General features: G+C 44.4%; 1 protein-coding gene across 1 annotated transcript; it reads right to left on the bottom strand.

Annotated features, from left to right (window-relative positions):
* Positions 1 to 9,089: 9,089 nt before the first annotated feature.
* On the bottom strand, positions 9,090 to 57,227 carry LOC124034369 (transmembrane protein 132D-like). The gene is given in 10 exon segments (XM_046347476.1): positions 9,090 to 11,480; positions 11,591 to 11,782; positions 11,926 to 12,196; positions 12,617 to 12,822; positions 18,172 to 18,315; positions 21,134 to 21,326; positions 28,432 to 28,569; positions 50,074 to 50,639; positions 50,641 to 50,960; positions 56,237 to 57,227. Coding segments are annotated over 10 exon segments (3,477 nt in total). The 5' UTR covers positions 56,310 to 57,227; the 3' UTR covers positions 9,090 to 10,106.
* Between the last annotated feature and the right edge of the window lie 14,862 nt (positions 57,228 to 72,089).

A 72,089-nucleotide genomic window follows, 5' to 3' on the forward strand; every position in this document is an offset into this window, starting at 1 on the left:
TTTGCTAGTAGCCTACAGAATAAAAAAAAAACGTATTTATTGACAGGTTGTAATGAAAGTTAATCTGTGAAAAATATGTATATTCTGCTTCTTACTGATGTATCATGTTCAATAAAATATGGTTAAATGATGCGTTGCTTTTGGTTAGGTATCTATCCTTTAAAATTAATCATTGAACAAATTGAGATCATAATCAGTCAATGTCATTTACATTTACATTTAAGTCATTTAGCAGACGCTCTTATCCAGAGCGACTTACAAATTGGTGCATTCACCTTATGACATCCAGTAGAACAGTCACTTTACAATAGTGCATCTAAATCTTAAGGGGGGGGGGTGAGAAGGATTACTTATCCTATCCTAGGTATTCCTTAAAGAGGTGGGGTTTCAGGTGTCTCCGGAAGGTGGTGATTGACTCCGCTGTCCTGGCGTCGTGAGGGAGTTTGTTCCACCATTGGGGGGCCAGAGCAGCGAACAGTTTTGACTGGGCTGAGCGGGAACTGTACTTCCTCAGTGGTAGGGAGGCGAGCAGGCCAGAGGTGGATGAACGCAGTGCCCTTGTTTGGGTGTAGGGCCTGATCAGAGCCTGGAGGTACTGAGGTGCCATTCCCCTCACAGCTCCGTAGGCAAGCACCATGGTCTTGTAGCGTATGCGAGCTTCAACTGGAAGCCAGTGGAGAGAGCGGAGGAGCGGGTGACGTGAGAGAACTTGGGAAGGTTGAACACCAGACGGGCTGCGGCGTTCTGGATGAGTTGTAGGGGTTTAATGGCACAGGCAGGGAGCCCAGCCAACAGCGAGTTGCAGTAATCCAGACGGGAGATGACAAGTGCCTGGATTAGGACCTGCGCCGCTTCCTGTGTGAGGCAGGGTCGTACTCTGCGGATGTTGTAGAGCATGAACCTACAGGAACGGGCCACCGCCTTGATCTTAGTTGAGAACGACAGGGTGTTGTCCAGGATCACGCCAAGGTCCTTAGCGCTCTGGGAGGATGACACAATGGAGTTGTCAACCGTGATGGCGAGATCATGGAACGGGCAGTCCTTCCCCGGGAGGAAGAGCAGCTCCGTCTTGCCGAGGTTCAGCTTGAGGTGGTGATCCGTCATCCACACTGATATGTCTGCCAGACATGCAGAGATGCGATTCGCCACCTGGTCATCAGAAGGGGGAAAGGAGAAGATTAATTGTGTGTCGTCTGCATAGCAATGATAGGAGAGACCATGTGAGGTTATGACAGAGCCAAGTAACTTGGTGTATAGCGAGAATAGGAGAGGGCCTAGAACAGAGCCCTGGGGGACACCAGTGGTGAGAGCGCGTGGTGAGGAGACAAATTCTCGCCACGCCACCTGGTAGGAGCGACCTGTCAGGTAGGACGCAATCCAAGCGTGGGCCGCGCCGGAGATGCCCAACTCGGAGAGGGTGGAGAGGAGGATCTGATGGTTCACAGTATCGAAGGCAGCCGATAGGTCTAGAAGGATGAGAGCAGAGGAGAGAGAGTTAGCTTTAGCAGTGCGGAGCGCCTCCGTGATACAGAGAAGAGCAGTCTCAGTTGAATGACTAGTCTTGAAACCTGACTGATTTGGATCAAGAAGGTCATTCAGAGAGAGATAGCGGGAGAGCTGGCCAAGGACGGCACGTTCAAGAGTTTTGGAGAGAAAAGAAAGAAGGGATACTGGTCTGTAGTTGTTGACATCGGAGGGATCGAGTGTAGGTTTTTTCAGAAGGGGTGCAACTCTCGCTCTCTTGAAGACGGAAGGGACGTAGCCAGCGGTCAGGGATGAGTTGATGAGTGAGGTGAGGTAAGGGAGAAGGTCTCCGGAAATGGTCTGGAGAAGAGAGGAGGGGATAGGGTCAAGCGGGCAGGTTGTTGGGCGGCCGGCCGTCACAAGACGCGAGATTTCATCTGGAGAGAGAGGGAGAAAGAGGTCAGAGCACAGGGTAGGGCAGTGTGAGCAGAACCAGCGGTGCCGTTTGACTTAGCAAACGAGGATCGGATGTCGTCGACCTTCTTTTCAAAATGGTTGACGAAGTCATCTTCAGAGAGGGAGGAGGGGGGGGAGGGGGAGGAGGATTCAGGAGGGAGGAGAAGGTGGCAAAGAGCTTCCTGTGGTTAGAGGCAGATGCTTGGAATTTAGAGTGGTAGAAAATGGCTTTAGCAGCAGAGACAGAGGAGGAAAATGTAGAGAGGAGGGAGTGAAAGGATGCCAGGTCCGCAGGGAGTCGAGTTTTCCTCCATTTCCGCTCGGCTGCCCGTAGCCCTGTTCTGTGAGCTCGCAATGAGTCGTCGAGCCATGGGGCGGGAGGGGAGGACCGAGCCGGCCTGCAGGATAGGGGACATAGAGAGTCAAAGGATGCAGAAAGGGAGGAGAGGAGGGTTGAGGAGGCAGAATCAGGAGATAATGAAAGTCCTCCATATTTAGGTTGCCAATGGTCCTACAATGTATAACTCCGACACTACAGTACCTCAGTGTCCACCTACAGTAGCATACATTTTTCAAAGTGCAGAGGTTCGTGTCGTGCCAGATTACTCACATTCAAAGTCCCTACTATGGATACTCAATCTAGTTCCAAAGGGTAACTGGGCACTAAAGGTCGATCTAATTTATGGTCTGAAATGTTTATCTTTCCTGCAAGTCAAAGAAAGGAAAGTTCTCTCATTCTTATGTATGTAAAATGTATTCATTCATAGAGGACAACACAGAGGTGGCAACATTCATTTTACTTCACTCAAAAGCTTGTGTCCACAATGAGCATACAGAGGAAGTATTGTGTTAATTTAAAGTATAAATCAAATGTCCTTTGCAGAACATCTTAGACCGGGCTTTGGCCTGCCGTAGACTGTCTCAATCTAACAATTCCAACAACTATACTGAACAAAAACATAAAAATCAACATGCAACAATTTCAAAGATTTTACATAGAGTTACAGTTCATAAGGAAATCAGTCAATTGAAATAAATTCATTTGGCCCTAATCTCTAATCTCTGGATTTCACATGACATGTAATACAGAAATGCATCTTTTGCTCACAGACACAAAAACAAAATGGGTCTCACAATGTGCCTTAGGATCTCGTCACGGTATCGCTGCTTTCAAATTGCCATCGGTAAAATGCAATTGTGTTTGTTGTCCTTAGCTTATGCCTGCCAATACCATTAACCCACCGCCACCATGGGGCACTCTGTTTACAACATTGACATCAGTAAACCGTTTACTCACACAACACCATACACATGGTCTGTGGTTGTGAGGCCGGCTGGACGTACTGCCAAATTCTCTAAAACAACATTGACGGCAGCTTATGGTCGAGAAATTAACAATAAATTCTCTGGCAAACTCTCAGGTGGACAGGTAGCAGGTGTGCGTAATGACGGGGAGCAGGTGTGTGTAATGGTGGGAAGCAGGTGGGCGTAATGATGGGGAGCAGGTGTGCATAATGATGGGGAGCAGGTGTGCATAATGATGGTTCTCAGCACTGGTGGTTAGTAGACCTGCAACGTCTAGTGCTTGAGAGGGGGAGCGGGAGTAGGCGTAATGGCATTGTGGCATTGTGGATTTGTTTTGTGTGACAAAGCTACACATTTTAGAGTGGCCTTTTATTGTCCCAGCACAAGGTGCACCTGTGTAATGATTATGCTGTTCAATCAGCTTCTTGATATGCCACACCTATCAGGTGGATGGATTATCTTGGCAAAGAATAAACGCTCACTAACATGGATGTAAACACATTTGTGCAAAAAATCTTTCATTTCAGCTCATGAAACATGGTACCAACACTTTACATGTTACGTTTATATTTTTTTGCAGTGAATATAAACTCCCTATAGATTTGATTTAAAAAAACGCATCAACATTTAAAGTAGCCTAATTCATACTGTGACATGGTGCACTGGGTGAAACTGTCTCTAAAATGTGAAGCTTAAAATAATAGAATTATTCAGGAATAAATCCTGTCTAGAAATGGTCATTCCCAGAGGCCCGATCCCAACCCGATTTGGAACATAATTCCCTTTTATGCACTTTTCTCTCTATGCATATTCTGACCTTGAACTCAAGCATGAGAATTGTGTGCTATTCACCTGCTATTCGTTAGGTCCCGGATTCCGGACCAAGTTATGTGGGCGTCAATGGAATTCAATTCCCTTTTTATACACAATTCCCTTTTTATGTGCTTTTCTCTATGCTATTCTGACCATGAACTTAAGCATGAGAATAGCATGCTATTCATCCACTATTCGTTTGAGGTGGAAATCAAATAAATGAAGGTCAGGTGGAGGTGTCTACAGATACACCATATTCTGACTTTGACTTAATTCCCTAAAAATGAGCGAGAAAACCATGAATAAGGTCAAGCGAACCTACCGGTTCCAAGTGGGAAAAGCATTTACTTTAATTTTTCTGATAGAAATAACAGCATTTTCCATGCACTGTAATGTATAAATGGATAAGGGCTATTATAAGAGAAAGTGAGTAATCCATTTGGAGAAGGGGATTGTAAATACACAACATTTGTTTTAGATGATTTTTCCTTATGGTCCCTGGGGAAGAATGTGAAACCAGTCGTATGGTAGCTAACTGCAAATCATACCAACATGACATGCATTGCAGGCCCTTTTCCACTGTGAAGTAGGCTATAAATGGCTGCACCTTTCTTCAGGACTTTTATTGTGTGCCCTCATAATTTGCACGGATGAAATTTGGACACCCAAGCTACAGTCTTCTGTAGGACTAAACCTTGATGTATGCGCTTTAGAATGTTTTAATTGTGGCCTATGCCACAGCTTTTCTCAGTTTTATTTTACAAGGTGTATAATGTTAAATATTAACCACTATCGAGAGTCACCCTCAGTAATACACATACATTTATAACTGTAGCTTTAGTTTTCAATTTGTAGCTTACATTTTGCATCATTCCATTCCGTTTACCTTTCTTTCTTCTGTCACATCCGTGCTAGAATTAGTGGATCATATTAAGCTGATGTTGCGCAATGATTTGGGACATGTAGCCTATTTGAATCATTTTGGAAATCAGACCACACCTAGCAGGTTAAACCTGAAGACTGGTGCATGGTTCACGACATCTCACAGTTTCATGATTAGTGAGAATTAGGGTAGATTTATAGGACTTTCTTCCCACCTTCCAATATTTCATGAATTGAACTTGAAATTGACATCTTTCAGGATCCATCAAACTACTGTATTTTTGATTCATCAATATATTTAATGCGTAAAGTCTCTCCAAACCATTTTTTTGTAGGATTTATACTTTACTAACCCTACAATTTGCCTACATAATCTAATCTCAGCAAAACAAAGAAACTGCCCTTTTCAGGACCCTGTCTTTCAAAGATAATTTGTAAAAATCAAAATATCTTCACAGATCTTCATTGTAAAGCGTTTAAACACAGTTTCCCATGCTTGTTCAATGAACCATTTCCCCATCTGAGAAATAAAGTCAACGTTTTTGACTGTCTGTAATGTGGTGTGTAGCAGTGCACGGTGAAGGATTTTACCAGCTTCCTTCATTCAACAAAAATGTTTGTGAAAGTCTAGAGGAGACCTCAGACTGAAAACAGGTGTGTTGCTCATTAACAGAAACGTGCTGAGGGAAGCAGAAATGAAGCAATAGGTGAACCTTATCAACCCAAACACTTGTTACAGTCAGGTGGGGTTCTAGTCAATTCAATGGTGAAGTCAAGGCAAGACAGCTGTGGGAAAAGGATAGACGTTCGTGTAACCGGTCTGTGACTTCATGTTTGAGCAGCTAATTAGGTCAGAACAACGTCTCCAGGAAGTTGTTAGGAGAGTAAGCTCCTACAGGCCTAGTTACAGTAAGGGAAACGGCGGGCCGTAAGTCTGATTTATAATAAAGATAAATCATTTTCTGCTTTCCCTTGTTCCCATTGGGATTCACTCATTCATTTATGACTTTTTGCACAAGATACAGTCACTCACCCACAAGTGGGTCACTTCAAGTGACCTAGTATCAAGAGTAGGAGCATGCAATATTATCCCCCAAAAAGCAGGAGAGTGCTCACCTTCTCTGTAAATCAAATGGGGTTGTGACAGGTTATCAGCTCTGCCAATCACCACAGTAGGAGCTGTGCCCTTACATAGGGGGTGGGGTGATGATGTGGGTTCGTGACACAGGAGTGTGATGTCGGATGACACAGCAGTCCCAGTGCTTAGCAAGCTGATGTGAAAGGTCAGAAGCCCTGGTTTATAACAACCTGCTGTAGGCATCAGCACGAGGGAGAAGAGATATACAAACCCACTGGGCACAACATCAATTAAACGTCTACAACACGTTGGTTCAATGTCATTTAATTGAAATGATGTGCAAACAATGTTGATGCAACCTGTGTGTCACCAGTGGGACAAATATTAGAAACATTAGCCTCGCCCTCGTCAGCGTCTGCAAACAACGACAGCCACGAGTCAGTCTTTTTGGGTGGCACTCCAGACATACACATAGAAACAAACCCAGTCTACACAGACACAAACAACATATGTGTCATGTTATAATGTTACATAACTTATTTCAAAGTGTCAGACAGACTCATGTACACAACCTTCCCCATAGTTCTTCAGGAGCCGACAGACACCCTATGTCCAGCGACTTACCTTAGCCCCAGCCCCAGGCCTACTCAGGTGACACCAGGCTGTGACCCCGGCCCCCTCGTCCCCCTGTCCCTGGGCGCCTGGGCGTGATTTGTGGGGCCTGGTGCATTGGTCGACAAATCAGGAGGGCCAATCTGTTTGTGGTTGACAGCTTTACATTTCAGGTCCCTGGTCACAGATTACACCCTCCATGACTTATGTCTCCCCCCAACCACTCCTCACCAGACTAGAGCTGACAGGTGTCCATTATAAATGTCCACAAGTTCCCTGTTATTGATCCCACTGAACTTTGTGTGAGTGAGATGCACAACAGACAAATTGCACCCTCTGCTCACTTGGTGTTTAGGGTATAATGGATGTTCAAAAAATCCAGCTGTGTACATAGTTATTGTTTCATATTGAGGTAATTTAAGGCGATTTAAGCCGATAACCTGGTCTCAAACCATTTTGTATTATTCTGTACAGAAATCTGAGACATACCATTTTAACTCAGCAAAAAAGAAACGTCCCTTTTTCAGGACCCTGTCTTTCAAAGATAACTAGTAAAAATCCAAATAACTTCACAGACCTTCATTGTAAAGGGTTGTAACACTGTCTCCATGCTTGTTCAATGAACCATAAACAATTAATGAACATGCACCTGTGGAATGGTCGTTAAGACACTAACAGCTTACAAACGTAGGCAATTAGGGTCACAATTATGAAAACTTAGGACACTAAAGAGGCCCTTCTGCTGACTCTGAAAAACACCAAAAGAAAGATGCCCAGGGTCCCTGCTCATCTGTGTGAACGTGCCTTAGGCATGCTGTAAGGAGGCATGAGGACTGCAGATGTGGCCAGGGCAATAAATTGCAATGGCCGTACTGTGAGATGCCTAAGACAACGCTACAGGGAGACAAGATGGACAGCTGATCGTCCTCGCAGTGGCAGACCATGTGTAACAACACCTGCACAGGATCGGTACATGCGAACATCACACCTGGGTAACATTTACGTGGTGGCAACAATAACTGCCCGAGTTACATCAAGAGCAAACAATCCCTGCATCAGTGCTCAGCCTGTCCGCAATAGGCTGAGAGAGGCTGGACTGAGGGCTTATAGGCCTGTTGTAAGGCAGGTTCTCACCAGACATCACCGGCAACAACGTCGCCTATGGGCACAAACCCACCGTTTCTGGACCAGACAGGACTGGCAAAAAGTGCTCTTCACTTACGAGTCGCGGTTTTGTTCCATCGGGGGTGATGGCCGGATTCACGTTTATCGTCGAAGGGATGAGCATTACACCGAGGCCTGTACTCTGGAGTGGGATCAATTTGGAAGTGGAGGGTCTGTCGTGGTCTGGGGCGGTGTGTCACAGCATCATCGGATTGAGCTTGTTGTCATTACAGTCAATCTCAACGCTGTGCGTTACAGAGAAGACATCCTCCTCCCTCATGTGGTACCCTTCCTGCAGGCTCAACAGGACATGACCCTCCATCATGACAATGCCACCAGCCACACAGCTCGTTCTGTGCGTGAATTCCTGCAAGACAGGAATGTCAGTGTTCTGTCATGGCCAGCGAAGAGCCCAGATCTCGATCCCATTGAGCACGTCTGGGACCTGTTGGATCCGAGGGTGAGGGCTAGAGCCATTCCCCCCAGACATGTCCGGGAACTTGCAGGTGCCTTGGTGGAAGAGTGGGGTAACATCTCATAGCAAGAACTGGCAAATCTGGTGTAGTCCATGAGGAGGAGATGCACTACAGTACTTAATGCAGCTGGTGGCCACACAAGATACTGACTGTTACTTTTGATTTTGACCCCCCCCCTTTGTTCAGGGACACATTATTCCATTTCTGTTAGTCACATGTCTGTGGAACTTGTTCAGTTTATGTCTCACTTGTTGAATCTAGTTATGTTCGTACGAATATTTACACATGTTAAGTTTCCTGAAAATAAAAGCAGTTGACAGTGAGAGAACGTTTCTTTTTCTGCTGAGTTTACAAAATCAGAGCGTTTTTAAATCTACCAGTTGGTGCTAAATCGGATATGAAGATGCATAGATAGCATTCTTTCATTGATCATATATTCTGAACACATTCTCTCTGTATTCTTTTGAGGCTGTGGACAAATTCCTAATTAAAGATACGCTAAAGGGATGGCTTAAGATACATTTACTGAAAACCCATTAAATGAAAACTCTATTTGCCAGAAAATATGTTGGCCAGCAAGCAGGAGGGTTTTCAGCAGTAGGTAGCCATACCTGCAGAGTGTGAATACCAAATACTGAGAAGTGTGTAGGGAAGGGATGTGTAGGAAAGGCGTAAATTCCTAAATCGGAAATGGCCCCAGACTGCAAAATAAATCAAGAGTTCTAGGACTAACAGATTAGTCGAGTGCAGTATCTAGTCTACAATCATCGGATAGATCACATGATCAATACCATAGAACTAAATATATAATAGTGGAACTCTATGGAATACACCCATCATTGAGATATATCTTTAATGAAAAATCATATCAGACACAATAAAAAAAAAATCAAACATGAATGTACACCATATGAAGACATAAACAGTGCATATAGAAAAATACCACTTGCTTATGTTTAGTACCTTTAGGAGTGTCTCATATAATCACTCTGGATAAATTGTTTGTAAAGCGTGTCCGTTTATGGGTAAAAGGTAAGAGAATAAAAATGTTCACATGCAACAAAGACTCTTTAGCCCCGTTTATACTTGGTTCTAACATGCATTCTTTGTCCTGATCTAGTCCACAACTTCTGATTGATTTTCAGACAGGTGTAGACGATTAAAATATACATTGTAATCTGATCTTCCTAACCACCTCTGGAGGTAGTCAGTGACCCGCTGTTACCTTACAAGTGTGGACGAATCCCGCTTTATAAAATTATTGACTTATGACATCAATATGGGTCTTAAAATAAATACATATAATTTTGAAAGAACAGCTGTCAAACTATTTGCATACAGAGAGGGACCAGGAAATCTCGTCACGATGCGAACAGACATGACACACCTTTCAATACCATGTGTAGACATATTTCTGAAAATGTGGGCACAATCAGAATGTGGACAAAGCAGGAAAAAAGACACATGTTAGCACCAGGTATAAAAGAGGCTTTTGTGTCTATAAGCTTTGTAAAAATAAATCCTTCAACTAGTCAAATGGTTAAACCTCTCTCCAGCACACAAAGTGCCATCAGTCAGTTTATGACAAGCATCCTCACACGTATTCACAGCATTCTGTCCAATATCTAATATAAAAATGTATCTCGCAAACCATTTGAGATATTTACATGTACAGTAAGACGCCTTTACAGATATTGAAATGAAGAAGGATCTTTGCGTAATCACATATAATGAATAAGTATAACCAGTAGTAGTGATGCTCCTTGTGTTGTCTGCTTTTATCCATGAATAAAGGCATTGAGGTGATCGAAGCCACATATACACCCACAGTTGGGGTGAAACGGTCCCGATACGTATTATAAATGGTCCACGGGCTCTGTGATGGGCACTTGGGGTTCAACACAGTTCTCCTCCATCCCCACCCAGTGGATCCCATGGCCGTTCTCTCTGGGGGGGTGTGGGGAGTGTTGACGGTCCAGAGAGGCAAAGGTGGTGAACTGGACCCTCTTCCTCTTGCTGGTGGGCGAATGGATGGACTCGTTGCGGTTCATGGGCTTGGCCCTGACAGAGCCCCCACAGCCCAGAGGAGAGGAGGGGCTAGAGGAGACTAGGCAGCTGGGTCGCCTGGGCAGAGAGGTAGTCTTATCAGACCCAATGTCTATGACTGTGGTGGCGCTTTGGTTGTCCTGCTGGGGAGGACTGCCTGGCACGTTCATCACCAGCTCAGCGTCCGTGCCCAGCCACACCCAGTCGTGCCTGTGCCCCGTGGGCTCCTGGCCATGAGAGGGGGGCTGTTTGTGCCTGAACTTTACCACATAGGAGATGCAGTTCACCAGGAAGACCAGGATGGCCAGACAGAAGACCCCCAGCAGGGCGTACATGCCAATCTCCAGGTCTGAGAGAGGCCGGTTGGACAGCATGTCCTCGCTGCCCATGTCCACCCCCATTGGCTCCTGGTCAGGCACCTCCTCTTGATAGGGGTTATTGTAGTTGACCAGGTTACCAGGTGCCTTCACAGTGCTACTGACTGCAACACTACCTATATCTTCAACTAGCCCACTGTCTGTCCCCTCAGCTGTCCTATAGTCACTAGGGCTACTATAATCACTGTCATTGATAGTGCTGGCAGGGCTGTTGAGGGTTCCAGCATTTAAGAAACTTCCTGTTTCAATGACTCCGCCTACACCGCCTTGGCTGTTTCCATCACTGGACACGCCTGGAGCGGAGTCACGCTCGGTGGATTTGGCGGTGGTGGTGACCTTGCGCATGGCACTCTCCTCCCGCTCAGAGGCAGAACTACTGGGCAGGGTCTGCTGGGGCTTCTGCTGCTTCCTCTCACTGTCCACCTCCTCCCCATCGTTCCCATAGTCACTGCTGCTGTCCTTACTTCTGCCACCGCCAACCCCACCTCCACCTCCATTACTGCTGCTGCTGTTGCTGCTGTCAAAACGCCGGCTGTTGACCTGGAACTTGACCTTGAGGCTGCCACTGCCCACGGCAAGGGTGCTCTTCCGTTTGGACTTCTGGCAGGCCTCACAGATGGCCATCTCCACCCTGACCAGTACTCCCTGTCCCTCACCCTCTGCCACCACTGCAGGCGGGGAGCCCTGCACCGACACCACGCCCTCATCCAGAGAGGTCACCGTCACACGGTAGTAGGCAGGGTTATAGATGTCCAGAGGGGTCATGGAGTCATCGCTGAATTGGACCCAGGAACTAACCACAGCCTCCTGATGAGAACAAATAGCAATATTAGTTTTTACTTTAATTGAATATTATTAAACTCAACAGTGCACCGGTGTCTGATCTGACTGACATTCAAGAAGATCGTAAACAGCACCTGTTTGGGGCTCTGCAGTACTTCCTGTGTGGTTGCCGTGGCGAGGATGGCCCTGTTGCTTCCTGGGCTGAGCTGCAGGGACAGAGCCAGGCCGGTGACCAGCTGCACCCCCAGCTCTGTGATGGTCACTTTGTCATCTACCACCGTCACAGTCTTCTCTGCCAGAATGGAGTCAGACAGCGGGGAGAACACCTGCTCAGGCACAAAACACAGACAGCATTACATATCCTATCATGTCAATATACAATGTCACATCTCTGGATGAAGGCCCAGTTAAACATTCAGTTAAACAGGCAATCAGCCACGCTTCCAATCAGACCTGATGGTTACCATACCTGGATGGAGGTGCTCCCCACGTCTCGTCCTGACAGCACCCTGCCTGCCTGCAGTCTGGCGATGTGAGGGTCCTCCACCTTGAGGAAGTAACGCACCAGCCTGGTAACGTCCACCTGCCAGTCTGAGCCCAGGAAGTAGGCATGTGGCTCCCGGGGGTCCGACTGCTCGGCTATAAAGTGTGTGATCACACGCACCAGAGCATGCTGGAACTGTAACATGCAGCCTTTGCCCTTCTTATCCTCTTCCTTCTCCTCGCTGTTCCAGCTGAGCCTAGGGAATGAAGAGAAACACTGTATTACGTTACAGCACAGGGCACACCTGTCTCAACACACCCGGGCATGCACGCACACAGACTCTTCCCTGTTAATCTCATCACTGTTTGTCATTGTCATTCTCTTACTCTGTAGATCCAAATAAAAAAATAAAAATGGAAATCGGATCACATTGAGGTATTGTAATACATTAGGTAATGGTATTAAAACACAAGCCTGAGCTCTTTGCAAAGTATTATTTCTGATAGAAATGTAGACTCATTTTAGAGAGAAGGCTGCCTTTCAGGCAAGTAGCCCTCTATACTGGTCCCTTTACCCACTGTACCTACAGTATGTATGTACACTAGTATGTACAATGGGTGAAGGTTTTACTGTGTGACAGGAATGGGGGGTGGCTGTTGTGTGGGTCCTACTGTACCTCTTGGTGGTGATGATGGGCACCCTCCACCCCTTGATCTGGCTGAGCTCTGTGTCAGACACCTCGATCTGGAGGGGCAGCCGTGGGATCCACACGTTCATCTCCAGCTGAGCACTCAGGTAGCTGTAGGTGAAGTTCACCATCATCCTCACCTTGCCCTTCATCTCCTTCCCATTCACAAACACATAGTCACACCTGTCCGACACCTGTACACAGGAGGAGCAGACAAAATAACAATGGCTAAATCATCAAAACAGGTCTAACCAAAAACATAAATTTCCTGTCATATGATATTCATGGGTAAATACTCAGTGGAGTAAAGTACTTAAGTAAAAATACTTTAAAGTACTACTGAAGTAGTCCTGTACTTTACTTTACTATTCATATTTTTGGCAACTTTTACTTCACTACATTCCCGAAGGAAAATAATGTACTTTTTACTCAATACATTTTCCCTGACACCTAAAAGTGTTCATTATATTTTAACAGGAAGATTGGGCAATTCACACACTTATCCAGAGAACATTCACACTAAACACAAAGCACAGGTCATAACAAGATATAACATTGCAAATGTATGTTAATTCAATAACACACTGTGCTATATTGGACATCAAAACACACAGAAAACACATTCATTCATTTTAATTTAAAGTAACCTTGGCGAGTAGTTTCTGTCAGCCCATTGAGAAATCTCATGTGCTATTTGAAACCCTGGAAGACATCGTGCAGAGTCGGCTTGGTTCTATCAACATCCCTTGCTTTAATCAATTGGATAATTTACGGAGCATTGAAATACAGTTGTCATTGGCTCCCGTAAGTGCTCAGGGTAGCAGAAAAAAAGATCAGTGACTTTGACAGACGGCTCAACGAGGAATGCAAATGGCAGAGATTGCTTATCTATCTATTCATGAATTTAGCAATTAGAAGATGTACTGTCAGAGTATTGTCCTGTTGGTTGTGGAGAGGTCCTGTGACATCCTGTGACAATAATTAGCTTGCACTCATTAACTAAAATGGTGTTCTGGTTAAATGACTCTACCCCTCGATTCAACATGGAGAATTGAGTTGGAAAGGGAGTAAAAAGGTTCTGCAGCTACCTCATCTAATCAAGCACTTATGTAACATTAGGGCCCACAATGCAGTTATGCAAAGTTATGAACAACTGTCCGTGCTATTATGCACTGATCTTTTTTCAATGAGATCATCAAGAGTTTTCATCCATGCGGTAGACGAGGTCAGACAATCATCCTTAATCTGAGAGCATCTGTTCAGCCTGAGGCTCCCAGGTAAGAGTCCTCGTCCTCTCATCTCCAAAATACGCCATTTAGTTAACGCTCATTGAGTCACAAACCCTTCCATATTAACATGGCAACATAATCAAATCATTTCCCCAAAATATTTAATATACACTACATTACCATAAGTATGTGGACACCTGCTCATCGAACATCTGATTCCAAAATCATGGACATTAATATGGAGTTGATACCCCCTTTGCTGCCATAACAGCCTCGACTCTTCTGGGAAGGCTTTCCACTAGATGTTGGAAGATTGAAAGCAAGTCCCTGCAGCATTCAGCCACAAGAGCATTAGTGAGGTTGGGCACTGATGTTGGGAGATTAGGCCTGGCTCACAGTTGGTATTCCAATTCACCAGAGAAGTTTTTGATGGGGTTGAGGTCAGGGCTCTGTGCAGGCAAGTCAAGTTCTTCCACACTGATCTCGGCAAACTATTTCTATATAGTCCTCGCTTTGTGCACAGGGGCATTGTTATGCTGAAACAGGAAAGGGCCTTCCCAAACTGTTGCCACAAAGTCGGTTAACAAAGAATCGTCTATAATGTCATTGTGTGCTGTAGCATTAAGATTTCCCTTCACTGGAACTAAGACACCTAGCCCAAACCATTAAAAACATCCCCAGACCATTATTCCTCCTCCACCAAACTTTACAGTTGTCCCTATGCATTCGGGCAGGTAGCATTTTCCTGGCATCTGCCAAACCTAGATTCGTCCATCAGACTGCCAGATAGTGAAGTGTAATTCATCACTCCTTGAGAACGCGTTTCCATTGCTCCAGAGTTCAGTGGCGGTGAGCTTTACACCACTCCAGCTGACGCTTGGCATTGTGCATGGTGATCTTAGGCTTGTGTGCGGTTGCTCGGCTATGGAGACCCATTTCATGAAATTCCTGAAGCACAGTCCTTGTGCTGATGTTGCTTCCAGAGGCAGTTTGGAACTCGGTAGTGAGTGTTGCAACAGAGGACAGGCAATTTTTTTGGGCACTACGCACCTCAGCACTCAGTTGTCAAATTCTGTGAGCTTGTGTGGCCTATCACTTCACAACTGAGCCGTTGTTGCTCCTGGACATTTCCACTTCACAATAACAATTACAATTGAGCAGGGCAGCTCTAGCAAGGCAGAAATTTGACCAACTGACTTGTTGGAAAGGTGGCATCCTATGGCGGTGCCACGTTGAAAGTCACTGAGCTCCTCAGTACCGGCCATTCTACTGCCAATGTTTGTCTATGGAGATTGCATGGCCGTGTGCTTGATTTTATGTTTATGTTTTTATATTTAACTGTCAGCAACGGGTGTGGCTGAAATAGCCAAATCCACTAATAGTTTTGTATATATAGTGTATATAATAATATATGCCATTTAGCAGACACTTTTATCCGCTTTTATTTACAGTCATGCGTACATACAATTGAAGTACAGTGGTCCCGGGAATCAAGCTTTCTATCCTCCCGAGTGTCGCAGCGGTCTAAGAAACTGCATCTCAGTGCTAAGAGGTGTCACTGCAGTCCCTGGTTCGAATCCAGGCTGCGTCACATCCAGCCATGATTGAGAGTACCATAGGATGGTGCACACTTGGTCTGGGTTGGCCGGGGTAGGCTGTCGTTGTAAATAAAATTGTGTTCTTAACTGACTTGCCTACTAAAATAAAGGTTAAATAAAAGCCAAGGCTCCAAAAACACAATCTCAACATGGAGCACAGGATATAGCACAGAGTATAGCACAGAATATAGCACAGAATATAGCACAGAGTATAACTCAGAGTATAGCACAGAGTATAGCACAGAGTATAGCACAGAATATAGCACAGAGTATAGCACAGAGTATAGCACAGAGTATAGCTCAGAGTATAGCACAGAGTATAGCACAGAGTATAACTCAGAGTATAGCACAGAGTATAGCACAGAGTATAGCACAGAGTATAGCACAGAGTATAGCACAGAGTATAGCACAGAGTATAACCCAGAGTATAACCCAGAGTATAGCACAGAGTATAGCACAGAGTATAACTCAGAGTATAGCACAGAGTATAGCACAGAGTATAGCACAGAGTATAACTCAGAGTATAGCACAGAGTATAGCACAGAGTATAGCACAGAGTATAGCACATAGTATAACTCAGAGTATAGCACAGAGTTTAGCACAGAGTATAACTCAGAGTATAACACAGAGTATAGCACAGAGTATAACTCAGAGTATAGCACAGAGTATAGCACAGAGTATAACTCAGAGTATAGCACAGATTATAACTCAGAGTATAACACAGAGTATAACTCAGAGTATAACTCAGAGTATAGCACAGAGTATAACTCAGAGTATAACTCAGAGTATAGCAGAGTATAACTCAGAGTATAGCACAGAGTATAGCACAGAGTATAACTCAGAGTATAGCACAGAGTATAGCACAGAGTATAGCACAGAGTATAACACAGTGTTGTACCGTGTCTGAAAGTTACGTTTCATTTGATGTTACTGATAAATGTTTGTGAGTCGAGTGAAAGATGCAAAAGGAAATTCATCTTGTTGACCTGAAAGAGAGATGATCTCACTCTCCCTTTAATACTGAGTGAAGTGAAGAAAGACAAATGACAGTGTGTGAAGTGATGAAAGACAAGTGGCATAGCAGTGAAAATATCTCTCTTTCAGGTCAACAAAATTAATTTAATCTTTCTCTCGACTCACAAACATTTATCAGTAACTGTGCTGACAGGGTGGATACCAACTACATGGATTAGGGATCTTCCAAATAACCATCAAAGGTTGCAGTGAGTATACTGTATTCATGATCCTAAAAATGTACAGAGAATAGACTTTTATTTATAGCCATTTGTCATTGTGCTTGATTTTGATATTTGATGTGCCAGATTAATCTTAATCTCATTGTTTTTCACAAAAGTACCCATTACTCTCTTCACACATAACTGACAAGGCAAATGTTTCCATACTTATTAAAAGCCTCTTTATCATCACAGATTTTACCTTGTTTTGGCATTTCAGCCCAGAATTATTTTTATGGAATAATGCTTGCCATTTATCATCTGTAGATCTCATACTTTTTTTCACTCGCATCATAAGAGCAAAGATATCTGAGTAGAGCTGCTAAACCAAGAATCTTAGGGCAAATTTTGCGACTGATATCTGATCAGCAAACAAACACACACAGCTTGGGGGGGGTCATTTTTTTAAATGCATGAACAGTGATTTACATTCTGTTGTCACTATCATAATCTCACTGATCTCATATCTAAAACATTACTTTATATTACACAACAGACACTACATATTTCCAGTGGTCATGTTCTAATGGGTCTCCTAAAATACATAATAACAATAAAGAAATGTGTCTTGGATAAGCATTTGTTATATTCTATAATTATACTTATACTGGCCGAATGGCTGTAATAACAAAGTGACATTGTGCAACAATAACACAAAGGAATATGAGTTTAGTTTTTTCCTTTGTTTCCCTGTCATTTCCTGTTATGTGTCCATTTCAGCAGCTGATTGGCTTGATGGAGGACATCACTGGAGTGTCACTCACTCTTCGTTTTCTGATGTGGTAGAGAGAATGTGGAGAGGTGACTTTGGTACAACTTCTATGCCTTTAGCAGTCTCTCCTCCCCTCTTACACCCACCCTACATGGCCCTCCTGTCTCATTGGAGCCAGACATGAAAAACAGCACTATACTCCCTCCTAACCACAGTCAAAACAGTCTCGTCTTCATATGACCTCAAATCACCTCCTTGGTTATTGGACATGATTGTTCACACTACAGACCTGCAAAGTACCTGTCATGGCACTGACACCTGTACAAAAAGGTCCCTATAGGAGAACCCTTTGAAGAACCCTTTTGTGTTCCATGTAGAACCCTTTCCACAGAGGGTTCTACATGGAACCCAAACGTGTTCTTCCTGGAACCAAAAATGTTCAATGAGGACAGCCAAAGAACCCCTTTGGAACCCTTTTTTCTAAGAGTGTTTGTACAGTAAAATTGCTTTCAGTGAAAGAAATGAAGGTGAATGTTAGAGTAGCCCCAAAACCTCTGTGTTGCAATGCTCTGTGTTTAGCAACTCTCAGTCTGACATCTTCATGTCTACACGTTGAAGAAACACACTCTCACTTTCTTATTTGTGTGTGTTAATGTGCCAAGTACTTCCACCACTAAGATGAGGTTTTAAAACACATACACCTTCTACACAACTGTAAATGCTAGGTACCACTGTGGCATCAAGTGGCAGGCAGCCTGCTGTACACTACCTTCAGGATGTCCTCATCAGTGGAGCTGCAGTCGGTGAAGTCTGAGACATCAGTGACTGACCCATCCTCCTCCACAGCCACGGTCCTGACAGGCATCACCACCTTCTTCCCAGTTAGCACAGCCGTGTTCAGGATCGCTGAGTCCTAAAGGGAACACGTCATCAGTCTGGCTATACACTAAGTGTACAAAACATTAGGAACACCTTCCTAATAGTGAGTTGCACCCCATTTTGCCCTCAGAACAGACTCAATTCGTTGGGGTAATGGATTCTATGAGGCATCGAAGGCATTCCACAGGCATGCTGACTCCAATGCCTCCCACAGTTGTGTCTAGTTGGCTGGATATCCTTTGGGTGTTGGACCATTCTTGATGCACACCGGAAACTGTTGAGCGTGAAAAACCCAGCAGCATTGTAGTTCTTAACACACTCAAACTGGCACCTACTAGCATACCCCGTTCAAAGGCACTTAAATATTTTGTTTTTCCCATTCACCCTCTCATTGGCACACATATACAATCCATGTCTCAATTGTCTCAAGGCTTAAAACTCCTTCTTTAACCTGTCTCCTCCCCTTCATCTACACTGATTGAAGTGGATTTAACATCAATAAGGGATCATAGCTGTCAACTGGATTTACCTGGTCAGTCTTTGTCATGGAAAGAGCATGTTTTGTACACTCAGTGTAGGTTTAATGAGATATCAGCCCACTGTAACCTCCTAACTACTGATGCTTATGATACACAGGGCCTTCAGAAAGTAATCATACCCCTTGACTTATTCCACGTTTTGTTGTGATACAGCCTGAATTCAAAATAAATGGACTCAATTGAAAACATGTTTTCACGCATTTTTATCCTGAATTTATTGAGGCCATAACAAAAGGGTTGAATACTTATTGACTCAAGACATTTCTGCTTTTCATTTTTTATTCATTTCCAAAAACATAATTCCACTTTGACATTATGGGGTATTTTGTGTGAGCCAGTGACACAAAATCTCAATTTAATGAATTTTAAATTCAGGCTGTAACACAACAAAATGTGGAAAAAGACAAGGGGTTTGAATACTTTCTGAAGGCACTGTAGGCTTGTTGTATGTAGGAAACGGGAGCAGGGGAGGATTGCGTGTGGAAACATGACCTGAAGTTATGAGTTCCCATTGCTGGTAGAAATATAGATTTTGGAATTCAACTGTGATATCAAAATTCCAGAAACCACATCTGTGCCAGAAAATACAAGCAATCAGTATTAATCCTAATTTTATTAGCAATATAACTGTAGCTCCAACCAGTATTGAACAACATTCAGCAGCATAGTAATGAGTGCTAGATCAGTCTAGACCTAATGGCCCCTCTGGCCAAACATCAAATCTACTCATGTTTGGCTCGCAGACTGAGGTCACCATCTAATCCATGATTGAGATGGACCATATCAAACAACCTAGTCTCAGAGCATTTTGTATTATTTTGTATGTAAATCCGAGACTCTCCATTTGGATGTTATGTGTTAATTTGTGGATGTCCATCATCCATTTTGTATGATATGATTTAGCCAAAAGTAACATTTTCTAAATGTACAATATGTTACAAATGATGATACAAAAATGATATGTTATGAATTCCAATTTGTTGTGGCTAATTTTAGCGAGCTGGCTAGTGCCAACGTTAGCTAGCTGGCTAACATTAGCCAGGCTAGGGTTTAGGGATAGGGCTTAGGGTCAAGGTTAGTAGTTAGGTTGAATGGTTAAGGGAGAGTTAGCTAAAAGGGTTAAGGTTAGGGAAAGTTAGATAACATGCTAAGTAGTTGCAAAGTAGCTAAAAAGTAGTTGAAAAGGTACTAATTAGCTAAAATTCTAAGGTTGTCCGTGATGAGATTCGAACATACAACTGTTGGGTTGTGTTCTCAAGACACATCGGTGGCAGGGTAGCCTAGTGGTTAGAGCATTGAACTAGTAACTAGAAGGATGCAAGTTCAAACCCTCAAGCTGACAATGTACAAATCTGTCATTCTGCCCTTGAACAGGCAGTTAACCCACTGTTTCTAGGCTATCATTGAAAATTAGTATTTGTTCTTAACTGACTTGCCTGGTAAAATAAAAAAACATCCACCAAACACCCTCCTTAAGTAGCTCTAGTCTATTGTAACCAAATCATACGTATTATACTAATTTGAGTGTCCCGGATTTACATTTACTAATTTACATATAGTCCATGAGACCAGGCTGTGTCAAATTTCAAAACGAAATTAAGTTTCCAATGCCTTTATATTTCAGTTCATTTCAACTGTATCATATTAAACATACTGTCTATTGTATGATACAGACAGAGTGATTGAACGACAGTCAAGGTTTTTACTGTTCTCAAACATGAATTTACAAATATCTATTAAATCATTTTTTGTAAGTAAATGGACAAACAAATGATCGTAAAAGATGGAACATTTTGAAAGATATGATGTTGAAAATATTACTAGGCAGATATTGTAAATCTCCCATGAAAAAGAAAATGGCTTAAAAGTCAAGGGCCCCTTGATTGTCGTAGCACAAAGGGCTAATGGCACATTGGATATTGTAATGCAAATTGCTCCCACAATTTATAACATCCACTATTTAGTGACAGAGATTATATGATGGATTAATTGCAGGAGTCCTATATTAAAAGATACAACATACAAACATAGAAAAATAGAGAAGCACCAGTCAAAGATTGACAACCTCCTAGTAAATCATGTCACAGGCATCAATTAGCGTTTCGCTACACCAGCAATAATATCTGCTAAATATGTGTATGTGACCAATACAATTTGATTTGAATGTCAAGAATACAGAGTGCATTAGGTCACAGTACCCACATTCTGGAGGCCACATCCAAGACCAAACACAACATTTTCAAAAGCATATGTCACAGGTGAAAATACTATATGCATATGGATGCTAGAAATTCATTGTTAGTCCGTGCTCACCATGACAAGTGGGGCAAGGCCCACAAAGTCTCTCTGGGTTGTGTAGATCCTCATGGAACCTTCTTTCTGTCCCCCATCCCTGGTGTTTGGTGGCAACTCCAGGTGCCATGTGATCACCTGGCTGTCTGATTGGCTGCTCAGCTCCTCTACCTCAAAGTCCATCTGTAGGACCTCCAGTAGACTGCTGTCTAGCCTGAGAGAAGATAGAAGAGTCAGGATCAGACGAGGAATCTCACTGCCAGAGGAACACACTCAGCTCAAGCTATTATCTTTGATACTACATTGAATACATACAGTATGTGATTGTAGTACGGTGAGATAAACATTACAGAAGGACGGGTAGTGAGCATTTAAAAAAAAAAGGAAAAGCAAGCAAGGTGGGACAGCCAAGCCCAAAGTAATCAAGGTGGCACAGCAGTGATCCTGACACATCAACCACAGAGTAAACAGAAAAAAGCGAAGCAATAAACAACAGAAAGTGGAGGGTGGGAGGATCTGGGTTCCTCAGTCAGATATATCAATTGTGTATGCTCCAAGGACAGACTGCAAAGCATCGTCCAGGTTGCAGAGGGTCATCGGCTGCCACCTGCCCTCCATCAAGGTCCTGCATGACTGCAGGGCAAGGAAGCATGCAGGAAAAATCAGGTAATCACCTGGAATACATTTCAATTAACAGGTGCACTTTGTTAAACGTTAATTTGTGGAATTGCGTAACATTCAGTCAATGCGTAACATTTCAAGAACTTTGAAAGTTTCTTCAAGGGCAGTCCCAAAAACCATCAAGCGCTATGACGAAACTGGTCTCATGAGGACCGCCACAGGAAAGGAAGACCTAGAGTTACCTCCGCTGCAGAGGATAAGTTCATTAGAGTTAACTTCACCTCAGATTGCAGCCAAAATAAATGCTTCACAGAGCTCAACTAACAGACAAATGTCAACATCAACTGTTCAGAGGAGACTGCATTAATCAGGCCTTCATGATCAAATTGCTGCAAAGAAACCACCACCAGAGTACCAATAAGAGGAAGAGACTTGCTTGCGCCAAGAAACACGAGCAATGGACATTAGACCAGTGGAAATCTGTCCTTTGGTCTGATGAGTCCAAATTTGAGAGTTTTGGCTCCAACTGACGTGTCTTTGTGAGATGCATAGGAGGTGAACGGATGATCTCTGCATGTGTGGTTCCCACCGTGAAGCATGGAGGCAGAGGTGTGGTGATGTGGGGGTGCTTTTCTGGTGACACTGTGATTTATTTAGAATTCAAGGCACATTTAACCAGCATGGCTCCCTCAGCATTCTGCAGCAATATGCCATTCTATCTGGATTGCGCTTTGTGGGACTATCATTTGTTTTTCAACAGGACAATGACCCAAAACACACCTCTAGGCTGTGTAAGGGCTATTTGACCAAGAAGGAGAGTGATCAAATCTAATCAAATTGTATTTGTCACATGTGCCGAATACAACAGTGTAGTAGACCTTACAATGAAATGCTTGAGGCAGCTCGGGACTGAGGGGAAGCTCGGGACTGAGGGGAAGCTCGGGACTGAGGGGCAGCTCGGGACTGAGGGGCAGCCTGGGACTGAGGGGCAGCCCGGGACTGAGGGGAAGCCCGAGACTGAGGGGAAGCCCGGGACTGAGGGGAAGCCCAGTACTGAGAGGAAGCCCAGTACTGAGAGGAAGCCCAGTACTGAGAGGAAGCCCAGTACTGAGAGGAAGCCCAGTACTGAGATGAAGCTCAGGCAGGTAGTAGGCTCCGGTAGATCCTGGCTTGCTGGCGGATCTGGAAGATTCTGATTGACTGGCAGATCTGGAAGAGACTGGTTGACTGGCAAATCTGGAAGAATCTGGTTGACTGGCAGATCTAGAAGATCATGGCTGACTGGCAGATCTAGCTGCTCTATGCAGACTGGCAGCTCTGGCTGCTCCATGCAGACCGGCAGCTCTGGCTGTTCCATGCAGATTGTCAGAGCTGCCAGATTCTTCCAGCTCAGGCTGCTCCATGCAGACTAACAGCTCAGGCTGCTCCATGCAGACTGACAGCTCAGGCTGCTCCATGCAGACTGACAGCTCTGGCTGCTCCATGCAGACTGGCATCTCTGGCTGCATCATGCAGACTGACAGCTCTGGCTGCTCCATGCAGGCTGGCAGCACCTTGCAGACTGGCAGCTCCTTGCAGACTGACAGCTCTGGCTGCTCCATGCAGGCTGACAGCTCCTTGCAGACTGACAGCTCCTTGCAGACTGGCAGCTCCTTGCAGACTGACAGCTCTGGCTGCTTCATGCAGACTGACAGCTCTGGCTGCTCCATGCAGACTGGCAGCTCAGGCTGCTCCGAACAGGCAGGAGGCTCCGGCAGCGCTGTAGAGGAGGAAGGCTCTAGAAGCGCTGAACAGGCGGGAGACTCCGACAGCGCAGGAGGGAAGGAAGGCTCTGGCTATGCAGAACAGGCGAGGCGCACTGAAGGCCTGGTGCGTGGTGCTGGAACTGGTGATACTGGATCGAGGACACGCACAGGAAGCCTGGTGCGGGGAGCTGCTACCGGAGGACTGGTGTGTGGAGGTGGCTCTGGATAGACCGGACCGTGCAGGCGCACTGGAGCTCTTGAGCACCGAGCCTGCCCAACCTTACCTGGCTCGATGCCCACTCTAGCCCGGCCAATACGAAGAGCTGGTATGTACCGCACCGGGCTATGCACCCGCACTGGAAACACCGTGCGCTCCATAGCATAACACGGTGCCTGCCCGGTCTCTCTAGCCCCCCGATATGCACAGGAAGTTTGTGCAGGTCTCCTACCTGGCATAGCCATACTCCCTGTAAGCCCCCCCCCCAATACTTTTTGGGGCTGACTCTCAGGCTTCCATCCGCGTCGCCGTGCTGCCTCCTCATACCAGCGCCTCTCCGCTTTAGCTGCCTCCAGTTCTTCCTTGGGACGGCGATATTCTCCAGGCTGAGCCCAGGGTTCTTTTCCGTCTAATCTCTCCTCCCAAGTCCAGAAGTCCTTTCATCGCTGCTCCTCACGATTAACAGGGAAAGTTGGCTCAGGTCTGACTCCTGACTCTGCCACTCTCTCCCTGAGCCCTCCCCCAATAAAGTTTTGGGGCTGACTGTCGGGTTTCTTTCTGCGCCGCCGTGTCTTTCTCTTCGACTCCATTCTCCTATAGCCCTCTTCGCACTGCTCCAGCGAATCCCAGGCGGGCTCCGGCACTCTCTCTGGGTCGACCGCCCACCTGTCTATTTCATCCCACGTCGTATACTCCATACTTCTGCTGTCCATAACGTCCTCCCTTCGCTGCTCCTGCTGTCGCTGCCTGTAACCACGCCACTCGGTCCGTGTGTGGTGGGTGATTCTGTAACGGCGTTCTTCGTTTGTCGAAAGAGAGTCGGACCGAAAAGCAGCGTGGTGGTTACTCATGTCTTTAATGTAGAAGAGCGATACATGAAATAACTTATAAATACAAAAACAACAAACGGAATGTGAAAACCTAATACAGCCTGTCTGGTGAACAACTACACAGAGACAGGAACAATCACCCACGAAAACACAGTGAAACCCAGGCTACCTAAATATGGTTCTCAATCAGAGTCAGGTGATTCTCGTTGTCTCTGATTGAGAACCGCCTCAGGCAGCCAAGCCTATGCTGCTACACCCCTACTCAGCCGCAATCCCAATGCCTACAAAACCCCAATACGAAACACAACATATAAACCCATGTCACACCCTGGCCTGACCAAATATATAACGAAAACACAAAACACTATGACCAAGGCGTGACACGGTAGGTTTGGATAGAAAACACTCTAAAGTTTCTAAAACGGTTCAAAATAATGTCCGTGAGTATAACAGAACTGAAATGGCAGGCAAAACCCAGAGGACAAACCACCCCCCCCCCCCCCGTCTGTATTTTATCTCTAAATGTTGTCAATCACTAGCAGCACCATATCACCACCACCAAATTTGGAGTGTATGTAAATGTACTTGGTAAATAAAGGTGATTCTGATTCTGAAGCGTTGTTTAAACCGAGGAGGAAAAACAGGAGGAATCCAGTTTATTAACCCTAACCTTGACTCTGTGATAGACTTCACTTCATTGTAAAAGCTTATGTCTTACATGTACCATATGTTTAGTATAATAAACAACATCAGCATTGTCAAAGTGACTTCCTACACATGCCTAATAAGAAAACAACTCATTTATGAATCTGTTGTTTTTTTCAGTCTGTTTTCATATCCAATAATTACTTATTTCCTTGGTCTTTTGTCCTTCATCAAAATAACAACAAAACACTTCATCTTCTCACCGTCAGTAGCATAAAACAAGATTATACACATAGAGGGTGTCATTTAATATTCTTTCCCACATGAATTTCCTGTTACTGTAAAGTAATCACATTGTTTGTGCACATGTAAGGTATGACTAGCTGAGCATGTCAAATGAGCATCAGGGATTTGATTGTGAGACAACAGATTAATGAGATGCACAATCTCCCGGCTCCACTGAAACCTATTACCCCTGAACAGACACACATGTCACAGCAGGCGTCAGGCTGAAGGAGAATGCACGCATGGGCTAAATAGGATAGATAGCTTGTAGCAGCAAAGTTCTCTGATAGCCTGATCCTCTCATTGTATATGATAATGCCTTGAATAGGACTTGGATAGGATCCCCTCTAATCTGATGAATCAGTTCAAAGTCTCTAAAGCGAAACATCTTTAAAGCATTACTGAAACTGTTCAGCCTGTTTTAACTGACAGTACTTTAGATCATCATCATAAACATGGGGATTTACAAGAATGGGTAAGTGCAGTGATGGGTTTAGACAGCTTTTAACTATGGACTTTGAACTCGGAGTCAAGTGAGGTGCCATGAATTCATGAGATCTCCCTTGACTTTTAATATTAAGCAGCTGGAATATTGCACAATTTGCACAGCTGGAACATTGACAATAAAGAATATCCATCCTATCCCTTTGTTATTGCAACTCCCTGTGAAACACACTACTGAATTGGGCCACATCCACTCAATCTCAAGTAAGACAGTCCTGTATCTGGCACACACCCTCCCTTCGCCACATCAAACACTTACACACAACCAACTGTCAAATATTTTCAAATGTACTGTGTGTGTCCCTTCAAAGCCAAATGCAAGCACAAAGCTACTTCTGATGAGTTCTCTATCATTTATTCTCTAAGAGCTTTTTAAATTCTGCACAACACATGAAAATACTTAACAAGAGAGATTTACTGTAATTGAATCATCTTAGAATATTGCACAAAAACACACCGAAACACAAACCAACTGTAACAGTGTTTTAGTCAAGTATCAAAACAAGATGTGCAAGAGGGTCTCTATCCCCTAAAGTATACATTAAAACGGATTTTGCTGTTTTAATCTGGCATTACAGTGAAAAGGGGGACACCATTATAGCCTTCTGTCATTCTTGTGGGTGAAGCAGTGAAGTACTCCAAACCCCAGATTATTAAAGGGACAGCACTCTCACTAAGTGGCCATCTTAAATCTGATGATCTGTTGCAATGTATTGTCAAACAGAGGATCAAAAAATAGTTAATACCCAGATAGCCGCATAAACACTCACAGTGAGCTAAGAAGCTAAGAGACAAAGTCCATAAAAAACCCAAAGAGGTGTGACATTAGACAGCCCCTGCAGGGGGTCTAGTAAGTTAAATGACATTTTAAAATGGATTATCCCTAACAAACGATTCTTCATCCACAAATATGTTCACAAAAACCTGTTCGATAAAGAATGGATTAATCCCCATCACATGGGGAAAACAAGAAAATGAGGCCAAACCAATAATAACTTCCTTTTACCACGTCAGTGTTTCTATCACTCTGTGCTTATCAGTGTGAAGTGTATCCTGTTTGTCATGGACGCCATAATGCTCCAATTAAAATGACAAACTACAAAGATGTCCCACCTTTAAATTCACAGGAACATCTCATAGGCTATAAATACAAGTCACAGAGTTGGTCAATTACATGCAATGTCAATGGAAGGTCCTGTTCCTTCATGGACAGGTTCCTACATCTGGTGTATTGTCCAGAGCTCCAAGGTAAATTGACCTCAAGCAAGGTAAAGGTTACACTTCAGAAAGAGCACCATGACTCCAGATGTCTTTGTGACAGCAGCAATTGTACCAGAAACAGATCCCACAGGCTTCTAGGAACGGAAGAGGCATTAACAAAGCCACATATTCACATTGACTGGGCACACTAATGTTTAATTAATTATTAATAATAATAATCGTTTAGTATTTGCCCAAGGTTTTAACAACATACTGTAAAGGTGACAGAAACACTTTAATATACTGAAAAGGGAACAGAAATACTTTTTTAAAATCCTTTATTTAACTAGGCAAGTCAGTTAAGAACAAATTCGTATTTACAATGACGGCCTACTCCGACACTGGGCCAATTGCCCCCACCACAACCACCACCCACCCTTTGTTAAGAGTGAAAAACCCAGCAGTGTTGGAGTTCTTGACACAAACCGGTGTCAGGAACGTCAAGACTGCATGGCACCTACTACCCTACCCCGTTCAAAGGCACTGCAAATATTTTGTCACCCTCTGAATGGCACACATACACAATCCATGTCTCAATTGTCTCAAGGCTTAAAAATCCTTCTTTAACCTGTCTCCTCCCCTTCATCTACACTGATTGAAGTGGATTTAACAAGTGACTTCAATAAGAGATCCTAGCTATCACCTCAATTCATCTGGTCAGTCTATGTCATGGAAAGAGCAAGTGTCCTTAATGTTTTGGACACTCAGTATAGATAAGCAATTAGAGACTTCCAGAGATTTTCTTACAGACGTAGCACTACTTAATGACTTGGGAGGACAGTGGCCTCTTTAAGAAGCAGATTTACTTAAGCTTTTCTCAGCAGTAGACCTGTGCTTGTATAGCATAAGATTTCTTCTCAGGTCAGATAGCCTAAGTCCCGGTCAAAATGCCATCGTGTGTGAGTGTTATTTATTCTGAGTTGTTAGCCTACTCATTGTATCACATATGCAAACTATTTTCAACTTACTCAGGCAAAATGGAAGTAACTAACCCTCTGTATCATGTACACTACTATTAAAATGAATTAACTAACAAACCCATGACATTAACACCTTATAGAGTACAGTGATGTTTATTCAAGAGTATGTGTAAAGCTGTCTATGAGCAGCCAAATTTGAAGGGTCCAGCCAATGGTTGAACACATAGTGGGTTTAATGGCGTTCACTGATAGTATATTGGGGGGGATTGTTGTGTATGTTCAGCAGACTTGCCTTTTTCCAGGTGTGGCAGATTTCCTCTGACAAACAACAGCGATGGTGCCATCCGCTCCAGAGTCCAGCGTGATGTCCCACAACAACGAGTTACTGGGTGTTGCTGTGCGAAACGACACTCCTTTTTTAACAATCGCTCTAACAATGGAGACAATAACAAGAGAGACAGGAATAAGACACATGTTAAACAAACCAAGGTAACTAGAAAGTAAACTCTAAATCCTACACCTAGCAGTAAGTCCAATGGACATGACTAACATGATGTTGGCTCCCATAGCTTGGGGCCTTGAAATGATTCATTCCTAAGACCTTCAGTCAATCAGAGTCCACTTTGCTCATAGCAAAGCTCTGCAATTTAAGAGGATTGGGCAAATCCCTGGGGATAGGTTTCAATAGACTGAGGAAAAATGCATTTTGAATGTTTAGTATTCCTCATATACTATGGGCCTCTTTGTTCCTGTCTCGTACACAAATTATTCATGGTGTACTAATGGCTTGTTGGCCTGCTGGCCTCTCATTTGTAAATGATAAGCATTATCTAATGCAGCTGAACACTTACACTGTTCCAGTAGACAGCCATACTCGGGAGCTGAATGCTAATTCAAACATTACCCTGCAGTTAATGACGAGTGTAAAAGGTCCTACAAGGGAGTTAGTGTAGCGTAAGAGTGGAGGTAGGTTAGATATATACTATGGATATATACATCCATAGTGTTGTGCAGGAGAGGCATCCCACTGTCCATCCTCTGACACTGTACAGGATTACAACACCGCACTCATTTGTCTCTCTTTAGAGCCATTCAAAGCATGTTTCCATAACAATTCAGCACCACCAAGTTGTTTCTTCATAAAATATAAAATATAAAATATTATTATAGTGCTGAATATTATCACTATAATAGGGTGATTGCTCACAAAACTAGAACCAAAAAGATTTGGGGGATTTTCAAAAACTGTAATCAATAGAAGGAACCTTTGGTGGAAGTATTGTTGACATACAGTATATTTGACATTTGTATCTTAAAGCATAATTGAGAAATAATTAATTGAAGTTGAAACATTTGTGACATTTTGGCCTTTTGGCCTCCTTTAAGACTATTTTAAAAAGAAAAATGCTATTGCAACCTCTTTGCAATAAGGAATTGAGACCAAAAGCTCAAGAAAAGTTTCAAGGATACAGTCAGGTAGCAACACATCTGCCACGCTAATCCTCAACATTGGAGCTCCCCAGGAGTGCGTGCTCAGTCCCCTCCTGTACTCCCTGTTCACCCACGACTGCATGGCCAGGCACGACTCCAACACCATCATTAATTTTGCAGACGACACAACACTGATTACCGACAACGACGAGACAGCCTATGGGGAGGAGGTCAGAGACCTGGCCGGGTGGTGCCAGAATAACAACCTATCCCTCAACTTAACCAAGACTAAGGAGATGATTGTGGACTACAGGAAAAGGAGGACCGAGCACGCCCCCATTCTCATCGACAGGGCTGTAGTGGAGCAGGTTGAGAGCTTCAAGTTCCTTGGTGTCGACATCAACAACAAACTAGAATGGTCCAAACACACCAAGACAGAGATCCTCAAAAGGTTATGCAGAAGCAACATCGAGAGCATGGTTGTATCACTGCCTGGTATGGTAACTGCTCAGCCTCTGACCGCAAGGCACTACAGAGTGTAGTGTGTACGGCCCAGTACATCACTTGGGTTAAGCTGCCTGCCATCCAGAACCCCTACACCAGGCAGTGTCAGAGGAAGGCCCTAAAAATGGTCAAAGGCCCCAGCTATTTGCATTGTGTCCCGCCACCCACCACCCGGCAACCCCTCTTTTACGTTACGCTACTGCTACCACTTGCTTTGTTATATGAGTAGTATTTTTATTTCAATAACGATTTTGTTAGAAGAAAATAAATAAACAAATAAATAAACAATTTCAATATATTGTTGCACTGTATACTCTACGGGCATTTCAAAGCTCCAGAGTGGGATCTCTGCTTTTAGAGTTATGCTCCAATTTGTAAGCATTACCAAAAGAGTGAACTTGAAAATGGATTCAAAATGGTCGCCCTCTGCTGGTAAAAAGATGGCTGTAATTGGTTACGTTGGCTACTATGCTAATTTATCTGTTTAAAACGGCCATATATGTTAAACTAGCAGAGATCCCACTTTGGAATTTTGGAGTACCTGTAGTATATTATGTTTGACAATGTATATATTTAAAAAAAAAATCCAAATCCAAAATTGTATATTTTCAATATTCATGTTTATATTTGTCAATATTCATAAAATAAAGTAAGAAAATTGTTATTGAATTCAAAATACTACTCATATTACAGAGCTAGCGGTAAAGCTTCATATGACACCAACAGATTAATCATTATGGAGCCTTAAGGAGACCTGGGTATGGCCAAAATGTCACAAAACAATTAATCATAATTAACAAATCATAATTTCTCACTTATGCTTTAAGATACAAATGTCAAATATGAATGAAAGTTATTGAAAATCCCCAAAATCATGGTCTTTTAAAAATGTATTTTTACCCCAGCTAACAATTTTAGGGAGAAAGAACGTTTTTGTAATGTTTCTCATAATGTTCCACTAATGTTTGAGTGTCCAGGTTTCTGTTAGTTAGGGGAACATTCCATCTATGTTAGTAAAAACCTTCTGAGAAACTTTATTACATGTTCTGGTGTTAAAGTTAGGAGAACATTATCTTAATGTAAAGCAGAATTTACCTAGAACGTGGTTACACTGTTCTCAGAATATACAACATTAATGTTGTAGATTAGTTTCATGGGACATGTCCAGTTAAGGGGTTAGGAGAATATCCCATCAACATTCCACCAAACATACACATAACATTGTTGCCATGTTCTCACAATATGATATATTAATGTTCTAGACATGTTTCGTGGGAACCTTGCAATATTTCAGTAAACTTGTTACTGTTGCCAAGCCCATCAAGGCCCTGACTGGTGAAACACTGATCCACTCACAGCTCGGTTTCAGATGTTCACATAGAGTGCTTTTAACATACAATGTTTTCAATTGACATATTTGACATACATGATTATATTGTACGTTTTCATAGTCATTGTTATTCAACATGTCCTTAACTGGGATTTGAACTCACAACCTCTTGGTTCACAGATTCCCAATTTCCTGCTATACCACCCTATCCGTGTAAGGTATCAGATCATTTGACTATTCTCTCATTATTGATTTGATTGACTAATTTCAACAATTTAAGGGCTTTCTGTATAGCTATTAAATGTTGGTGGAGAATATTAACCTGCTTTTTCTTGACTGTAGTTTCAACAGAGCTGAGATTTACTGAACTGGACATAATGTTTTTGCCAGGTTCCCATGAATTGTGTCTAGAACATTAAAATATTATGTTCTGAAAACATGGCAACCATGTTCTTTGTATATTTACTGGGATGTTGATGTAATATTCCCTGAAGAAGGCTCAGTGACGCAGAAAAGTTGGTGGTTTACCCAATACATTACTGGGAGCTTGTATATAGAGTGTGCAACTCTTTATTTTTATAGCCTACAGTTTACTCATCGTTAGTCAGCAACTCTACACAAATATTCTCTGGGTGTGCGCCAGCTCATGCTTTTTATTAGACTGAAAACTTGGCCACAATGTTCTTTGTATATTTGGTGGGATGTTGATGGAATATTCTCCTAACCCACAGAAAACTGGACACATAAATGTTCTTGCAACGTGCCCATTTAACGTGTCTAGAACATTAATATCTTATGTACTAAGAACATGGCAACCATGTTCTGTGTATATCATGTCTATTGTTGATTAAATATTCTCCTAACCCTCAGAAAACTGGACACAAATTTTGTTGCAACATTACCATGAAATGTGTCTAGAACATTAATATCTTAAGTTCTGAGAACAATGTTACCACGTTCTGGATAAATTCCATTTGACATTAAGGGAATGGTCTCTAGGAAACATTCCTTGCACATCACGGGAACATTCATATGAACATTTTTAGCAAATGACCTAATGCAACACTTAAGAGAACGTTCTCGAATGTTGTGGGAACATTTGTTGTTATCTGGGACTCTATATTGTTATGTGTAACATCATGTGTAGCCTAACGCTTCTCAGGGGTTAATCCCAGACTCTTCCATATATACGTTATGGCAGTAAAACTAATTCTGAGCGCATTATGGGTCCCTGGGGGGGGGGGGGGGGTATGATCTACAATATAAGCATACATCTGATCTTCCCTACTTCCCCTCCTGGTTGAGGGGGGGAGTGTACTTTCAAGGTCATAGACAGATGCTCTACTCACGCTACTGCCATGCACAAAAACCGATGTACTCATCCCATTTAAAAACAAATATGAGTTATTGTAATTTGCCTTTGTGTGTTTGTGAGTGTTTTGTGTGTATAAGTGTGCATGTGGTGTGTGTGTGAGTGTGTCTATGCATATTTGTGTAGTGTAAGAACATCTGCACATACAGCTCTTCCTAGATGAAATCTGATGCACCCGTTGAAAGCTCAAGGGAGAACTAATCTTGGCATGGAGGTTGCTGAAATTGTCCTGTGATGCTGCCACATGGCGCACTGAAATGACCCAATGCCTTCGGCTCTCTCTCTCTCTCTCTCTCTCTCTCTCTCTCTCTCTCTCTCTCTCTCTCTCTCTCTCTCTCTCTCTCTCTCTCTCTCTCTCTCTCTCTCTCTCTATCAACGTGAGGGGACATACTTGTGGTACTTGTGAGACAGGGACTCAGACATTCCAGCAAAATTTCACTGATCCGTCCATGTTACTGCTACAATCTCTATCCGACAAAGTGCTAACAGTACTTACTAGACTGGCAAAGGTTAGCGGAGAATTACACATCCCCAAAGGGGCTGGATAATGTCAAAAGAGTTGCAAACAGCAAAAAATTCAGTTTGGGCAAGACAATGAAGGTGAAGGTAGAGTAACCAACACAGTTCTCAATGTGTGTGTGTGTGTGTGTGTGTGTGTGACGTGTCTGTCTGTCTGTCTGTCTGTCTGTCTGTCTGTCTGTCTGTCTGTCTGTCTGTCTGTCTGTCTGTCTGTCTGTCTGTCTGTCTGTCTGTCTGTCTGTCTGTCTGTCTGTCTGTCTGTCTGTCTGTCTGTCTGTCTGTCTGTCTGTCTGTCTGTCTGTCGTGCGTGCGTTGAAGGGACGAAGGTTGAAAGTCATGCGTCCTCCGATACACCACCCAACCAGCCGTACTGCTTCTTAACACAGCGCGCATCCAACCCGGAAGCCAGCCGCACCAATGTGTCGGAGGGTACACCGTGCACCTGGCAACCTTGGTTAGCGCGCACTGTGCCCGGCCCGCCACAGGAGTCGATGGTACGCAATGACACAAGGACATCCCTACCGACCAAGCCCTCCCTAACCCGGACGACGCTAGGCCAATTGTGCGTTGCCCCACGGACCTCCCGGTCGCAGCCGGTTACGACAGAGCCTGGGCGCAAACCCAGGGACTCTGATGGCACAGCTGGCGCTGCAGTACAGCGCCCTTAACCACTGCGCCACCGGGAGGCCCGGTTTTGGCCTTTCTAGGGAGTTTTTCCTAGCCACCGTGCTTCTACGCCTGTATTGCTTGCTGTTTGGGGTTTTAGGCTGGGTTTCACTTTGTGACATCAGCTGATGTAAGAAGGCTATATAAATCATTTTGATTTGATTTGATGCCTGTCACCATACATCTTTCCTGACCACAACAACACACCTGGGGCCAGGAAGTCAGGTAACATTGAGGCCTCTACAACCTCTGGGATAAAGGTATAGTACTAACTAACTAACTAACTAACTAACAGTACCTGAAAATACAAATGCTATTAAAAATCTTTTTATAACTGGAGATAAAAAACCATCACATCCTGCCTCCACATGAACTTCTGTTAGTTTAGCAGTAACTATAGGAACAGGTCACAGCATCAGTCTGTCTCATAAGGATTTGCTGGAATCATAGTGGTAATACCAACAATGCTATTATTTGCCATCACTGAAATGGCATGTATTACAAAAGAAAAATGTACTGATGACACACTTCTTGCAATAGGAAGTTAGAAAACCTCTGAGAACAGTTAATCTAGTAATGGCATTCTAAATCCACCCACTCATGCTATTCGTGGGTTGTACGTTTCGTCACATTAGTTAATAGGACTGAAGCACGACTGAGCATTCTACTCAACACAGTGTCAATTGGCGCTGATGAAGATTGAATCTAAAGTGCATTATGGTGGCTTGGAAATACAATTACATTCCTAAAGGAGGCAAATAATTATTAGGAAAACCATTTGTCGTCATTGTGATGTCACCAGATTGACTTTAGATGCAGTATAACTTTAGCTAGCTAGCTAAGATTGACCACCGGATTTTAGCTAGCTAACGTTAGCATTGCCAGCTATTTTTGATGAACTTTGCTAGCTTTTGACAACATTGCCATCTGTCTAAAGTAAATTTGATGATTGATGATTAGTTGACAAGGTGAATCAGATGTAATTGTCCAGGGCTATAACAAAAAATATGTGCTGTTGGGGGTACTTGAGGACTGGAGTTTGTAAAAAAAAACTGGTGTGGGATTTACTTAATAAAAAGGGATTGTTACAAGATTACCTATCTGAAGCCTTTTCTCCTCCAGGCCCTCTGGGCTCTAAGCGTGGAGGGGTTTTTGCAGGAACCATAGCAGTCATTGGCTGTGGTTAGCCAGCGCTGACTGGAGAGGCAGGAGGAGGATGAGGCACCGAGGCACCAAGGCTGGGAAGATAGATTGGCCCATAGACTGGAACTGACAGTGTGTGAGAAAATCAGCTCTCAGGTGCTGCACCTACCATCCATCTCACTTCTCTCCAAGTGAGGTTTGGGTGGCGGACTAATGCTGTGTATTTTGCATACCGGTTCCCCACCACCCAACCTCCCCGTAACCATACTGCCACAGGAAGCCATGACCTCCCTCACCTCTGTCACACACACTCATGGCAGCCCTCGGCCCCTGGTCCGCTCCAGTCAGAAACCCCCTACCTTGTGCTTGTTTTCTCTTCTCTATAAGCCTTATTTGTCTCAGACATAATAGAGAGAGTGAATAATGGCTAAGACCTGAAAATCAAGCAAACAATCTTAAATGTAGTGCTGATATAATTTGCCATATAATTCAACATTTTAGTTGCTGTTTGTGAGTAATGAAATGCCACTCTAGGACCAATAATACCAATATTGTTGTTAAAATACCAATAACACAATCATTGTAAGTGTAAGTATATGATTCTATGGATGATTGTATGAATATTAAAAAAACATATCCTAATCAGCATCAATCAGTATGGGCATGATGCTCCCCATCATCAATTGACCTGGTCTTGAGGAAACCCGAGAGCAGTGTTCCCAGGAAGACCCATTCTGCAGGCAGGCCCACCTGTTCTACTGCTGCCCAGGGGTTACAATCCCCCCTGATTCACTCTGCCTTCACATCCCTGGCTCTGTACAGATGAATCACGGCAGAGACATGGGGCCAATACTGAACGCAAATGCAATCTCAAACAGATGCAATCTTTAATTATGCAAGCAAATAACCATCGTTCAGCCACTCTGATGCTCCGCCAGTCATCAATGACGTGCTTGTCATTCTTATGGGGCAGTTAGAGAGACTTTTAGGGCAATGTTAACGCCAGATGGCCAGGAATAAAAACACAGTAAATGGGATGAAAAACTCCTATTTGTCAGACAGATGAATGATCGGTAGCCCACTGACTGCATTCACCGGATAGCAAAGCTTATTGTTTTTTATCCATGAGGCTGTCTTTGAATAAAATACATGTTATCAGAGAAAAATGTATTAAATGGTGTTTGATCAGATATCATCACGATTTAATCATTTAATCATTGCCTAAAAAATAATCTGTGATCTGGGGTTTTGCCAACTCAATCTGTATACTAGCTAGCTCATGGTGCACAGACTAAACACATTTCCTATAGCAATCTGATTCCCCCTCATGTAATTGGGGCTCCCGAGCGGCACAACGGTCTAAGGCACTACATCGCAGTGCTAGAGATGTCACTACAGACCCTGGTTCGATCCCAGGCTGTATCACAATCGGCCGTGATCGGGAGTCCCAAGAATTTGTTCTTAACTGACTTGCCTAGTTAAATAAAATTAAAAACAATAATCATAATTTGACTATGCAGCATAAGGAGGTGAGGTTTTCACACATTGTCAATATGACCAGTAATACAGTTGTAATAGAGAGTTGGCACCTGCAAAAATAACATCTCATGGAAATCTAATGAAACTATCGGGTATGGTTTGACCATGTTATCACACTGATTAGATCCCTGGTCCTCTTGTCACTAGCTATCACCAACACTGGGATCATCATGTTGACGACTGAGCATTAAGCCTGACTTAATGGGACACTTGAACAGTGACAAAACAGCCTGACAGCTGTTGAGGCCCAGACTAGAAGAGACACTGGCTGCGTGATGATGAAAAGGAGGGCTAGAACACGGGCTGTGTTGGCAGGGTGGTGAACAGTACAGAGACATACACATATACATACACACATACAGTGGGGCAAAAAAGTATTTAGTCAGCCACCAATTGTATAAGTTCTCCCACTTAAAAGGATGAGAGAGGCCTGTAATTTTCATCATAGGTACACTTCAACTATGACAGACAAAAATGAGAGAAAAAAAATCCAGAAAATCACATTGTAGGATTTTTAATTAATTTATTTGCAAATTATGGTGGAAAATAAGTATTTGGTCAATAACAAAAGTTTGTCTTAATACTTTGTTTTATACCCCTTTGTTGGCAATGACAGAGGTCAAACGTTTTCTGTAAGTCTTCACAAGGTTTTCACACACTGTTGCTGGTATTTTGGCCCATTCCTCCATGCAGATCTCCTCTAGAGCAGTGATGTTTTGGGGCTGTTGCTAGGCAACATGGACTTTCAACTCCCTCCAAAGATTTTCTATGGGGTTGAGATCTGGAAACTGGCTAGGCCACTCCAGGACCTTGAAACGCTTCTTACGAACCCACTCCTTTGTTGCCCGGGCGGTGTGTTTGAGATCATTGTCATGCTGAAAGACCCAGCCACGTTTCATCTTCAATGCCCTTGCTGATGGAAGGAGGTTTTCCCTCAAAATCTCACGATACATGGTCCCATTCATTATTTCCTTTACACAGATCAGTCGTCCTGGTCCGTGTCATGGTGTTCTTTGGATGCAACTCAGCATTCTTTGTCCTCCAAACACCACGAGTTGAGTTTTTACCAAAAAGTTATATTTTGGTTTCATCTGACCATATGACATTCTCCCAATCTTCTTCTGGATCATCCAAATGCTCTCTAGCAAACTTCAGACGGGCCTGGACATTTACTGGCTTAAGCAGGGAGACACATCTGGCATTGCAGGATTTGAGTCCCTGGCGGCGTAGTGTGTTACTGATGGTAGGCTTTGTTACTTTGGTCCCAGCTCTCTGCAGGTCATTCACTAGATCCCCCCGTGTGGTTCTGGGATTTTTGCTCACTGTTCGTGTGATCATTTTGACCCCACGGGGTGAGATCTTGCGTGGAGCTCCAGATCAAGGGAGATTATCAGTGGTCTTGTATGTCTTCCATTTCCTAATAATTGTTCCCACAGTTGATTTCTTCAAACCAAGCTGCTTACCTATTTCAGATTCAGTCTTCCCAGCCTGGTGCAGGTCTACAATTTAGTTTCTGGTGTCCTTTGACAGCTCTTTAGTCTTGGCCATAGTGGAGTTTGGAGTGTGACTGTTTGAGGTTGTGGACAGGTGTCTTTTATACTGATAAAAAGTTCAAACAGTTGCCATTAATACAGGTAACGAGTGGAGGACAGAGGAGCCTCTTAAAGAAGAAGTCTGTGAGAGACAGAAATCTTGCTTGTTTGTAGGTGACCAAATACTTATTTTCCACCATAATTTGCAAATAAATTCATTAAACATCCTACAATGTGATTTTCACGTTTTTTTCCCCCCCATTTTGTCTGTCATAGTTGAAGTGTACCTATGATGAAAATTACAGGCCTTTCATCTTTTTAAATGGGAGAATTTGCACAATTGGTGGCTGACTAAATACTTTTTTGTACTCTTCTGTATGTACTCTTCTGTTTATGAGAGGCAAGGTGATTCAAGTTAAAGGGGAGAAATGACTTGAGGGAGAGGAGAAATGACTTGAGGAAGAGGAGAGGAGAAATGACTTGAGGGAGAGGAGAAATGACTTGAGGAAGAGGAGAGGAGAAATGACTTGAGGGAGAGGAGAAATGACTTGAGGAAGAGGAGAGGAGAAATGACTTGAGGGAGAGGAGAAATGACTTGAGAGAGAGGAGAGGAGAATTGACATGAGGTAGATGAGAGGAGCTCCTACCATTGCTCCTGTTCCTTTACTCTCCTTGTTGTTGTTATGTGACCATTGACCCCATGAGGCAGAGACTGTGAGCAAGAGGCAATTTGAATTCAAACTAAAGCAAAAGGGATTAAGATACATGGGCACTGGGGTGGGTGAGAGAGAGCGAGAACCCAGGGAAAAGGCTTATTTTCAGCCCCACTGCTTAAGTATACATAGATTCCAACACATGAGAGTAGAACAGGAAGAGAGAGGCAGCTGTCAACTTGATTTAAATTAATCTCATTGAAATGAGTTGCCACACAAATGAGTTCGACATTAGAAAAACATAAGATAAATAAATAACTAGCAGTAGTAGAGAAACACATTTTTATCAAAAAACATTTACATTACTAAGACATTTACATTACATTTCTGTCATTTAGCAGGCTCTCTTATGGCTCTATTTTACTCACGTTACGCTGTCAACCATGTCCAATCACCGAATTTGCACATGCAAGCCAAGCACCATCACTACTATCAGTAGCACTGTCAAATCTGTACAAAAAAGTCTGCAAACAAGCAAACACCGGCCACGAACGATGTGTTTACAATACAGTGTTGGTAATAAAGCATGATTTGTTCGACCGCAACTTCTGAGGTAGCTAGCTTTAGCTTGGTACCTAGCTAGCACCAATACAAACAGCCTGAAGACAATGACCAGTAGAAACTGCAGTAATTTTCATGATTCTTAGCAGTGATTTAGGAATCCTTGTGTGTAAGTATTGCGGGCTAGCTATTTATTTCCATGAACTGAAGTTCAATTTGAATAGGCGAACAACAAGTGGCTACCTTGCAATAAAAGCACCGCTAATGTTCTCTGGGTGTCACTGAGTAGACTAATACTCCATGTCATTTTTGTCAAATTAACAAATTATTGTCTTTTGTTGATTTTATATAACCTCATTCCAACCTCGTTTAGCATGATCTATTCAAGTATGACATAATTCTACTATTTGTATTCATTTGCATCACTGTCAAAAACGTACTTTTATTTTGAAGGCTAAATGCAAGGCCCATATTGTGGCTAATCCTTATTGTGGCTAGTTTCACATAGATGGGTCCGACCACCATCAAATAAGAACTGTCTTGTAAATTAGGGTTATTTTAGATGATGACACCGAGCTATATAGTTAGCTAGCTTCTGAAACAGATTATGTCGTTTTGCAATGTTTTTGGGGAAGAACATTGTTTGCATCCATGAACTAGCTAGGTTTTTAATGGCCAGCACTGTAGGTGCGCGAGACAACTTTACCAGCATCATAGCATACGTATCGATGAACCGTTGTGACATATGAAATACGAGTGCTGGTGTAATCAATGAGTAATACCTACACAAAAAATGTAATATTGGATATCGGTATATTTTTTGGGGGGCATGGAAAATATTGGATCGGTATCGCCCAAAAATGTCATATCGGTGAATCACTACTCCTGATACCATCAAATAAACTCCAGAATACATGCAACACAAATAAATAATTGTGACATATTGAGAAAATAGAGCTTTGGAACCCCTGACATGGCCATAATTTACCACATACAGTAGTGTGGATGAAATATAGTAGCAGCAGAAAAAGTACTATCTCTAACGAAGACAACGTAAATCTCCACCTGTCTGTGTTGACAGCAACCCTTGATGAAGATAGCTACAGTTGAAGTCGGACGTTTACATACACATAGATTGGAGTCATTAAAACGCGTTTTTCAACCACTCTGTAATGAACTTCGTCTGCTGTTTGAAGAGAGTCAGACCGAAATGCAGCGTGTAGGTTACTCATGACTTTAAATGAAGATATATGCGGTACATGAAATAACTGAAAATACAAAAACAACAAACGAGTGAAACTAATACAGCCTAACTGGTGACTAACACTAAGACAGGTACAATCACCCACGAAATACAACGCGCACTCAAGCTACCTAAATACGGTTCCCAATCCGAGACAACTAGAATCAGCTGACTCCAATTAGGAATCGCCTCAGGCAGCCAAGCCTAACTAGACACACCCCTAATAATACACACTCCCAATTAATACAAACCCTAATACGAAATACAACATATAAACCCATGTCACACCCTGGCCTACCCAAACATATAACAAAAACACAAGATACAATGACCAAGGCGTGACAGAACCCCCCCTAAGGTGCGGACTCCGGGACGCACCTCAAGAGCATAGGGAGGGTCCGGGTGGGCGTCTGTCCATGGTGGCGGTTCTGGCTCGGGACGTGGACCCCACTCCATAAATGTCCTAGTTCCTCCCCTTCGCGTCCTAGGATAATCCACCTTCTCCGCCGACCATGGCCTAATAGTCCTCACCCTGATCCCCACATAACTGAGGGGCAGCTCGGGACCGAGGGGCAGCTCGGGACCGAGGGGCAGCTCGGGACCGAGGGGCAGCTCGGGACCGAGGGGCAGCTCGGGACAGAGGGGCAGCTCGGGACAGAGGGACAGCTCGGGACAGAGGGGCAGCCCGGGATAGAGGGGCAGCCCGGGACCGAAGCAGCCCGGTACTGAAGGGAAGCCTGGTACTGAGGGGAAGCCCGGTACTGAGAGGGAGCCCAGTACTGAGAGGGAGCCCAGTACTGAGAGGAAGCTCAGTACTGAGAGGAAGCTCGGTACTGAGAGGGAGCCCAGTACAGAGAGGGAGCCTAGTACTGAGAGGAAGCTCAGTACTGAGGGGAAGCTCAGGCAGGTAGTAGGCTCCGGTAAATCCTGGCTGGCTGGTGGACCTGGATGATTAAGGTTGTCTGGCCGATCTAGAAGATCTTGGCAGACTGGCACTTCTGGCGGATCCTGGCAGACTGGCACTTCTGGTGGATCCTGGCAGACTGGTGACGCTGGGCCGACTGGCGACGCTGGGCAGACAGGAGACTCCGGCAGCGCAGGAGAGGAGAAAGGCTCTGGCTGAGCTGAACAGGCGGGAGACTCCAACAGTGCAGGAGAGGAGAAAAGCTCTGGCTGCGCTGAACAGGCGAGGCGCACTGGACGCGCTGGGCCGACTGGTAGCACTGGTGGCGCTGGACAGACAGGAGACTCCGGCAGCGCAGGAGAGGAGAAAGGCTCTGGCTGCGCTGAACAGGCTGGAGACTCCGATAGCACAGGAGGGGAGAAAAGCACTGGCTGTGCTGAACAGGCGATGCGCACTGGACGCGCTGGGCCGACTGGGAGCACTGGTGGCGCTGGACAGACAGGAGACTCCGGCAGCGCAAGAGAGGAGAAAGGCTCTGGCTGCGCTAAACAGGCAGGAGACTCCGATAGCGCAGGAGAAGAGAACAGCTCTGGTTGCGCTAAACAAGCGGGAGACTCCGGCAGCGCAGGAGGGAGAAAAGCACCGGCTGTGCTGAACAGGCGAGGCGCACTGGAGGCCTGGTGCGTGGTGCTGGAACTGGTGGTACTGGCGCGAGGACACGCACAGGAAGCCTGGTGCGGGGAGCTGCTACCGGAGGACTGGTGTGTAGAGGTGGCTCTGTATAGACCGGACTGTGCAGGCGCACTGGAGCCCTTGAGCACCGAGCCTGCCCAAGCTTACCTGGCTCGATGCCCACTCTAGCCCGGCCAATAGGAAGGGCTGGTATGTGTCGCAGCTGGCTCTGCACCCGCACTGGAAACACCGTGCGCTCCATAGCATAACATGGTGCCTGCCCGGTCTCTCTAGCCCAACGGTGAGCACAGGGAGTATGCGCAGGTTTCCTACCTGGCATAACTATTCCCCTTTTAGCCCCCCCAATATTTTTGGGGGTGACTTTCCGGTTTCCAACCGCGTCGCCGTGCTGCCTCCTCATACATGCGCCTCTCCGCTTTAGCTGCCTCTATTTCCTCCTTGGGACGGGGATATTCTCCCGGCTGCTCCCAGGGTCCTTGACCGTCTAATTCCTCCTCCCATGTCCAAATCTCCAAATGATGCAGTCTCTCCCATTGCAACTGCTCTTCACGATTAACAGGGAGAGTAGGCTCAGGTCTATTCTCTGACTCAGCCACTCTCTCTCTGCGCTTTCCCCTTTACCTTCAGTTTTCGCTCTGTATAGCAATGCTTTTCTTCTCGATTCCATACGTGTATAGCCCTCTTCGCATTGCTGTAGGGAATCCCAGGCGGGCTCCTGCACTTGCTCTGGGTCGGCCGCCCACCTGTCGATTTCTTCCCACGTCGTATAATCCCTGCTTCTGCCGTCCATATCGTCCTCCTTCAGATCCTGCCAGTTCACACGCTGCTCGGTCTGTGAATCGTGGTGGGTGATTCTGTAATGAACTTCGTCTGCTGTTTGAAGAGAGTCAGACCGAAATGCAGCGTGTAGGTTACTCATGACTTTAAATGAAGATATATGCGGTACATGAAATAACTGAAAATACAAAAACAACAAACGAGTGAAACTAATACAGCCTAACTGGTGACTAACACTAAGACAGGTACAATCACCCACGAAATACAACGCGCACTCAAGCTACCTAAATACGGTTCCCAATCCGAGACAACTAGAATCAGCTGACTCCAATTAGGAATCGCCTCAGGCAGCCAAGCCTAACTAGACACACCCCTAATAATACACACTCCCAATTAATACAAACCCTAATACGAAATACAACATATAAACCCATGTCACACCCTGGCCTACCCAAACATATAACAAAAACACAAGATACAATGACCAAGGCGTGACAGAACCCCCCTAAGGTGCGGACTCCGGGACGCACCTCAAGAGCATAGGGAGGGTCCGGGTGGGCGTCTGTCCATGGTGGCGGTTCTGGCTCGGGACGTGGACCCCACTCCATAAATGTCCTAGTTCCTCCCCTTCGCGTCCTAGGATAATCCACCTTCTCCGCCGACCATGGCCTAATAGTCCTCACCCTGATCCCCACATAACTGAGGGGCAGCTCGGGACCGAGGGGCAGCTCGGGACCGAGGGGCAGCTCGGGACCGAGGGGCAGCTCGGGACAGAGGGGCAGCTCGGGACAGAGGGACAGCTCGGGACAGAGGGGCAGCCCGGGATAGAGGGGCAGCCCGGGACCGAAGCAGCCCGGTACTGAAGGGAAGCCTGGTACTGAGGGGAAGCCCGGTACTGAGAGGGAGCCCAGTACTGAGAGGGAGCCCAGTACTGAGAGGAAGCTCACTACTGAGAGGAAGCTCGGTACTGAGAGGGAGCCCAGTACAGAGAGGGAGCCTAGTACTGAGAGGAAGCTCAGTACTGAGGGGAAGCTCAGGCAGGTAGTAGGCTCCGGTAAATCCTGGCTGGCTGGTGGACCTGGATGATTAAGGTTGTCTGGCCGATCTAGAAGATCTTGGCAGACTGGCACTTCTGGCGGATCCTGGCAGACTGGCACTTCTGGTGGATCCTGGCAGACTGGTGACGCTGGGCCGACTGGCGACGCTGGGCAGACAGGAGACTCCGGCAGCGCAGGAGAGGAGAAAGGCTCTGGCTGAGCTGAACAGGCGGGAGACTCCAACAGTGCAGGAGAGGAGAAAAGCTCTGGCTGCGCTGAACAGGCGAGGCGCACTGGACGCGCTGGGCCGACTGGTAGCACTGGTGGCGCTGGACAGACAGGAGACTCCGGCAGCGCAGGAGAGGAGAAAGGCTCTGGCTGCGCTGAACAGGCTGGAGACTCCGATAGCACAGGAGGGGAGAAAAGCACTGGCTGTGCTGAACAGGCGATGCGCACTGGACGCGCTGGGCCGACTGGGAGCACTGGTGGCGCTGGACAGACAGGAGACTCCGGCAGCGCAAGAGAGGAGAAAGGCTCTGGCTGCGCTAAACAGGCAGGAGACTCCGATAGCGCAGGAGAAGAGAACAGCTCTGGTTGCGCTAAACAAGCGGGAGACTCCGGCAGCGCAGGAGGGGAGAAAAGCACCGGCTGTGCTGAACAGGCGAGGCGCACTGGAGGCCTGGTGCGTGGTGCTGGAACTGGTGGTACTGGCGCGAGGACACGCACAGGAAGCCTGGTGCGGGGAGCTGCTACCGGAGGACTGGTGTGTAGAGGTGGCTCTGTATAGACCGGACTGTGCAGGCGCACTGGAGCCCTTGAGCACCGAGCCTGCCCAAGCTTACCTGGCTCGATGCCCACTCTAGCCCGGCCAATAGGAAGGGCTGGTATGTGTCGCAGCTGGCTCTGCACCCGCACTGGAAACACCGTGCGCTCCATAGCATAACATGGTGCCTGCCCGGTCTCTCTAGCCCAACGGTGAGCACAGGGAGTATGCGCAGGTTTCCTACCTGGCATAACTATTCCCCCTTTTAGCCCCCCCCAATATTTTTTGGGGGGTGACTTTCCGGTTTCCAACCGCGTCGCCGTGCTGCCTCCTCATACATGCGCCTCTCCGCTTTAGCTGCCTCTATTTCCTCCTTGGGACGGGGATATTCTCCCGGCTGCTCCCAGGGTCCTTGACCGTCTAATTCCTCCTCCCATGTCCAAATCTCCAAATGATGCAGTCTCTCCCATTGCAACTGCTCTTCACGATTAACAGGGAGAGTAGGCTCAGGTCTATTCTCTGACTCAGCCACTCTCTCTCTGCGCTTTCCCCCTTTACCTTCAGTTTTCGCTCTGTATAGCAATGCTTTTCTTCTCGATTCCATACGTGTATAGCCCTCTTCGCATTGCTGTAGGGAATCCCAGGCGGGCTCCTGCACTCGCTCTGGGTCGGCCGCCCACCTGTCGATTTCTTCCCACGTCGTATAATCCCTGCTTCTGCCGTCCATATCGTCCTCCTTCAGATCCTGCCAGTTCACACGCTGCTCGGTCTGTGAATCGTGGTGGGTGATTCTGTAATGAACTTCGTCTGCTGTTTGAAGAGAGTCAGACCGAAATGCAGCGTGTAGGTTACTCATGACTTTAAATGAAGATATATGCGGTACATGAAATAACTGAAAATACAAAAACAACAAACGAGTGAAACTAATACAGCCTAACTGGTGACTAACACTAAGACAGGTACAATCACCCACGAAATACAACGCGCACTCAAGCTACCTAAATACGGTTCCCAATCCGAGACAACTAGAATCAGCTGACTCCAATTAGGAATCGCCTCAGGCAGCCAAGCCTAACTAGACACACCCCTAATAATACACACTCCCAATTAATACAAACCCTAATACGAAATACAACATATAAACCCATGTCACACCCTGGCCTACCCAAACATATAACAAAAACACAAGATACAATGACCAAGGCGTGACACAATCCACAAATTTCTTGTTAACAAACTATAGTTTTGGCAAGTCGGTTAGGACATTTTCTTTGTGCATTACACAAGTAATTTTTCCAACAATTATTGTTTACAGACAGATTATTTAATTTATAATTCAATGCATCACAATTCCAGTGGGTCAGAAGTTTACATACACTAAGTTGACTGTGCCTTTAAACAGCTTAGAAAATTCCAGAAAATGATGTCATGTCTTTAGAAGTTTCTGATAGGCTAATTGACATCATTTGAGTCAATTGGAGGTGTAAGTGAGGATGTATTTCAAGACCTACCTTCAAACTCAGTGCCTCTTCGCTTGAAATCATCGGAAAACCAAAAGAAATCAGCCAAGACCTCAGACAAAAACTGTAGACCTCCACAAGTCTGGTTCATCCTTGAGAGCAATTTCCAAATGCCTGAAGGTACCACGTTCATCTGTACAAACAATAGTACACAAGTATAAACACCATGGGACCACGCAGCCGTAATACCGCTCAGGAAGGAGACGCATTCTGTCTCCTAGAGATTAACGTACTTTGGCGTGAAAAGTGCAACTCAATCCCAGAACACCAACAAAGGACCTTGTGAAGATGCTGGAGGAAACAGGTAAATAAGTATCTATATCCATAGTAAAACGAGTGCTATATTGACATAAACTGAAAGGCCGCTCAGCAAGGAAGAAGCCACTCCTCCAAAACCGTCCTAAAAAAGCCAGACTACGGTTTGCAACTGCACATGGGGACAAAAATCATACTTTTTGGAGAAATGTCCTCTGGTCTGATGAAACAAAAATAGAACTGTTTGAGAACTGACCATCTGTAACGTCGTTCTTCGTTTGTAGAAAGAGAGTCGGACCGAAATGCAGCGTGGGTGTTACTCATGACTTTAATGAAAAAAGTGACACATGAAATAACTATACAAAATACAAAACAACAAACGGAAAGTGAAACCTATTACAGCCTATCTGGTGAAACTACACAAAGACAGGAACAATCACCCACGAAATACACAGAGACACCCCGGCTACCTAAATACGGTTCCCAATCAGAGACAACGAGAATCACCTGACTCTGATTGAGAACCACCTCAGGCAGCCAAGCCTATACAACACCCCTACTCAGCCGCAATCCCAAATACTACAAACCCCAATACGAAAATACAATATATAAACCCATGTCACACCCTGGCCTGACCAAATATATAACGAAAACACAAAAATACAATGACCAAGGCGTGACACCATCGTTATGTTTGGGGGAAAAAAGGAGGAATGCTTGCAAGCCGAAGAACACCATCCCAAACATGAAGCACGGGGGTGGCAGCATCAAATTGTGGGGGTGCTTTGCAGCAGGAGGGACTGGTGCACTTCACAAAATAGATGGTTTCTTGAGGTAGGAAATATTGAAGCAACATCTGAAGACATCAGTCAGGAAACTTGGTCGCAAATGGGTCTTCCAAATGGACAATGACCCAAAGCGTACTTCCAAAGTTGTGACAAAATGGCTTAAGGACAACCAAGTCAAGGTATTGGAGAGGCCATCACAAAGCCCTGACCTCAATTCTATAGAACATTTCTGGGCAGAACTGAAGAAGTGTGTGCGAGCAAGGAAGCCTACAAACCTGACAGTTACACCAGCGCTGTCAGGAGGAATGGGCCAAAATTCACCCAACTTATTATGGGAAGCTTGTGGAAGGCTACCTGAAACATTTGACCCAAGTTAAACAATTTAAAGGCAATGATACTAAATACTAATTGAGAGTAGGTAAACTTCTGACCCACTGGGAATGTGATGAAAGAAATAAAAGCTAATAAATGATTCTCTCTACTATTATTCTGACATTTCACATTCCTAAAATAAAGTGGTGATCTTAACTGACCTAAGACAGGGAATTCTTACTAGGATTAAATGTCAGGAATTGTGAAATACTGTTTAAATGTATTTAGCTAAGGTGTATGTAAACTTCCAACTTCAACTGTATGTGTTTATCAGTGAAAATACATTGGTCTAGGCAGGGGTTTGGCTGTGAACAAGGATGATGTGGAGATATTGAGGGCTGTGTGGAGACAATTTATACTGCACACACTATAGACAAGTCTACGAAAATGCTGTCAGAAACACCTCAATCTAAATATGATAACCCAGGGAACTAGAGAGAGACCACACCATCCTTATTACCTCGGCCCTGAGAGTCCTTGAAACCATAAGTTTCAATGCCTAGTGTAAAGAATCAATAGGGTCTGGCAGCTGTGTGAACATAGCCACAGGAAGTAGGGGTACTGAGGGTACTGCAGCACCACCTGAGAAATCTAAATCAAATATTTTTATCCCACTAGTCCTTTATTACTCCAGTATGAGTGGAGAAAAATATTAGTCAGACAAAAAGTCTCAGCAGTATGGATATAAACCCTACATGCATGGCTGTCACACTATGATGTTGAAGTTCTGTAGTGTGCAGGTGCTCTGTCCTCGAGTACAACCGGGACATTTAACATAATGAACGAGCACTGCCTTGAAATGATGAAATTGGGCTTTGCCTGTAATCCCCACTATACACATACGCAGTCATTATAATAAGACACACAGCACACTGTACGCAATCCTTTGACATCAGTCAGATATTGAGCCACTAGAAAGCAACATCTGAGCACACTTTATCTCCATCACAGTGACACAGAGACGCTTGATGACTGCATGGGAAGTTGAAATACAGTGGCAAGAAAAAGTATGTGAACCCTTTGGAAATACCTGGAAATATCTGGATTTCTGCATAAATTGGTCATAAAACTTGATCTGATCTTCATCTAGGTCACAACAATTGACAAACACAGTCTGCTTAAACTAATAACACAAAAACAATTATACGTATTCATGAGATGTTAGCATGTTCCAGAGATTTCTGTGAGTCTTTGGCTGAACGGCCAATCCCAGGGAGAGTAGCAACAGTGCTGAACTTTCTCCATTTATACACAATTTGTCTTACCGTGGACTGATGAACATCAAGGCTTTTGGAGATGGTTCACATCAGGCAATGGTTCTTGTGAATAGCAAACTCAAATTTTGTGAGTGTTTTTTATAGGGCAAGGCAGCTCTAACCAACATCTCCATTCTCGCCTCATTGATTGGACTCCAGGTTAGCTGACTCCTGACTCCAATTAGCTTTTTGAGAAGTCCTTAGCCTAGGGGTTCACATACTTTACCAACCTACACTGTGAATGTTTAAATGATGTATTCAATATAGACAAGAAAAATACAATAATGTCTGTGTTATTAGTTTAAGCAAACTATGTTTGTCTATTGTTGTGACTTAGATGAAGATCAGATCAAATTTGATGACCAATTTATGCAGAAATCCAGGTAATTTTAAAGGGTTTACATACTTTGTCTTGCCACTGTAGCTCTGAATATCATTACTCTCCACAATTTTTCAATTTAACTTCAATAATCTGCCTCAATTCCCTGTAAGAACGCTAAAAACTATCATATTTTCAGATAACTATTTTAATCCACTTCAAATCTCATTGGGTATTTCTAATGGACAGGGTTTGGGCATGTGGCTAAATCGACGAGATAAGTAAGGCTACTATGCAATACATTGGCAGTACTTCAGAAAATAGGGTTAACTGTTATTAACCAATTATAACCACAGTGTGCTGCAGAACAATTATTGGTCTGATAAGCACTTCACCATAGTTTTTCCTTTATTTAATGGGTAAATAGTTTCATTTGCAATTCTGAATATTCAAGATGTTTTATTTTAATTTTACCTTTATTTAACTAGGCAAGTCAGTTAAGAACAAATTCTTATTTTCAAAGATAGCCTAGGAACAGTGGGTTAACTGCCTGTTCAGTGGCAGAACAACAGATTTGTACCTTGTCAGCTCGGGGGTTTGAACTTGCAACCTTCCGGTTACAAGTCCGCTGCTCTAACCACTAGGCTACCCTGCCGCCCCAATTAGATAACTAATTGTTTTATAATAATTGACTTGACATAATAAAAAGTCAAGGTTAGTATGAGTGAAAACATCAAACATAACATCTGAAACTCACCGCATAGTGAAGTTCTCCAGGAAGGAGGAGCTGGCCGTGAGGATGTAGAAAGTGGCGATATCTGTCTTCTTCAGGGGTTTGGAGGAAGTCTGGATGACAACAGCCTTTCCCAGCTTGAGTTGAGACAGAGATGGAGCTCCCTTTGGCACCTGAAGGAGGCGCACACTGCTGATCCTCTGCATGGGAGTCACAGGGATGTACTCAGCCTGCTGCTGCTCTGAGCTGCCCCAGCGATCCCAATCGCCCTCCCTGCACTTCCCATATGCACTGGGCCGGGCCTGGTAGTACAGCTCTACTGTGTTTACCTCTGTTGGGTCCAACCTCCCCGGGCTAGAGCTCTCTGCTGCAGGACTGAACCAGCCGGCTAAAGGCTCCAGCTCAGCCATGCATGTGCCCCTCAGACCTCCAAGGGCACAGGAGCCCCTCACTTCCTGAGTCTGCCAGAAGGCAAACACCGTAACACAGGGCAACTCATCCTTTAGCCCATCTGCTCCCCTGTCCCAGTCCCTCCCAGCCACATAGAACAACACCCGCACCTTGGGCATGGATGAGTAGACCCGAGGGGGTCAGCACAAAGGACTGGACATTCCAGTTGTAGGTGAATACCCCCGGGGCCCGGAACAGCTGCACAGACTGTACCAGGTCTAGAGGGACAGGCTGCTCTGTGGACAGGGGCCCATAGCTGGCGTTGACAGCAGGAGGCCGGCTGGCTCTCAGGATGACAAATGGCTGTGTCTGTGTCTGCATGCTGGAGTTCCTCATGATGTCCTGACCGGCCTCCTTCAAAAAGAAGTAATCTGCGTCTTTCACCTGGTAGTTCACTGGAAGGAACACAGGGAATGGCAGAGAGCTCTTAGTGTTGTCTGACATCTCCCGGCTGTCCAACTCTGTGGGAAAGCAAGAGACAAAACATTACCCGTAGGTTAACAGTGTTGTTTTGATGACATGTAGAGGAAATTCATGTTCATCATTTTGGATGGACTACTAAGTTACTAGAGACCCTTAACCTCTGCTAATAGCCTACAGCCCGGCATTAACAAACCTTACGGCTACTGGTCAGTTTCTCTCAACTCTGGGCTACCAACCACAATCAGGATCAGGAGTTTTATAACAGGATCCATTGTTTCATGGTTATATGAAGTGGACAGGAATAATAGCTGGCCTCAATCATTAAGTACAAAATCATAATAATTACCTGAGTACAAAGATATCACAATAAAATATTAGTTTAATGGGAAATTGCCAAAAAGAAACCATCCAGAGATTTCCAGGAACTAGACATGAGGCAAGCTGATCAACTAGATGGGACATCATCATTAAAGTGACCATTTACTTCATCTTCAAATTCCCATAGTATACAAGAGGGTCTTTATATTAGAAATCCTAGCAGGAGCAGCTAAGAGTATTACTGCGTGTGATGAAGTGGCGAAGGAGCACTGGTGGGACAGTAGCAGAACAGACTACATTCCCTTGATATCATCCATCATCCAAATCAAGTCAATCCCATACCCAAATGAGAGTGATTTCTAGTGAAAATGACCAAAGTGCGGGACGGACTACCTGTCATGAACACTTGGTGTCATGGTTCCACCTGTCACCAGAGGGAGGCAGAGACCATACTAGAGACAATTATGACACTCAGGTGTGTTCTATTACTCATTATGATTTCCCTGTTAAAAGAGGTGTGTTTTCTGTTGTGCTTTGCCGAAGTGACTTAACTTTCATCCTCCCTCTTCTTTCAGATCAAAACTTTTATGTTAAACCAAATGGCAAAGTAGCAAGCAATAATATCTGCATGATCCGATGACACACATCAGAGATGAATTAAATGGGATATACTCCCTGTAAATTATGTAATTCCAGCTATATTGACTTGTATGCCTTAAAACAACTTGACCTACCTAGGTGGAGGCTGATCTGGTTCTACACAGGGCAGCATGTTCATGGTGTGTGTGTTTGGAGTAGGGTGAGGGTGTCGAGGGGGACAACAGCATTAGAGCCCTCTGATCCGGCATAAAAGCATGAGGGGTATGACACAACTGTCTCTCTGGAAGTGAACTGAGCCGCAGGTCCACAGGCCAGCATCCACTCTCATTTGCCCCCATTTTGATAGATTACACATTATGGCTGCTGACCTGAGGCTGCACTGTCAATGGGAGGCTAATTGGCCTACTTGGTGGGAGAGAGAGAGAGAAGCAGCCTGGTATGTGCTCATTAACTGAGATGATCTCATACTCAATGGCACTCAACAGCACTCTGGCTTTGCTAATAAACTGTCTGTTAGAAAAAGTCTATTCTCCACTTAAGTGTAGACCTATAGCTTGATTTTGCAGTATTAAGACACAAAATACAATCAGTTACTTGTTCATGACAAATTGCCACATTCTATTCTGCCCAGGGGACAGAGGCTCTGAGCCCTGTAATGTAACGGAATTTGATTAATCATGAACTATGCACAAATACACAATGCATGCATCTTGTGTGCCAGTGATGAGTCAACTGTTTGTAGCTATAATCAAAAAATGTCCCTCTTTACTACTGTTGATCTTATAACTGTCATAAACTTGTCCTTACCACAGAGTTTAGAGAGATTCCCCCCCAAAATGTCCATAATATTCCTTTCCTATAATGTTATCTGCATGTGTAGTGACACACCTTTCTGTTCCATTGGTCAAATTATGACAAAAGATGTCAGAGAGAATGACATGTCTGTCACTGGATTGTTGTGGTTATTTTTCCTGAGGCGGAGGGCTTGGAGCTTTTTGTAAACGAAGTCTATCTAAGTCTTGTCCCTCACGGTTTGTGGTGTGTGACAGGTCTCTACATCATCCCTCCTTCGACCTGCTTTTATCACCAAGCAGACACCTGTGCAGTGCTTGGAGAGCTTTACACAGTCAGGGAAACAGTCTGTGTGTCACAATGGAGCCAAGTCTACAGAGTGACCTCCAAAGAGAAACACAAATGGATGTTTTTATTTTTCTCACACGGACATGTACAGTATCTCAATCATCTTCCTGGACTGGGACAGGGACGGTCTCCCCTTAGCTCCACCAGTGACCATTGACAGATGTGCTGTTTAATACCAGAGCTGGCAGTATTTCCCACCACTGTGAATAAACACTCACTGGGCATTTTCTGCTTTGGCATCTCTGCAGGAGGGAGATGTGCTGCAACTGTGGCAACACATATCACAGGCTGTTATATCTTTCTCAAGCTGGGTTTGACTGGTCATCTGTGCTCCCCAATGTATTTAAGAACACTTGAGTTAGCTCTAAAATCTAAGAGGGGTGGTACAATTGTGCTCAATGCAAATAATGCACTAGTGAGTATATACTGTATGTTAACAGTCTCATTTGCTGAGACAATAATCACTGATTCTCCACTGTGTAGGGAAGCTACAGTATATGTTTTCGTATGTACTGTATTTCCCCTCTCGCCATGATAGACACTTTGCATCCAGCTGATAAAGAAGGAGCCAAATTCCTCCACCAGCTGTTTCAGCACATAGCTGCTCCAATCACCCAACTTGGAGACTGACATCTTTGACTTTTCTATTTCCCTGTCCAGAAGAACAATATCTATTCTGGTCTGCAGAAATTCACTTGTCTCCATTGACATTGTTGTTTTGCCTCTTAGATTATTCTAAATCATTTCAATCACTTTTTGACTACACTCCTTTTTTATTTGAAGGAAACCTTCCATACTTGGTAGAAGTGATCGGAAAATGTTATTTTCTGGACCTGAATGCCAAAACATTTAGGAGATAAAAATTGCTCAAATTTGACCCACTTTGCATTCCCCACGCTACTATGAGACATCCAATGCACAACCGAATCCATATGCCGAGCACAACACAATATGCTGTTAATCAAATCCATATTGCAAATTCTACAGTTGATTCCAAGTGAAAACATCTGTGTATAGGTTACATTTGTACAATAGGATAGTCTATATTTCTTGAGAATATGAAACTGCAATTGCATTAAGCAATTTAAGTATAGTATATTTGATATGAAACAAGGAGGGAGAGGGAGAGAGATTTTCAGATCTGATTAAACAAGACTGAGGCGACCTTTAAACATAATCTTCAGGTCCCTTTTCTCAGAATGAGTCACTACTTGTGGGCCTGTTAGAAACAGCAAATAATCAAGGCATTAGAACACAAGGAACAGGGAGAAGGACAGGACTACATTAGGCCCTATGTTCTAAAGTTGGGGGTAACAACAACAGGGTTACAGTACCAGTAGGATCACTGGACACAGTCAAACAATTAAGGCCGATAGAAAAGTGAGGAGACTGAGGCAAAAGCTAATTAATGACATGGTTATACATGTATGTAGGCCTGCTTGGCATTGTTCCCAGTAGTGGTAAAGCTGCCAGCTGACCAATGTCTGGACAGCACAGGATTGCTCACTTAAGAGTATAAGCTCTGTACTTACTGTAGGCTACTGTGCAATTACAGTAGGCTATTTGTTGTTACTAGGAAACAAAAGATTACCCATGCTGTCATTCGATGCTATTTTCAGCCGCATTATATTGAGACCCACAAGTATACATGTCAATGTCTCTTTTAATACAGAATTATCTATCACGCTCTGACAAGCTACTCAACTTGAGTTTGTCTTGACGGAACCCACGGATTTAAGATGACCACAAACCAAACAAACCTGGCCTATGCTGTGTGGTGTTTTGAAAGAGCAGTAACAGTTCAACTCCATGCATTCCAATGTGCTTTAAGGACTGTTTATATTCGTGAAGAACAGCCTGTGCGTGATCCGCCTTCAAATGGCATGACAGAGACATGACACAGATGTCTCACTTATTCCACTTGGAAGTGTTGAATAGAGCCTGTCATTTTAGGTCAAGACGTTGTTTACTTCCATATTGGCTGTGTCCTCTCCCCAGAGGAAAAGTCAGGCATGACCTAAGTATTTTAGGAAGAAAGATCTCCTAATAGCAATGGTTTACTTGTTGAAAAGACCCTATGTCCCTGCAACAGCTACATAAAGATAGAAACTTGATAGAGCACTGATCATATGTGTACAGAAAGGGAGAGGAGGAGGGGAGGGAGATGCTTAGGCCTGTGTGGGGATTGGTAGGGATTGCTATATCCAATGAGACTCTTAAAGCTGGTTTTATCAGGATTTCTCCCTTTTTGTCCTCTTTATCCAGTCTGTTTATTATAATTCAGAGGGGCCACATCGTCTGGAAATAGCTGACTTTGAGGCAGTTAAAAGCTTTTCAGCAAATGCCTTTGTGATGTGGAATATTTGCTGGGTTTTTAATCAAAGTCCACAGGGTCCTGTCCATTTCATCACTGAGGTGATGTGAATGAATACAATAATGTGTTCTGCACTTCTGCTAATATGCACTGAAACTCTTTTTAAGCTCGGCTGCACACTGAGACTAAACTAAGGAAATACAAATGTATGTCCATTTCATTATTGGAACTTAATGACAGTGCCAAATGTCCCATAAAGTACTGGTACACAGTACATAATCAAAAACATTTTCATCCTTATAAGGTTTGCTAATCTAAATGCAAGTTACATCAGCACTAACCCTCAATGACATAAACTCAAACTAAAAATCAAGCCTTAATAAGATTTGATTAGTCTTAACATGCACTTTGGAGTAATTAGACTAAGGTGGACCTCCTTGGCCTACTGTATCTGTATGCCCATATTCTCACAAATCTGAGTGGCACCTAAACTGGACTAGGCACACTCATTACAAGCCATTGTCTTATTCAACTGGACAAATGAGACTTTTTGTGTCATATAGGGGCAGTTGACCACAACAACAAGTTACCATGGTGAAATTGCAGTCTGTAACTATGTTGCAAAGCCAATTGACTGATGGCAGTGTGCATATTGTATTAATAAAAGTATGGCATAACATTTCAGAGGAAACTATAAAAGTTAAATACATTTTCAACCACAAGGGTATACTGTCTATCTCATATCAGCTCCTTGATCATATAATAAACTCGTTTGTTACACATTATCTAATGGAATACAAATAATCCTAAATACTCATGTATACTATTTCAACATCATAAAGAGTCTGCAATTAAATATGTACCAAACAAAAACATACACATATAACAGAATATACAGATAGTCACTCAGGCTGATTGTAACCCTTTTTGTATGGTACATACCTTGCGTGACAATTGTGACAATCGTCGCTAGGAATATCTGTAAAATCCTCCAGATATGAGAGTAAACACTCATTTTGGCATCCAACTGTCACTTTATTACATGTAAATTCCCAGGCTCGGAGTTTCAACAAAGTGAATAGGGGTATACTTCATTCATTTCTACCCAGGAAGAGAACTTGCCAAGTGTAGCCTACAAAATCACACCTGTAAGAAGAATACAGCCTTGTCGTGTGCACTCCGTGTATCACATAAACTATGTATTGAGCTATCAGATACGGTCTCAATGTTGGAAAAGTTCTGCGTAACGAGTTTGGAGACGTCCTGTCCAAGTCCTTGATCAGATTGCGATCAACCTAGTTTCTTCTTTGTTTTCCTTTTTAACTTTATCCTTTATGCCGCCATACTGAATGCGATTATTTGATAGAGAAACTCCATCGGATTCATTTTGAAGTCCTTGCATCCGCTCCCAGACTCAGACGTCTACCCAACTTTGACCATCGTCGGGACGCCGCTGCAATGTACAGTGAGATTCACAGATCATCGACTGCCTTGTGCACAATCTTTGGGGCACTAAAGGCATCATGTCATCCGGTCAGAGCACGTCCTATGCGGTGGCGACAGGATTTAACAGCATCTGTAAATTAAAAACAAAACCATGATAATTTGGGATTCCACATCCATGATGAGGAGATAGATGGACTGCGGATGATTTACACAAATAGCCTGACTACTGTACATACTGCTAATTGCACTTGACCAGTAGACTATAGCCTGTTAGACCAGAACATAAATTACGTATTTGGGGTTTTTGACAATATCCCATTGTAGGTTTTAGAGTAGAGGGTGCTCTTTAAAAAAATTAACTTTTCTCCAATTATTTGTTCAATTATTTTTAGGGGAGACGTTCCTTCCTGTCCAGTTTTGAATCTGGGTGGGATATAACATGACATATTGCCATAACTTTCATCAACTTTTATAAGTGGGGCAATACGAATGTGATGGACATGGTGGACATGATGCTCTCCATCTCTGATTGGCTCATCTGTAAATGCATGAGGTAAATGAGGCTAAACCTTGCTGTTGTGAACGCCTACTGTTAATGCTGTAGTGGTGGAATTCTAGTGCCCCCTGTTGGCTATAGATGAGGATTTATAAGAGTAGTCCACTGTATGTTGGTGGATTTGGAGTATTTTACATGCCTATATTCCTTACAGTCAGTTACATCAGCAATTATCAGTGTTTGTCTAAAGGGTTGTCATGTCATTAGAATACAGAGAACTCTAGAGTTTGACAAAGTTGTCAAGAGTAAGACACCTGTCTTATGAAGTATACCCCTTCTATGCCATACTGCATGGAAGTTAAATATTTGTGTCAACCACAGTAATGTTGATATTCTCCTAAAGCTTTGGCAAAAGTTTTAGACTGTGGGTTAACCCAACAAACATTGTGCTTGGGGTGTGCAGATATTGGATTAGGATATGTAACAAAGTGAACAAAGCCTCAAAAGCCCTCCTCACCTCTCATGTTGTGTTTTTTCTTCCCTACGCCGGCAAGATCTTGCAGCAAGAGGTACTGAAGTTTTCAACACGGCTGTAACTGCTGTCGCTTGCAGCTGTACTCCCCTGTATTGGAGCACCCTGTGAGCAGTGAGGGGCTTGTTCAAGTCAAGCATCCTAAGCAGATGCCAGGGAACACACACACACACACACACACACACACACACACACACACACACACACACACACACACACACACACACACACACACACACACACACACACACACACACACACACACACACACACACACACACACACACACACACACACACACACACACACACACACACACACACACTCAGGAATTGGGTTGGGGTTGAGGTGCTCCACTATGGCAATAGCTAACAGACTCTCTATGGCCACACTTAACTCATTGTGTACCAGACTTCACGGATAGAGAGTCAGGGGGAAGATGCCACAAGCAACATTGAGCTACACCTCTCCCCTCGCTGCAGCTCTGTCATAAACTGTGTGGTGGTGGTATGATGGTACAGTACCTGGGCTCTGCTGCTGTAGTGCTGTGGTGCCATAGGGTCATTTAGATCCTCTATTTACCTACTCAAGCTGCACCATGGAGTACAAGCTAACTACAAGGTGTACAAGCACATCACAACAAGGTGAGTCCAAAAATGTCTTGTATGTTACTGCATAAATGATGTAATATGCCACGGAGATATGTATACTGTCGCTAAGAAAGTCAAATTAAGTGTATGTTGTGTAGTAAGCTGGTAGTAGCCCATGTGCCTCACCCTGATAATTTAGTCTATTTTCCTGTTCTGACTTGATGGTACACATGTAACCTATAACCGGTTTTAGAGAAATATAATCATTGAATATTATAAGAGCTTTCACCGTCTGCTTACATGCCCCCTTTATTTATCCTACGGTTCTGACTTGGTGTACAGAGAGAACGCTGTAAGAATGGCCCATGTTCTGAATTCTCTCGCTGTACATTTCAAAAGGCCTGAACAAATAGTTATATTGACTACGTCCGTCCTAGCTCATCTGCTGTTGGGACTCTGCTGTTGGGACAGCTTTATGTAGGCCCAAACAGTTTGTGGGCACCATTTGTCACCGTTATAGTACAATTCATGTATTTTTTACTGTTTTGTTGTAGCTTTGCTGGCATGCATCCCCCAATGTTTGTTTTTGTTTGCCCCACCAAGATTTACATGCTAAAATTGTCACTGATGGGTTCACAACTTAATTGAGATGTGTGCTGGTAATTATACTCATGTCTGTGAGCTGAATAATTCTAGATTGAATTTCATGCATTATGAATGGTCATTTATCATTGTATGATATGGCTATTTCTCATTAGCCAATGCATTGTGGGTATTCCTATTTAAACCATATCATATCTTTGTTTGTGTGAGAGAGAGAAAGCCAGGGTAAGGTTGGCATGCTGCCGGGTGTTCAGGCATTATTGTAGCCTGGGTTTTCTTTTGATATAGCTAAATTTATTTGAATAAGTTCAGTTTGCCCTTAAGTTTTTTTTGTCCTGTTAATTGCATTGAAAATACCTGTACAGTTTTGTGGCCTTTCAAATGAAAGACTAACTCTGGGCAAGAAAAAACACATCTACTTCGTAAGCCTACTCCTTGTTAAAATCCGACCGCATGGTCAACCTCACATCCTTGCATAAGAAAAAAGAGACACTGGAGAAAACAGCAGTGCCTCAGGAAATACAACTTAGTTGGGTTATATTGTCATTGATGGATGTCAAAGCAATAGCAGCAGAGCTCTGCCAGAGTGGGAATAGAATAGTGTCCATAAGCTGCTGATAGATGTGGATGCCAAGGGAAACAATGTGTTTTCAATGTACAGTATGTCATTATTCTATTTGACAGATGGAGGTAGCTGATGTTGGGGAGTGCCTTCCCACGCACCTTGTTCAAGTGTTGAAACTCATTTTCGTGTCAATGTCAGAGACTAGACACATTAACTATCATTGTCACTGACTACAGAGAGGGGTGTCTACCTTGGCTGTATTGTTTTGGGCAAACTCATATATCAAAAATACTGAGTGGATCCATCAATACAGAATATGAAGACGATTATGAGTCTTGTATATTTATTTAAGCATGTTGTTTTCTTTTACGTACCCTTTACTCTTGCAGTAGGGGTTTCTTGTAGCTATGTGATTGTGAACTAACCCAAACTGGACCATAAGAAGACAGTCTAGTTGTACACACCCTGAGAGCTGAGGAGAGAGCTTGTTCAACTTCTTAATCTGTACTGTGTTTGTGATGGGTGACTCCTTCTCCCTCTGCTGTCCTGCCCATGTAATCTGATGTTGATTCATTTTAAGCCGCAGTGTACCGGAGGTTTGGAGTTGGGACTACATGATGATGGAAACTGTCATCTCTCCCATCGATGGAAGCTGCCAATGTGCCGCCCGGCAGGGCTGCTAATCCCTGGGGTAATCCTGGACTACAGAGAAATCATCCACACCGAGGCAAAGAGGACAAGGCTACACACAGCTGATAGTCTGCCAGAGAAAGCCTCTTTCTCTCACACTCAACACTTATTGAATCTATCCAAGAAGATGGGTTCAAGGCAAACAGCTCATTGGGAAAGTATTCAGACCGCTTGACTTTTTCCACATGTTGTTATGTTACAGCGTTATTCTAAAATGTATTAAATTGTTTTTTCTTCCTCATCAATCTACACACAATATCCCAAAATGAAAAGGCAAAACAGGTTTTCTTGATTTCAGCATTTTTTTTATTTTTAAATCTGAAATATCACCCTTGCATATGTGTTCAGACCCATTACTCAGTACTTTGTTGAAGCACCTTTGGCAGCGATTACAGGCTCGAGTTTTCTTGGGTATGACGCTACAAGCTTGGCACACCTGTATTTGGGGAGTTTCTCCCATTCTTTTCTGCAGATCCTCTCAAGTTCTGTCAGGTTGGATGGAGAGCATCGCTGCACAGCTATTTTCATGTCTCTCCAGAGATGTTCCATCGGGTTCAAGTCCTGGCTCTGGCTGAGCCACTCAAGGACATTCAGAGTCTTGGCTGTGTGCTTAGGGTCGTTGTCCTGATGGAAGGTGAATCTTCTCCCCAGTCTATCCTGAGCACTCTGGAGGTTTCATTAAGGATCTCTCTGTACTTTTCTCCATTCATCTTTCCCTCGATCCTGACTGGTCTCCCAGTCTCTGCCGCTGAAAAACACCCCCACAGCATGATGCTGCCACCATCATGCTTCACCGTAGGGATGGTGCCAGGTTTCCTCCAGATGTGACGTTTGGCATTCAAGCCAAAGAGTTCAATATTGGTTTCATCACACCAGATAATCTTGTTTCTCATGGTCTGAGAGTCTTTAGGTTCCTTTTGATAAATGACAAGTGTGCTGTCATGTGCCTTTTACTGAGGAGAGGCTTCCGTCTGGCCACTCTACCATAAAGGCCTGATTGGTGGAGTGCTGCAGGGATGGTTGTCCTTCTAGAAGGTTCCTCAATCTCAACAGAGGAACTCTGGAGCTCTGTCAGAGTGACCATTGGGTTGTTGGTCACCTCCATGACCAAGGCCCTTCTCACCCGATTGCTCAGTTTGTCCGGGCAGCCAGCTGTAGGAAGAGTCTTGGTGGTTCTAAACATCTTCCATTTAAGAATAATGGAGGCCACCTTGTTCTTGGGGACCTTTAGACATTTTTTGGTACCCTTCCCCAGATCTGTGCCTCGACACAATCTTGTCTCAGCGCTCTATGGACAATTCTTTCGAACTCATGGCTTGGTTTTTGCTCTGACATGCACTGTCAACTGTAGGACCTTATATAGACAGGTGTGTACCTTTCCAAATCGTGTCCAATTTAATTTACCACAGGTAGACTCCAATCAAGTTGTAGAAACAATTAATGGATTATCAATGGAAACAGGATGCACCTGAGCTCAATTTTGAGTCTCATAGCAAAGGGTCTGAATACTTATGTAAATAAGATATTTCTGGTTTTATTTGTAATAAATTAGCAAAAATTCAAAAAAGCTGCTTTCACTTTGTCATGATGGGTTATTGCGTGTATATTAATAAGGAAAAAATAATAATTTAATGTATTTTAGAATAAGGCTTTACCGTAATTAAATGAGGAAAAAGTCAAAGGGTCTGAATACTTCCCGAATGCACTGTATCTAACATTTACAGTAGAAATATTTAATCAAGGCGAATGGTGGCTATTTGAAGAATCTCAAATATAAAATACATTTGGATTTGTTTAACACTTTTTGGTTACTACATGATTCCATATGTGTTATTTCATAGATTTGATGTCATCACTATTATTCTACAATGTAGAAAATAGTCAAATGAAAAAGAAAAACCCTTGAACGAGTAATCGTTCTAAAACTTTTGACCGGCAGTGTATGTACTGTATGGTCATTTTGATTCTGTACCAACAATAACCAGTAATAATCATATGCGAGTACACAAGGTACTACATCTCTGCAGGTGATCTCTATCTGGTCGAGATCACTGACACAGGTCCCTCCCACCTTCTGTGGATATTTCTAACTCAATAGTATGTCTCCAGAGAAACATTGATTCAAATAAATTGTTTTTTAGATTTGACCTAGAATAACTTTTGGGGGGGAATACAAACCAATTCCGCTCTCTGTGTAGATTCAGAGCATATCTGAGTTATGTATTGCAGTTCTATCAATTATGTATACCATTGGAAGACTTTCTATACCATTGACAGATTTTTAAATGCACAAAAAACAAGGTCATTTTGATTTTGTACACAGCTATACAATATGTGGTATAGAAAAGTAAAATCTTAGGAAAGTACATTGCAAGCTATATCCATAGCCACGGGAAGTAGGGGTGCTGAGGGTGCTGCAAAACAACCCCTGAAAAATCAGAAGAAAAATGGATATTCATAAAACAAAAATAGTGCACTGGGCCTTTACTAGTATTAGCGAACTGATATAGACATCTGTACCGCTGGCAAAAACATTTTTACTGCATCTCCGCTTTGGCCCAAAATGTAGTTGTATAATTAAAAACAGTATTATGCAGGATTCAATAGTTGAAATTGTAAGATTTGTTACCCTGTCCCTTTCTCTGCTATTGTCATTCTAATGGAATCAGAAAGAATACAATTCTGTCCTCAAATATTTTCATCAAAAGGTGCAAAGTTATGGGCAAAGACACAAAACGTCCACATAAAATGTTATATTTTTCTTAATCAAATAACATGGAAAACATCCACTTTTTATGCAGTATCAATTTACCACCCTTACAAACTAGTTAACATAAATGTATGTTACTGTATTGTACATAGGCTGGTCATCTAGGTTTCTACCTGTAGACTTTCCATCACCATGAAGAAAATACTGTAATTGAGTAACATTGAGACATCAAGTGGTTTGTGATGTCAATTTATAATGTGGCTCAGTTGGTAGAGCATGGCACTTGCCCAAGTCCTGTCTTTGACATACTGAAACATTTCTGTGACACTGCTTTCTGAAGCATGCCCCTCGCTGACTTTTATGCCACGTTACCTCTGACTGGGGAACAGCCTGTTGGCTCGGACTGAACAGGGCATTGGAGGTTGCTGAGGACTGTTTGAAGAGACAGAATAAGAGTGTTTAAGACCCATCTCGAGAGCTCAGTCATGTTCCTCAGATATTCCCCTGATGCCGAACTGTCGCTTATTTTTAAGTTACAAGCCATTACAGCGGTGGACCGCCCCAGTCATCAAAACATTGAAGCAAGAGGTTGTTGCTGTCACGCCTCCTACCATGCCTGCTGTTAGACCCGCCACTGTACCACCTAACCCAGTGCCTTCCATAGCCCAGGCTACTCAAGGCTCTGCTGAGCCGATGGACCGTATCCTTGCAATGCTGGAGCAGAGGCCACAACTGTCTAACCGTCAGTTCCAAAACGGGAATAGGAACAAAGTGAGGTTTTATGCGAACACACAGAGACTCTCTAGTTATGATGATTTATTTTATGTCAAAGTGTTAATAGGAGGCAAAGTGGAAGTGAGAGCTATGTTTCACAGTGGGTCGATGGCCTGTACCCTGAGCTCTAGTGTCTTACCGGAGCTATTGCATGCAATAGTGTTGAGAAGCTCGTAATTGAGTCCTACAGAGCCGGTTTTGGTTGGTTGTGGTGAGTCGAAGACGAGTCTTTTGGGAGTTTGTGAGCTGGAGATAAGAGGTGTACGGCTGTAGTGTCGCCATGCATTCATTGGTGGTTGAAGGCTAGATTGAAGACCTCATCTTAGGCAGTAATATCCTAAAGCACTTCCTTCACCAGCTTGATACACCTGGGTACTTCTGGAAAAAGGTGTCCACTGCTGAGAGTGACAGTGGTGAGGAGGGTAGGCTAATCAGCATGATGGCTAACATGGAGAGATGGAAAGACGGTGAAGTACCTGACAAAGATGGAACTGTTAGACTAAAGGGGGCTGTGACTCTTGAGCCTATGCAGGAGCACTTAGTCTGGGGCAGACTAGGAAACACAGAACCAGATGGCATTGCTGTCATTAGTGAGCCCAGCAGTTCAAGGTCAACAAAAAGGTCAGTCAGGACTGTAGCTCTGTTGCGGGGGGATGGGTGGCTTCCTGTTAAAGTGATAAACCCTTCTCAGATGACCGTGTCATTGAGAAAAAATGCTACACTAGTCAATGTCTTTCCCTTTATGGCTTTAGAGGTCATTGACTTTGACTGTTTGCATGTGACTAATGATTTCCCCAGAAGTTTTGCAGCAACACGTACAGAAAAGATCTGACATTCTCACTGACGGCCAAGAAGACCTGACTATGACTGATGACGGTTCTAGTTGACTTGACAATACTGACGGACCTGACAATTCAAGCAGTCCTGGAGTTTTACGTGACATAGATTTGACTGATATTGACATTGACTCCTGTCATGACGTTGGCCCGTGGGTAAGGTTTTTGACCCCCCCATAAATACCTTTCTCCCTTCCCTCTCTCTTGACTCTACAGAGGGACTCTTGAATAGCCTTTGTTAAACATAGAGAGTCTGGGAACATCAAACAAGTGGAGGGAAAGGAACCATATTTCGGGAATAGAACCAGTTGAAAATATGCGATGGTACTTAATGAATATGATGTCAGTTCGGTTGTCATGTGAGACATTATGACTGATGACAGGATGACCTAAACTGTATCTGGGGAAGTCTACACATTATAGTTATCTGATTCACATGGAATTGTTGTGCAATTAAAATGTTTAAATATAAAATGATTGGTGAAAAGATTAAATGTAATTTTTTCCAAATGAGAGATTTGTGCTCTGCTCAATCAGTGGTCCGCCCCTGTGAAGAGACATGGGCTATAAACTATGAAACACATCCTTCTCCCTCCACTATATAAGCCCTTGACAAAAATGTAACCTCCTGTTCCGGGTACATTAGGATAACGATCCAATGTCAGAAAGATTCAGATAATAACTACAGAACGAAGCCAACCTCAGCGTGAACTTTGGTTGCGAATGGTATGAACTTTGAACTCTTATTCGCTACAGAAGTGATACCTCCTAGCCGTTGAATTAGCAGCGGCCGCTGTAAACGTGGGCTAGGAAAGGACGGACAGAGTATCCCGTCTACCACACAATGACGACACTGCAACGTTTCCCGTTCACCACCAGAGACACTCTTCAAAGGACTCAGTTGGGCAACACGGCCTTCCATCTACCACCAACCTATTGAAGCGCAGCTCAGAGTAAATATTTACTGCATTTTCCTTTTCATAATGGGCGGTAATTTAGAATGCATAAGATACTGTATTTATGATAGCACAACTTCTCCCTGTGTCCCTTAGTCTTCCCGGTCTTTCACTCAAACCCAACCCTTTTCGTTTGTGTAACCAGTTGTCATATCTGTTCAGCCCGCTAGAGACATTTTCCTTTATGACCTAAATTGTAATCAAGTTATGATTAATTATGTCTGTATGTGTGATTAGTTAGGTATTTAGTAAATAAATAATTAAACCCAATTTTGTATTGCTGATTCAACTTGTTAGCCAGGGTTCGTGAAGATAACCAAGCATTTACAACTTTCAGATGAGGCTGAAATAAGGTGACGATTAATATTGACTGCTATTGATGAATAATAATACTAGGTCTTTCAGAGTTTATTCGGAAGATAACTGCTCTATAAATATTATTTCGTGGTGCCCCAACTTTCTAATTACATTTACATGATTAGCTCAATCAGGTAATATTAATTACAGAGAAAGGATTTTATAGAATAGCATGTCATATCACTTAATCGGGCATAGCCAAAGACACGACACTCCTGTCAAGTGTCTTCTGCTGGTAAGGAGAAGCTTATCCAGCTCATAGCTCAGTCCATCTTTTCCAGGCATAAATTGGATTGTGGAAAAGCTACTGGCTGTTTTTATCACATCCAACTCAGTGACGAGAAACCTTTTCGGATGCCATACTGACGCCTTTAACCTAGTCAATATGAAAAACTCAAGAAAGCATTGAACGTGAAATTATAAGGAAGTCCACTAGTGAGTTCGCATCACCCCTCAACTCTCCAATACACTCACCCACGCCCTCACCAGGCTGAAGCGCTGACTGCTTTATGTGGAAATCATTATGATTCACACCTGGACTCCATTACCTTCATCATTTCCTCCCCTTTATATGTCATTCTCCCATGTTCACTCACCAGTTGGTATTGTTCTTGTGTATCGGCGTTATGTTAGTGTTGTGTTCTTGGTTTTGTTGTTTTATTAAAACCTTGCACATGCTTCCGACTCACCGCCCCATCATTACAGAATATCAATTCCAAATATGGAAGCAGCAGGACAACCGGGATCTCCCAGAGGTGGCCTTCTTCGTCAACACCATGATCAACTGGCTCAACTTTGGCCAGCCATGGAAGATGTTCTTGCAAGTCTACAACGTTTCAACATTAGAGGATATAGCCAGTCTATCCAACTGGTCAGCACACCAGCCCATTCTGCAATCCACTCAGGTCAGCGATGCCCGTCTACTCCTGGAGAAATATGACGGGACACCATCCAAATGCTGTGGCTTCCTCCTTCAGTGCTCCCTCTATTTCGCACATCATGTGGGAGCTGCCACCACCGAGAAGTCTAAGGTTGCCACGGTTATTTCTGTGCTCACTGGGCGTGTATTGGAATGGGCTACAGCTGTCTGGGAGAGAGGCGAGGAGGCGCTTGAGTCTAATGAGAGGTTCATGGCTCTGTTTAAATTTATTTTTGATTATCCTACAGAGGGCAGAGAGGGAGGTGAGCATCTGCTTCAGCTCCAGCTGGGGAATCAGACGGCTGCTGAGTTTAGAAGAGGTCTGCGCGAGGAGGTCCAGATGGAACTGGCCTGCCAAGATGACAACCTCACCCTGGGTGCAATCGTTGTTATGGCCATCCATCTGGATAACCTCTTCCGGGAGCGTCGGCATCTCCATCACTTCTCTCCCTCCTTCGGTGAGTGTACGGATACAGCTGGGGCTCTGTCTGTACTGTGGCCAGGGAGGGCACAAGCACCAGCAGTGTCCGTTACTTCCGAGTCTGTGATCCACTAGAGCAGAGGGACGGTCATGTGATGTTACATCCCCAGGATCCAGAGTGAGTATTCCATCTACTGCTCTCCCTGTTAGACTTTTTTTGTGCCCATCACTCTGGCTGACTGTCCCTCATGTCATGTCTACAGCTTTGGTGGATTCCGGCACCACGGGGAACTTTATGATCAGACACTTGCTTTCTTTTTTTAAATTAATACCTACCCGCTCTCCTCTCCTTTTCCTGTTCAAGTCTTGACTGTCGGCCTCTAGGATCCAGAACCATCACACACATCACCTAACCACTCACCCTCACAGTGGAGCCCAATCGCCAGGAAAACATCCCCTTTATCACCAGTGCACCATAACCACCATATGGCTTCAGCGCCATAACCCCACCATCTCATGGTCGAGGATGTGAATCACAGACTGGTCACCTGAATGCCGGAAGACCTGCTTTCCTGTCTCCTGTGGTTCCACGTTGGTTGAGATTCCCGTGATTGCCCTCCAGCCCAACATCCCGAAGGAATATCCGGATCTAAAGTAGGTATTCTCCATGACCCATTCTAACTGTCTCCCTCCTCATCGCCCCTGGGACTGTGTGTTTTTCCGGTGCACCCCCACGCAGACGCATCTACCCTCTGTTGGTGGCTGAGACCCAGGCCATGGAGGACTACATTCAAGAGGTGCTCCAACAGGGTTTCATCAGCAGGTCCACGTCCCCTGCATCGGCTGGTTTCCTCTTTGTGGCAAAGGAGGGAGGATTACGCCCTTGTATCGATTACCATGGACTCAATGACATCACCACAAAGTATCAGTACCCTCTCCCGCTGATGCCGTCAGCCATTAAGCAGCTCCGCGGAGCCTGGTTCTTCAACAAACTGGACCTGCGGAGTGCCTACAATCTCATTTGCATCTAGGAGGGGGATGAGTAGAAGACGGTGTTCAGCAAGTCTGGTCACTATGAGTACTTGGTTATGCCTTTTGGCTTAGTCAGTGTTCGTGGCATTCGTCAACGAGGTGTTCAGGGACATGCTCGGATGTCAGGTGATTGTGTACATCGATGGCATCTTGATCTTCTCGACCAACCTGGAAGATCACATCAATCACGTTCGAGCAGTCCTGGAACGCCTCTTGGCTAACCACCTATTCGTCAAGGCGGAGAAGTGCCTATTGAGGTTGAAGGACAAGAAGGTAGATTTGGTAAGGTCATGGCCAGTCCCAACCACCATCAAGGGATTACAACGTTTCGGTTTAAATTTTACCCCCTTTTTCTCCCCAATTTCGTGGTATCCAATTGTTAGTAGTTAGTATCTTGTCTCATCGCTACAACTCCCGCACGGGCTCGGGAGAGACGATAATCAAAAGCCATGCGTCCTCCAAAACACAACCCAACCAAGCCGCACTGCTTCTTAACAGCGCGCATCCAACCCGGAAGCCAGCCCCACCAATGTGTCAGAGGAAACACCGTGCACCTGGCGACCTGGTTAGCGTGCACTGCGCCCGGCCCACCACAGGAGTCGCTAGTGCGCGATGAGACAATAATTTCCCGACCGGCCAAACTCTCCCTAACCTGGATTACGCTAGGCCAATTGTGCGTCGCCCCATGGACCTCCCGGTCTTGGCCGGCTGCGACAGAGCCTGGGCTCAAACCCAGAGTCTCTGGTGGCACAGCTAGCACGGCGATGCAGTGGGTTACAGAGGTTTTTGGGGTTTGTCAACTTTTACTGCCGCTTCATCAGAAATTTCAGCGCCGGCGCCGCCCCTCTCACCTCCCTCCTCAAGGGTGGGCCTCGTAGGTTGGCTTGGTCTCCAGCAGCCAACGAGGCCTTTCATCTCCTCAAGGGGCGTTTCACCTCCACCCCCTTGCTAAAACACCCAGATCCCACTCTACCTTTTGTGGTAGACGCATTGGAGGTGGGTGTGGGGGCAGTTTTGTCACAGAGACAGGGGAACCCACTAAAATTGTATCATTGGGCTTTCTTCTCTCAGAAACTGTCCCCCGCAGAGAGGAAATACGACGTCGGTGATCAGGAGCTCTTGACGGTGATGTTGGCATTAGAGGAGTGGGGACACTGGCTGGAGGGTGTCAAGGAACCATTCGTCATCCTCATCGACCATCAGAACCTTGAGTACATACGGACAGCAAGGAGACTGAATCCGCTCCAAGCCAGGTGGGCCATCTTCTTCATCAGGTTTTCACTTCACGCTGACCTATCGCCCAGGTTCTAAGAACATAAAGGCCAATGCCCTGTCCCCTATCTACGATTCGGAAGAGGCTCCAGACCAGAGAGCACCCATAATCACATCCTCCCAAGTCATGGGTTCAGTAGAAGCCATGTGGACATCCACCAGGCTCCAGAAGGGGAGCCTGCACCCCAGAATTGTCCTCCCGCATGCATTTACGTTCCCACAGGGATAAGGGATCGGCTGCTGACCTGGGCACACACATCTACGTTCCCACAAATCAAATTAAATCAAATCAAATGTATTTATATAGCCCTTCGTACATCAGCTGATATCTCAAAGTGCTGTACAGAAACCCAGCCTAAAACCCCAAACAGCAAGCAATGCAGGTGTAGAAGCATGGTGGCTAGGAAAAACTCCAGAGAGAAGCCAAAACCTAGGAAGAAACCGAGAGAGGAACCAGGCTATGTGGGGTGGCCAGTCCTCTTCTGGCTGTGCCGGGTGGAGACTATAACAGAACATGGCCAAGATGTTTAAATGTTCATAAATGACCAGCATGGTCGAATAATAATAAGGCAGCACAGTTGAAACTGGAGCAGCAGCACGGTCAGGTGGACTGGGGACAGCAAGGATTCATCATGTCAGGTAGTCCTGGGGCATGGTCCTAGGAGAGAGAGAGAAAGAAAGAGAGAAGGAGAGAATTAGAGAACGCACACTTAGATTCACACAGGACACCGAATAGGACAGGAGAAGTACTCCAGATATAACAAACTGAACCCAGCCCCCCGACACATAAACTACTGCAGCATAAATACTGGAGGCTGAGACAGGAGGGGTCAGGAGACACATGGATAAGGGATCGGCTGCTGACCTGGACACACACATCTATGTTCCCACAGGGATAAGGGATCGGCTGCTGACCTGGGCACACACATCTATGTTCCCACAGGGATAAGGGATCGGCTGCTGATCTGGGCACACACATCTATGTTCCCACAGGGATAAGGGATCGGCTGCTGACCTGGGCACACACATCTACGTTCCCACAGGGATAAGGGATTGGCTACTGACCTGGGCACACACATCTATGTTCCCACAGGGATAAGGGATTGGCTACTGACCTGGGCACACAGCTGGCGTCGCTGGACATCCAGGTATTTCTCGCACCATCCATTCCATCACTGAGAAATACTGGTGGCCCACCTTGATGCAGGATGTTACGCGGTATGTCAACTCCTTTTCCGTGTGTGTTCAAACCATGTCGCCCCAGAATGCTCCAGCATGGAAACTCCTGACGCTTCCCGTGCCTCAGCAACCTTGGTCCCATCTATCCATTGACTGTTACTGATCTTCCCCTTCTGATGGTTTCCACTCCATTCTGGTGGTAGTGTATAGATCCTCCAAGTCATGTTGATTAATCCCTCTTCCTGGTCTTCCCACTGCTCTCCAGGTTGCTGAGGCCCTCTTCCGGCATTGTGGCATTCCGGAGGACATCGTCCTGGACCGTGGCCCCCAATTCACACCCCTAGTATAGAGGGCCTTCTTGGAGAAGCTCAGGGTCATGGTTAGCCTCACATCCGGGTATCGGCCTCAGTCTAATGGGCAGGTGGAGAGGATGAATCAGGTGCTGGGGAGGTTTCTGAGGAGTCACTGTCAGGACCGCAGTGAGACCCCTGTGTTCCATCCTGGGGATCGCGTCTGGCTCTCTACCAGGAACCCCCCACTCCGCCTGCCCTGCAAAAACTAAGCCGCCGGTTTGTGAGGCCGTTCAAGGTTCTTCGGAGGGACAATGAGGTGACATACAGGTCACAATTACCCAGTCACTACCATATCTCACCCTTTTTTCATGTCTCCCTTCTCAGGCTGGTGGTTCCTAGTCACCTTGCTGTTAAATCAAATCAGATTAAATTTGTCACATACACATGGTTAGCAGATGTTAATGCGAGTGTAGCGAAATGTTACTGTTCCCCACAACACCTCCACCCCCCCCCCGAACATCGAGAGAAGCCCGGTGTATGCTATCAGATCCCTACTGGACTCCCGACATTGTGGGGGTCAGATCCAGTATCTAGTGGACTGGGCGGGGTATGGCCCAGAGGAGTGGTGTTGGGTTCCGATGGAGGACATTCTGGACCCAACATCATCCAGGATTTCCACCTTTGCTGCCCAGACCGACCCGCTCCTCAGGGTCATCCCCCTGTTCAGCGTCATCCTGCGGCTGGATCCGCACGTCAGAGGGGGGGTACTGTCACGTCTGCTCCTCCCCTCTTGAGTACGACGGAGCCAGAGTACTAACCACTGGTCCTGGAATTCATCATTACGCACATCTAGCACTCATTACGCGCACCTGTGAATCATTGATTCACACCTGGACTCCATTATCTTCATCATTTCCTCCCCTTTATATATCACTCTCCCATCTTCACTCACCAGTTGGCAACTCACCAGTTGTTCTTGTGTATCGGCGTATTGCCTTTTGTTAGTGTCGTGTTCTTAGTTTTGTAGTTTTATTCAAACGTTTCACAAGCACCTGCTTCTGACTCACCGCCCCATCATCCCAGTCAAGGGCCAAACCAGCGGAAAGTTAACTGTTGCAAAGCAT

The sequence above is a fragment of the Oncorhynchus gorbuscha genome, linkage group LG04, assembly GCF_021184085.1.
Source record: "Oncorhynchus gorbuscha isolate QuinsamMale2020 ecotype Even-year linkage group LG04, OgorEven_v1.0, whole genome shotgun sequence".
NCBI lineage: Eukaryota > Metazoa > Chordata > Actinopteri > Salmoniformes > Salmonidae > Oncorhynchus > Oncorhynchus gorbuscha.